This window comes from Myodes glareolus, chromosome 8, assembly GCF_982192425.1.
Source record: "Myodes glareolus chromosome 8, mMyoGla1.1, whole genome shotgun sequence".
Taxonomy (NCBI): domain Eukaryota; kingdom Metazoa; phylum Chordata; class Mammalia; order Rodentia; family Cricetidae; genus Myodes; species Myodes glareolus.
Window position 1 is genome coordinate 23296799 of NC_142033.1, and position 72089 is coordinate 23368887.

Consider the following 72089-nt stretch of genomic DNA (forward strand, 5'->3'; position numbering starts at 1 on the left):
TGTCCTAATGCATGGGTGTAAGGTCATACACTGGAGCATGAATAGACTCTCAGGTGCCATATTCATAAAGAAAACTTACCCCCATCTTCATCAATTTCCAGTATCTTCTAAAGTATTGTGATACCTCATGATCCTCTTCCCTCTCCATAATTGAATTTTTGTTGACTTGATTTTGTCAAAGCCCCATACATACAGCTGTTATGAATTCATATTTATATTGACCATGCTATGCTTGCCCAACTACTATTTTCCCACACACATTCACTTCTTCTGGTTCTTCTATTTTTTATCCCCCTCTTTTGTGGTGATTTATGTATGTTCAGTTACGTTTGTCTTCCTATATAAATCAATGTTACCTGATCTAGGAGTTTGATATTTCTAATATTGTGCTTGATTTAATTTGCTAGCTCTTTAATACCCATTTTTGTCTATATTCACTTAATAATATTGGTTGATACATTTTTCTTTCAATATTTGAGAACATGGGCAATAAGTATCTTTAACATTTTTTATATTGTGACTTTACAAGTGAATTTGTTCAGCCCTTGGGTTCTGCTACAGAGAAATTTCTGATTTGATTCCAGCCACTATTTTATGATGATGTATGATTTTTCTTTTTCCTCATTGTTGGTGTTAAGGGATTGGATTTTTCTAAAAGAGCGTTCTCTTTTTGAGGTTATTTAGTATGTTGACATAGAGTTGTTTCTAGCTATCTCTTATTATAGTTCTTGGATATCAGTTGGAATATTACTTTCTCACTTGGTGCTGACATAGATATTGCAAGCCCTCTATATGTGAATCGGTGCTTTCTTCTGCTCTTTAGTTGTTGAGGTAATATAAAGGAAGATATTCCTCAGGTAGTAAGACTTAAAAATGAAAGTTTTCTATTGATCCATTGTGTTTAGGCCAATATATATACTATTTAAAAAGAAAAAATCATTTATGAATTAAATCCAAAGAAAAGAGACTGTGTAAGAACATTATTAAACATTTTCAAAACTTCGAATGATATATTGTTTTTCTAACAGTGGTTCTTCAATTACTCACATTATAATGCATGACAACATCTAAGGAGAAATGGAGTTCTTCTGGAAACTTGCATTGCCCCTGTAATACACAGGAGGTCTTTAATTGTGAATAAACTTGAAGAAACCAGAGTTCAAGAGGTCAAGCAATACTCAGTTTCTATTTGTTATGGGAAACATAGTGCGCAATTCAAATTGTTATTGTTCAAAATCAGTAAGACATGTAATGACTTGACCTCCTCGTGAGAAAAACTTCACTCATACTCATGAAACTGTTTACGAGAACAAAAATGTTTTAGCCACATTTAAGCTTTTCTCTGACAAGCAGTTTTCAGCAGTTATTAAGTTTTAAAAAATTTACAAAAATTATTCAACCATCTTCACATCAACCCTTGCAGACTCATTATTCACTGCTTCAGCAATGTATAATGAATAATGATTTGAAATTATTCAACTCACCCATACCTCGAACTAAGTGCTGCATCATGACAGTTTGAGCAATTCATTTTAACATTAGAGAGAAACAGTTGGCCTTGATCACAATCACCGTGGTGCTCAGAGGAATGCATTTCTATATTTGGAATTCAGTTCAATCTTTCCAAATTTCTTGGTATCTAAAATAAGCCTTTCTCAATTTTTTTGTTGTTGGTAAGATTTTTAAATATTTTATTTTATTTGATGTGGTCTTCATAAAGAGATAAGTTGTTTTTTTTGTTTTTTTTTTTTAGTAATTTTATTAAATTATAAAAAGTTTCCATTTACGCCCCTCCTCCCAACGCCCTCCCACTCCCCCCCTCCCTCTCCTCCTCCCTCTTTGTCCCCAAGGGAAGTCAGGGTCTCCTGCCCTGTGGGAAGTCCAAGTTCCTCCCCCCTCCCGCCAGGTCCAGGAAGGTGAGCATCCAAACAGACTGGATCACAAAAATCCAGTATATGCAGAGGAAACCAGTCCCAGTGTCATTGTCAATGGCTTCTCGGAAAGACTGCAGGCCAGCCACATTCAGAAAATCCGGCCACATTCAGAGAATCTGGTTGGATCACATGCTCGTTCAGTCACGGTCCATCTGGCCTTGGTAAACTCTCATTAGATCCGACCCCTTGTATCAGTGGGTGATAGTATCCCTCGCAGTCCTTCGTCATTTTCTTCCTCCTTCTGCTCCTGATTTGGATCTTGGGGGGCTCAGTTCGGTGCTCCAGCGCGGGCCTCCATCTGTATCGTCATCCAACGCCAGATGAGGGATCTATGGTGATAAGCAAAATATTCATCAGTATGGTCACGGGCCAAGGCCGGTTCAGGCACCCCCTCCTCTGTCCAGAGAACAATCTGGGGATCTCTCCTTGGACCTGGGATCCCATATATAATCAAGTTTCCTATAGACTCTAATATGACTCCCTTAGTTGAAATATATTCTTCCCTGATCCCACATTCATCCTTCCTCCCTTCCCCCCATCCCGGTCAGCCGAGCTTTTTCCATTCCTCCCCTACTCCCTTCTCTCTAACCCTCTCCCCTTCCAACAACCCTCCCACCCCCCCCCCCATGCACCCAAGGTTACCTGGGACTCTTGACAATTTCCTACCTCCTGGCGGATAGCTAAATAATCTTCATCAGGTTCGTCTTCTTATTTAGCTTCTCTAGGATCACGAATAATAGGCTCAAAGACCTTTAATTATGGTTAGAATCCACTTATGAGTGAATACATACCGTGTTCCTCTTTTTGGGTCTGGCTTACCTCACTCAGTAAAGCGTTTTCTATGTCCATCCATTTGCATGCAAAATTCAAGATGTCATTATTTTTTACCGCTGAGTAAAACTCTAATGTGTATATGTTCCACACCTTTTTTAACCATTCTTCTATTGAGGGGCACCTAGGCTGTTTCCAGGTTCTGGCTATTACAAATAGTGCTGCTATGAACATAGTTGAACAAACGCTTTTGTAGTATGTTTGGGCATCTCTAGGGTATATTCCCAAGAGAGGAATTGCTGGGTCCTGAGGGAGGTTGACTCCCAGTTTCCTGAGAAACCGCCACACTGATTTCCAAAGTGGCTGCACAAGTTTGCATTCCCACCAACAATGGATGAGTGTTCCCCTCATTCCACATCCTCTCCAGCATAGGCTATCATTGGTGTTTTTAACTTTAGCTATTCTGACAGGTGTAAGATGGTATCTCAAAGTGGTTTTGATTTGCATTTCCCTGATCGCTAAGGAGGTTGAGCATGACCTTAAGTGTCTTCTGGCCATTCGAAGTTCATCTGTTGTGAATTCTCTGTTCAGATCAGTACCCCATTTTTTAATTGGGTTAATTAGAGTTTTAGTGTCTAGTTTCTTGAGTTCTTTGTATATTCTGGAGATCAGACCTCTGTCTGATGAGGGGTTGGTGAAGATCTTCTCCCAGTCAGAAGGCAGCCTTTTTGTCTTACTGACAGTGTCCTTTGCTTTACAGAAGCTTCTCAGTTTCAGCAGGTCCCATTTATTCATTGTTTCTCTTATTGTCTGTGCTACTGGGGTTCTGCTTAGGAAGTGGCCTCCTGTGCCTATATCTTGTAGACTACTTCCCACTTTCTCTTCTATCAGGTTCAAAGTGGTCAGATTAATGTTGATGTCTTTAATCCATTTGGACTTGAGTTTTGTGCATGGTGATAGATATGGATCTATTTTCATTCTTCTACAGGTTGACATCCAGTTATGCCAGCATCATTTGTTAAAGATGCTTTCCTTCTTCCATTGTATACCTTTAGCTCCCTTGTCAAAAATTAGGTGTTCGTAGGTTTGAGGGTTAGTATCTGGGTCTTCTATTCGATTCCATAGGTCGACTTCTCTGTTCTTTTGCCAATACCAAGCTGTTTTCAATACTGTAGCTCTGTAATAGAGTTTGAAGTCAGGGATAGTAATGCCTCCAGTAGTTCCTTTATTGTATAAGATTGTTTTGGCTATCCTGGGCTTTTTGTTTTTCCATATAAACTTGATTATTGTTCTCTCAAGGTCTGTGAAGAAGTTTGATGGGATTTTGATGGGGATTGCATTGAATCTGTAGATTGCTTTTGGTAGAATTGCCATTTTTATAATGCTGATTCTCCCAATCCAAGAGCAGGGGAGGTCTTTCCATTTTCTGGTATCCTCCTCAATTTCTCTTTTCAAAGGCTTAAAGTTCTTGTCAAATAGGTCTTTCACATCTTTGGTTAGAGTAACCCCAAGATATTTTATGGTGTTTGTGGCTATCGTGAAAGGTGATGTTTCTCTGATTTCCCTCTCCGTTTCTTTATCCTTTGTGTATAGGAGTGCCACTGATTTTTTGGAGTTGATCTTGTATCCTGCCACATTACTAAAGGTGTTTATCAGCTGTAGGAGTTCTCTGGTAGAGTTTTTGGGGTCGCTTATGTACACTATCATATCGTCTGCAAATAACGAAAGTTTCACTTCATCCTTTCCAATTCGAATCCCCTTGATCCCCTTATGTTGTCTTATTGCTATTGCTAGAACTTCAAGCACTATATTGAAGAGGTATGGAGAGAGTGGACAGCCTTGTCGTGTTCCTGATTTTAGTGGAAAGGCTTTGAGTTTCTCTCCTTTCAATTTGATGTTAGCTGTCGGCTTGCTGTATATTGCTTTTATTATATTTAGGTATGATCCTTGTATCCCCAGTCTCTCCAACACCTTTATCATAAAAGGGTGTTGAATTTTGTCAAACGCTTTTTCAGCATCCAATGAAATGATCATATGATTTTTTTTCTTTCAGTTTATTTATATGATGGATTACATTGATAGATTTGCGTATGTTGAACCATCCCTGCATCTCTGGGATGAAGCCTACTTGATCATAATGGATGATTTTTCTAATGTGTTCTTGGATTCGGTTTGCCAGTATTTTATTGAGAATTTTCGCATCGATGTTCATGAGTGAGATTGGCCTGTAATTCTCTTTCTTGGTTGTGTCTTTGTGTGGTTTTGGTATTATGGTGACTGAAGCTTCATAATAGGAGATTGGCAGTGACTTTTCTTTTTCTATATTGTGGAATACATTAAGGAGTATAGGTATTAGCTCTTCCTGGAAGTTCTGGTAAAATTCTGCATTGAAACCATCTGGTCCTGGGCTTTTTTTGGTAGGGAGATTTTTGATAACAGCTTCTAGTTCTTCACGACTAACAGGTCTATTTAGATTGTTCACCTGTTCTTGGTTAAACTTTGGTATATGGTACTTATCTAAAAAAATGTCCATTTCTTTTACATTTTCCAACTTTGTGGCATATAAACTTTCGTAGTAAGATCTAATGATTCTCTGAATTTCCTCTGTGTCTGTGGTTATGTCCCCCTTTTCATTTCTGATCCTATTAATTTGCAAGTTCTCTCTCTGCCATTTGATTAGTTTGGATAGGGGTTTGTCAATCTTGTTAATTTTCTCCAAGAACCAGCTTTTTGCTTCATTGATTCTTTGAATTGTTTTCTGTGTTTCTATTTTGTTGATTTCAGCCCTCAGTTTGATTATTTCCAGTCTTCTACTCCTCCTGGGTAAATCAGCTTCTTTTTTTTCTAGAGCTTTCAAGTGTGTTGTTAAGTCTCCAATGTGTGCTTTCTCTGTTTTCTTTAGGTGGGCACTTAGTGCTATGAACTTTCCTCTTAGCACTGCTTTCATTGTGTCCCATAGGTTTGAATACGTTGTGTCTTTGTTTTCATTATTTTCAAGGAAGACTTTAATTTCTTTCTTTATTTCTTCCTTGACCCAGGGGTGATTTAGTAGTTGACAGTTCAACTTCCATGAGTTTGTTGGCTTCCTGGGGGTACCATTGTTGTTGAATTCTAACTTTAATCCATGGTGATCTGACAAGACACAGGTGGTCACTAATATTTTTTTGTATCTGTGGAAGTTTGCTTTGTTACCAAGTATGTGGTCAATTTTCGAGAAGGTTCCATGAGCTGCAGAGAAGAAGTTATACTCTTTCCTATTTGGGTGGAGTGTTCTATAGATGTCTGTTAAGTCCATTTGATTCAGTACCTCCAGTAAATCTCTTATTTCTCTGTTAGGTTTCTGTCTGATTGACCTGTCCATTGGTGAGAGAGGAGTGTTGAAGTCTCCTACTATTAGTGTGTGTGGTTTGATGACTGCCTTGAGTTCTAGAAGAGTTTCTTTTACATATGTGGGTGCCTTCATATTAGGGGCATAGATATTCAAGATTGAGACTTCTTCCTGATGAATTGTTCCTGTTATGAGTATGAAATGTCCATCTCCATCTCTTCTGATTGATTTTAGTTTGAAGTCGATTTTGTTAGATATTAGAATGGCCACACCCGCTTGTTTCTTAGGTCCATTTGCTTGGAAAACCTTTTCCCAACCCTTTACTCTGAGTAGGTGTCTGTCTTTGTGGTTGAGGTGTGTTTCTTGTAGACAGCAGAATGTTGGATCCTGTTTTCGTATCCAATCTCTAAGTCTGTGCCTCTTTATAGGTGAGTTGAGACCATTGATATTAAGTGATATTAATGACCAGTGATGGATGACTCCGGTCATTTTTTTGGGTAGTAGCGTGTATGTGTTTTCCTTCTTTGAGTTGTGCTTGTGGAGGGTCGCTAGATGTCTGAGTTAATGTAGGCAGTGTTGGGAATGTTGAATTCCTTGGGTTGTGATTTTCCTTCTAGTATTCTCTGTAAGGCTGGATTAGTAGCTACGTATTGTTTAAATTTGTTTTTATCCTGGAATATTTTGTTTTCTCCATTGATAGTGAACAATAGCTTGGCTGGGTAAAGTAGTCTGGGTTTGCATCCATTGTCTCTTAGTTTCTGCAGTACCTCAATCCAGGACCTTCTGGCTTTCATGGTTTCCATCGAGAAGTCTGGTGTAAGTCTGATAGGTTTACCTTTATAAGTTACTTGACCTTTTTCCTTTGCAGCTCTCAATATCCTTTCTTTAGTCTGAATGCTTTGTGTTTTGATTATTATATGACGAGGGGATGTTTTTTTCTGATCCAGTCTATTCGGTGTTCTGTATGCTTCTTGAACCTTCATAGGAATATCATACTTTAGGATGGGAAAGTTTTCTTCTATAATTTTGTTGAGTATATATTCTGGACCTTTGAAATGCAATTCTTCTCCTTCTTCTACTCCTATTATTCTTAGATTTGGTTTTTTTATTGTGTCCCACAGTTCCTGAATGTTTTGTGATGAGAATTTGTTGGATTTGCTGTTTTCTTTGGACAGAGTGTTTAATTTCTCTATGGTGTCCTCAGAGTCTGAGATTCTTTCTTCTATCTCTTGTATTCTATTGGTTAAGCTTGTTTCTGAAGTCTCTGTTCGTTTACCCAGATTTTCCATAGCCAGCCGACCCTCGGTTTGTGATTTCTTCATTGACTCCATTTCAGTTTTCAAATCTTGAACTGTTTCTATTACCTGTTTGATTGTTTTTTCTTGGTTTCCCAGAATTTCATTTACGGATTTATTCATTTCTTCAAACTTTTTGGTATATTTCTCTTCCATTTCTTTACTCATTTCCTCAATTTTTTTGTTATACTTATCTTCCATTTCTTTACGGCAGATTTTCACCTCCTGTTTAAGTTCCTCTATTATTTTCATAAAGAAGCGCTTAGAGTCGATTTCTTCTATTTCTTCTGGAGTAGGGTGTTCAATTCTTCTAGTTTCGAGCTCCCTGGATTCTGGCGATGTCATGTTGCCTTTCAGGTTGTTGGAGGAATTTTTGCATTGGCGCCTGCCCATCTCCTCCACTCTGGATGAAACTCCTCAGCACTTTCTGGATCGAACTCCTCAGCACTCTCTGGGTAGGACTTCACAGCACTCTCTGGATAGAGCTCCTCAGCCCTCTCTGGGAAGAACTGCTCAGCAGGGCAACAGGGCTAGCTGGTCTTCCCAGGACTCAGGAGACAAAGGGCCCGCAGCAATGGGGGGAGGGGAGGGGTCCCTTGGAACACCGAAGACCCTGCTGCAGAAGCTGGGGGAGGGGGCTGTGCTCTCTTCCTGGGCAGGCAGGCTGCCCTGGTGAGCACCCACTCACCTCTCTGGGAAGAACTGCTCAGCAGGGCAACAGGGCTAGCTGGTCTTCCCAGGACTCAGGAGGCAAAGGGCCCGCAGCAGTGGGGGGAGGGGAGGGGTCCCTTGGAACACCGAAGACCCTGCCGCAGAAGCTGAGGGGGGGAGGGCTGTGCTCCCTTCCCGGACAGGCAGGCAGGCTGCCCAGGCTAGCACCCACTCACCTCTCTGGGAAGAACTTCAATTTTTTATTTCTTTACGTTCATAGAATCAGTCATAGAATAGTACCTATTGCATTTCCTTAAATTTGCAGTGATCATGGAAGTCAGCATGTTTCAGAAAAATAACCAGCAAGGATATTTTAGCTTTCTATTTTTATGTTATTTCAAATTCTTATTTTTAGAGAACTTCGTACATGAGTACTGTATTTACAGTATTTCCATGCCTTCCTTTACTGGTACCCACTTAGCCCCTCAAGTTTAGGACCTTGTCTTCTATAACTATCATTGTTATGCCCTGAATACCCACCCCCACAAACATTACCTTCTAAGTCTATTTAATGTTGTTTAGCTACTTTGGATTGAAGAATTTATGAGAGTTGTTTTCTGAAGAATACTGATTCTTTTTCTTTCGACCGTTATTGATTTCCTGTAACTCTCATCTTGAGGTGGAACCTTCCTTATGAACTTCTCTTATCCATGTTGGTGTACCTACTGATGTCACCATGTAAAACTTTTTTTAAAAAAATCTTTCGGCAGCCATGTTCTTGGAATTTCATGGGTACAGTATCCTTAGTATGACTAGGAGATACTATCTCCAAGCAGCAGTCCCTGTCCTTTTCTATTTTAATGTGTACAACTCATCTTCCTGCAAATATTCCCGTCAAGACTAGGAATCCCACCGTCACTTGTTCTCAGTGGTGGAATTCTGTGGTTTCTCAGGTTCTGGGAAAATAAGCTTCTTCGATAAGCTATAATTCATGTTAGATTAGGAAAATGAGAGTAAACATTTTTTCCTAGGGTCTGTGGATGCCAGAGACCTGTTTTGGAGCATGAGGTTGATTCCAGGTCCCAAAGAAGATGTGTGGAGTTGGTCAGGATGGTGGAGAAAGAGGAAAAGAACACGAACACGATCTAAGCATGAATTGGGATGGGTGTCAGCGGCCTTTAATTGAGGAAAGATTAAAGTACATATCTGCACATAGGATTACACAGGAGACTAGGGCATGTGAACTGGTGTGTGGCTTGAGATAAAGACTTGAATTGAGCATTAGCCTTAACAATGGGCACCACCCATTATCAAGAAGTCACTTTCCTCAAGCTCCCAAGGGAATGGCTACCCTGATGCAAATGCTTGACCTTGAGAAGAGGATTTCTGGATAGCAGACACAATATTACAACTTCTTAGTTTTTTTATACAGGCCAGTTCCCCTCATAACACTCCTAAAAGGGCAAGTCCTGATGTCTTACTCTTTTCTCATTATATTGTACCATCTGATTTCTCTGTACTTATTAACTGAACTCTTGCCTTTAATGGCCTCAAGCTTTGGATTTGAACGGTAGGCATTTCATCCTTGGGATCAGTTGTGTCTCGTAAATCTCTAACATTGCTTTTATTAGTGTAATTAGGAGGGTACAATGGAAATATTGGTTCCGTGGTGGTGAGAATTTTTTTCAAAGATTATTTTGTTTAGAGAGGCTACCATTGCACACATTTTTTCCTATACCAAAGCCCACGCAAAGTTTCCCAAAGGGAAAGGCATTACTATTGAGAATAATTAAAAGTGAGAGTGAAAAGGTGCTGGAGAAGTGTGGTCTAAAGTGTGAACATGGTGGAACTTTGTCAAACAGCAGTGATCACACTGCGGTCCACGCTGTATGTCCTCTCTAACCACAGGTTATTGGCTAGGTTCCCAACAATTGCAGCTTGTATTCCTTCCTATTAAGAGAGAGCCTAAGTACATTAGATAAGACACAGTTATCCTCGAGATAATATTGCCTCTGCTGCACAACTGGGAATATCCTGTAAAAGCCCACTTATTATAGTTTGTTCATGTAGACCGACTCTATCTATAATGAAAGTACTATAACACACAGTAAATGTAGAATGTATGGACAAAAGTGTAGTGGTCATCCCATGTACCGTATATTTGACACTTTTCTAATTTTAACCCTGTATTTAAAATTCAATCTTTCAATATAGTCTTTTACGGGAAAAATTCCTAAGAGAATTTTGTGCTTGTGGGTATTCTAATGACCATATTTAGTCAGCTACAAGAGCTAAAATGCAATCAAGAAAAGTAGTTGACATGCAGTGAAGAAGACTGCTGCTGGTGTAGCATGGCATACTGCTTCATGATCAATTTACAAAAGTTAGACTATATGCACTGTAAAATAATTGAAAAAGTATAAACACTTAAACCTGTTAAATTTTCAATTTTTATCATTTTCTGACTTCCGTAATGTTTATATGTCACTTACATACCATAACTGCAGTACTATTTTTATTATTGATTTGACTAAACATATATATATATATAATGACATTCTAATAAATAGTGAATAGTAGAAGAGAAGTTCTGTCCATAAACTAATATGATTAAAAATATCCATATTTTCTGAGATATTTTTTAAATTTTGTTTTAGTACCATAATTAAATTCAAATCCTTCAGAGGGGTTTGAAATATATATCAGTTGACCACATTGTGACTTGTTTCATTAAACTACATTAACTAAGTACTTGTTTCAGTGACTAAAGGTCCCTAACTGCCAACTAAGAAGATTCAACAGCTAGGGATGAATCACAAGTTTCCAGAAGTCACTGACTGTAGTCAAGTTCTCATAGAAGCAGGAAGAGTTTTCTAACTGCATCAATGTGTGAAGAAACAACAGAACTAAAAGGATCCTGAAATAACAATTATATGGAAACTGTATATCACTTACATAGATATTAATGATTTTTATGTAATTTACTGTATTAAAGGAATTTCTGAGAGTATGTGCATATATAAGTGCAAATTATCTAGTTAATAACTGTGAATTTAATATATACATTAATTATAATTAAATTAATGATATGTATACATATGGTACTATGTATAATAATTGAAATCAGACATATGAAGTTTGCAGTATGAATGTGATCAGTAGGGATAAAGGGCAGCCATATGCTCAACTTCAACCTGGACAATGAAGTTCCAGGCCAGTCTGAGGCACACACTGAGATCTTTCCTCAAAGAATTATAACAAACATATGAATAAAACCACAAGAAATAAAATTAACACAACCTTGACATTCCATATTACTCCACTGAGAAGAGTAGTCATGAATAAAACAAATGCAACACATGCTGGAACATATGTGGACAAAAGAGACCTTTCAGGACTTGGTGCTAACATGGAAAGTAGTTAATATGTGACAAGGGTCCATCACAGTGGAATAAAGCCGGTGTCGCAGGACTGAGAGTTTGCTCCTGTATGTTGATAGTGTATAGACTGACCATCTGGAGAGGTTCCAGAAGACTTCCTAGCAGTGACAGTCTGGAAGTTGGCCAGTCCACACCTCAGCAGATGCTTGAGGAATTGACAATCTGTTTAAACAAGTAGACTGTTTTGTTTTGTTCTTTATGTGTTGCCAACCCATAACTTTTCTTTATGCATTGTATTATTAACTTATATATATATTGTACATATATATGTATTGTCACCACTTAACATTTATATATTTTAACTGTTTTCTTTAATCTTTGCCATAGGTCTGACTGCTTTCTGAAAAATTTTCAGTGATGAAAATCTTGTTTTAGCATTCTTTTATCTTTTCATATAGTACAGATTACTACCATGCATTATTTTTAATTTGTCTTCTCATTCGAATCTGCTCTATGGCCTGTGAACCTACTTCATGTAACCTATGTATTCACCTGACCAAGGCAGACCATAAATACACTTTATTCTATCTTCTTTAAGTGTCAAAGAGAAATTCAGTGGACTTGCATGTGCAATAGTCTATCCATTCTGTTTGTGACTATGCATTCACTACCCACATTCTGCATAATGGATTGAGGTCCACAGAGAGGAGAAAATAAAACTCTATGTTACCATGTATGCAAGACAAAAGGCAAAAATAAAACTTTTTTTTTCTAAGAGAAGTTTGAACAATCTGACCAATCTGTTAACATAATTAAAAGCTGTTTTCCTAAAGAATCCTTGGTTTCTCATTTCTGTGTTCAGAATCCAATAACAATGAAACTCAGGTAATCATTACAGAAGTTTCTCAAATAACTAAAACAACTTCTTGCCAGTTACTTGAAGAACTCTAAATCAATGTTATCACACAGATACTTGCATATCATTAATTATTATGATATTGTGAACAGTAGTTAAATTATGGAAACAAGTAAGAGAAGTGGATGAAAATGTGGTATAAATACACACATATAAGTATATAATGTGTATATATATATATATATATAAAGAAACGAATTTTGTCAGAAATCAAAAAGATAAAATGTATGTCATTTGCAGACAAATGGATGTATCTTTTGTTAAGAATATTATGTGCAGTAAACAAATTTAAGACAAATGTGTTTTCTCTCATTTATGATCATTGGCATTTATAATTATGCATGCATGTATGACATTAAAGTAGATGTGAAGTTAGGAGAAATGAATGACTAATTAATGGAGAGTATTGGAACAGGAAGGATAGGAAGCTGTGGGAATATATATTAAATGCACAATGAATACTTATGTAAAAATGTCCTCATTTGAGGGAAAAATATACAATAAATATTCATAATAAAAAGTGAAGAGAAAAACAGTATGACAAAATAGCTAGTCAGTGAATAGTAAAATAAATCCATTACAACACTTAGAATATAGTCTCATGACAGGAAGTCATTAAAAATAATATTGTATAAAACTGTTAAAATTTCACAGCCAAACTTAAACTAGAATATTGCATCAAAGTACCAACTTTTAAAAGGTACGTTTTTGATTAAGTAATGCTCTTCCTTAATGTATTCCATTCTGATGGGGAGAGTAGGTTCTTTAATACATTACTTTTAGAGGCCATTAAACATATTATTAAAATACTTTTCAGTGATTACATGGACCTGCAGTGTCCCATCTCAAAATATTTATTTAATCTGACTTTAAGTAAAATCATTTGGAATTTTTCACAACTAGCTCATTTTCAAAAATATGGATTTACCATTGAGAATGTGCAAAAGCATGTCACATAAATGCAGACAGGGGAGAAACAATCAAATTATTTTAGGAAGTTAAAACAGTTTTTGAATGAGACAAGATTCTTTTGAATGATTATATAGTCTCCCAAGAAGACTAATTGAAAAATATTATGTGTGTATTTACTTTTGATTATAGATTAAATAATATTTTTTCAAAGTAGAATGATCTAAAATAATTGGTTGGTATTTTGTTTTTATATACAATTGCGTTCACCCACTGATGCAAGGGGACTGATCTAATGAGAGTTCACCAAGGCCAGTTGCACTCGGACTGAAGGAGCACGTGATCCAACCAGATTCTCTGAATGTGGCCGGATTCTCTGAATGTGGCTGGCACGGGGTCTTTCTGAAAAGCCATTGACAATGACACTGGGACTTGTTTCCTCTGCACATACTGGATTTTTGGGATCCAGTCTGTTTGGATGCTCAACTTCCTGGACCTGGCGGGAGGGGGGAGGAACTTGAACTTCCCACAGGGCAGGAAACCCTGACTGCTCTTAGGGATGGAGAGGGAAGAGGAGAGGGAGTGGGGAGAGTGGGAGGGTGTTGGGAGGAGGGGCAGAAATGGAAACTTTTATAAATTAATAAACTTTTATAAATTAAAAAAATTGATGTACTTTATATGATGCCCCTCTGTATGTTATGAATACGTTTTATTACCATTGGTTAATAAAGAAGTTGCTTTAGTCTCTGCCAGGGCAGAATATATCAGGTAGGAAATCCAAGCAAACAGACAGCGAGAAAAGGCAGAGTAGGGGAGACACCATTTTCTGTAGGAGGAATGAAATGCCAGAGAATTACTGGTAAGCCATGGGGCCCATGGCAATACAAATATTATTAGAAATGGATTAATTCATATGTAGAGCTAACCAATAAGAGCCTGAGTCATCCACTGAACAATCATAATTAATATTAAGCCTCTGAATGGTTCTTTTACAAGCAGCTGCAGGGACCAGTGGGTGGGATAGAAACTGGCACACCATGACCAGGCTGGACAAAGAAAGATATCCAGATATGTATGACTGTGTCTTTCAATCACTTTCCCAATTTGAATTGTAGTTTTTGCTTTGATCTTTCTTCTTTTGATTCATTCAATAAGTAAACTTTCTTTATTTGGAAAGAATAAAGTAAAATTACAAGATTTTGAAAGGGGAAGTGTTCTGTGAAGATTTGGGAAGTTGGAAAAATGTAGGGCATGGTTGAGTAGAGTTTTCTTTCATCAGAGTATGTAGAAAGAACCGTTCTCACTCCCCTCCAAAAAAAAGGCCTTGTACAAAACAATAATTTTCACTATTTTAACAAGTAAAAAATTTCTATGACTCTTCCTACATTTGCAAAGTTAAAAATAAGTCTGAACAAACACCCTAGAACATTATATAGTTTTATTCAGCAAGGAATCATCCTGCTAGGCATGTTCAGAGGAAGAGTTGTGGCCATTTGGTAAGAGGAAGAAAATGACAACAAATATCATACCCAGGGAAATGACTGGGTCAGGACCCTTTCCACACCTAGATGTGGTCATGCAAGCTCTAGTACAGACAATGTCAATCACTGATGCATAAAAATCATTCGTTACTAACACCAGCCCTCTATCCATCAGTTCCTTCTCTGGTGTTGCTTAAGCATCATTCCTTCGTGGCTGAATTCATGTTATCCTGTTATTTCCTATCATAAAAGGCACATTTGAAAACTAGAAACTAATTGCATCATAAAATAATGCCTAATGTAATATTGACAGTGATTAATTTATTTCAAGAAAACTATCTGCTTAAAAATTATATAAAATATTTGAATTCAGTGGTTAAATCGACAACTCAATTATTCAATTTTAGACAAGAAAGAGTCAAATTAGAGGGTTACTCTTCTGGATATTTTCAAACATCTCTTGTCTTCTAGCTGGGTGACATAATGTTCTCTATGCTGCCAGTATCACAGAAATGACTACTCCTCTTTCTTCATAAATTTTGTTAGTACATGTAAAGTCTAGAAGTATAAATGGTCTTTTAGTTAACCAGATGACACAATCATGCACACTTCTTCCTTTATGGTGACATCATGTTTTTTTTTTTTTAACTTCAGAAGTAATAGCTTCAAAACTGTAAGTTTTAATGGCTTCATTATACAATCTGCAGCTTTAAATCGTAAGTTGCACATTTTTAAATGTACAGAGGTAAAAATAGGTCAATCTTTTCGTTACCATGACATTAGTTTTGATTACTACAGAATGTTGCTATGGGTAGTAATAACTATATATGATGCATGTCCAAGCCCATTTGGGATAAAATGAACATTAATGCGAGAAAAACATTCCACCAGTGTTCCAAGGATATTTCATAAATTCTAAAACTGTCAGCCAAATGGGTTAAAAGATATTCTCCAGAGTTGCACAAATATAAAAGGAATGGAGCAGAAGTTATCAATACGTAAAATAAATACACAGATCACTTGCAGTCATGATTTTAAGCAGTACATTTCATTTTATTTTACCCTAGCACCAAAAACATGACATAATGAACAGAATTGGCACATATTGGCATCATTGCCACAGGGACCAAAATCAGTACTTTTCATCTGTAGCTATGATAAGTGGCTTTTTTTTCTAATCTCCTGTCTTATTAGAAATAAAATGTTGGCAACCTTATAAGCTATAAAGGAAAATTGTTTCTGATAAAGTTCATTGTTTTCTTTTCTTGATCCAAAAGATCACAACATGACAGTCTTAAATTACTAAAATATAATAAATATACAACCATACTGGAATAATTATATTTTTCTAAGTAAATGTTATGTGATTTTTAATTATATCATGCCACTTACTTGTAATTGTTTAATTGATAGGAGCCTATTTTCCAGACATTTCAGTGAATATGTTAATTACATATTCATTTTGAAATATCTAATAATAGTTGCAGAATTCTTCAGTGACCTTGAGCTAGGTAACAGAAGTTGGATAAATGATTGAAGCCTTATCTGACCATAGTTGAGATTCTTCACATTCCCAAACCATCCTCCTGCTCCCGTTGGTACTGAAAACTTTTTCCTGTGAACTAATTTGTGAAAAGCCACTGACAGGCTTTCTCAGAACATATTCATGCATGCTCCTCGGCACTTTCTGTCACTATCTTCTCTAGAGCTTCTGTGTCCTTCATGCAAATCATAAGAATAATAAGACAATTGACAGTGTTACTAATGTCTTTGGAGAACATAAATTCATATCCATCTTACTAATGTTGAGGACTTTATAAAATGCCTTTCATTAGCAGTTTTCAGACAGCGTGTTGAAAATCTTTCTAACTGCATTTTAACAGTTCAATATGCACACTTATGACTGCACATTATATTTAAAATATGTTTATTATACTTTATTCTGATATTTTTACTCCCCAAATTATTCCTTTGAAAACTCATTACCATGATATGTATTCAATTTTATTTAAATGTTCTTCCATTCAACAAGCTAGTTTGGGATACATAATGAATTGAGTTTCTCTGGCAATGAATTTCAAATAGGTTTTGCTTGTGGTACTGTCAAGAGATAAAAGATATTCCGTATTTCCCGAATATGAACACTTCATTTGTTTAATTGGTGGTTTGTGTGCCTGTATCAGTCCCTCCATTTGAGCTACTTGACAGGATATTCACCAGGATACAGGATGCACTTCTAACCCAAAGTAGAGTTAGTGATTTCTTTCTTCATCCCTAGCACCCATTTCCCCTAACCAGTTGGGAAATATCTTGTAAACAGAATAAATAATTAGCTACTTAACAGCTTCTTACTTGGAACATGAATTTTTAATCACTTAAGTGCAACATGGCAGAATGAGTGAACATATGCCTATATTTTCTTGGGGAATAATGATCAGAATCACTACTCTGAGCATGGCTCTTAAAAAAAAACCAACACAGTGCTAATGGAACTCAGTGGCCTTAGGACACTATCAGTAGTCAAGGATGGAGCAACATTGCTCGGATAATTTCTGGGTTCTGCACGAACACACACACATGTGTGTGATAACAATAATAATAACAGCAACAACAACAACAATAATAAAAGTATTATTGTTGTTATTGTTATAAATGAATAAAATAAGCATTGTGAGGCAGAATTCTCTCCCACAAAAGTCTTTCTTCCTATTTCATCTGTCATATTAGCCATCAGAGAGAGCCATGTTGGGGTTGCATGGGAAACATTTTAATTAAGTAGGCTATCACTTATTTACCTTTCATTCTTTGAAAGTAGAATTGTAAAGACACACACACACACACACAGAGAGAGAGAGAGAGAGAGAGAGAGAGAGAGAGAAACATGGTATAAATTATTTCACTTAAAATCATACCATATCTTGTTTCTATTTCTCTAGAAATGGGGTAGTTTTGTCTTTCATAACTATAAAGTTTCTACTCACCTCTTGTAATAATTAGCAATTTTGTTGCAAAGGTGATGTTGTAAGTCACACTGAGAAGTCAATTAGCATTTTCTGCACCAGATTTATATAAGCAGCCTTTAGCATGTCTTGATATATCTATCCCAAATTAGGTTATATGCCCCAATTTTAAAATGTTACAATTCTCATTTATCATACCAGAGAAAAATATGTTGAATAAGTTTACACGGGCAATGTTTTTATTAATTATCGCGTGATAGACAACTTTTTCAAAATACTGGACCGTATAGTATTTATTCATTTTCCTTTTTATGTGTCATCCTTGGATGACTAGAAACAAAATTTTAAGCTTTATGTAAACTTGAATACAAGGAGAGAATTTTTTTCTTTCCCTTTCTTTTTTTTTCCTTTGTTCCATTCCTTTCCTATTCCTTTTCTGCTTTCTCTCTTTCACTCTCTTGCTCTTCCTTTAGAACTGAAAACTATACATATAAAATGCTATTTCACTTTAAACTGTTAGCAAGACCTGTGGTTGATTACCATGCTGCTGCTAATGGGTCTACAGTGCATTGTGACACCATTTATAATCCCCCCTGGGAGTTGCAGGCACATAACACACACTTTTTTTTTAAGACTAAAAGGGTATACTAATGGTTTCAGCACTTCAGTGTTAAGTAATAAAATTTTTTCTTCATTGGTAGGAAATGTGTTGTAACATAATCCATGTTTTCATGGGATAATAGGGATTTGTCTCACTTTATTGGAAGTGTACTTAAATTTCAAATGAGTCTGGGAAATAAGAGGAAGAATGGCTGTGCTTGTAGTTTTACTGTAGTGAACCCTAGCGAGACTGTCACATACTTATGTCAGATGCCCTTATTCTCACAATAACAAAGTAGACACATGTATCAATGCCCAATGTGAGACTTTAAACACTCTGAGGCGCCACACCTATGGTTTGCTGTATCATTGTTTTATCTCGCTTTTGTAATTCTCTCCCTCTCTCCTTAAATTTCTTCCTTTGATCTTTCCTTCCGTAATTTCTCAGAATTTATTCTCAGTATTGATAGTAATTTCTAAAACAATGGTCGCTTACAAAATAAGAAAGAGAATACTTTGAAAATGATAAGATTTAAATGACAAGTTTTAAATGAGAAAATGAGAGAATGAGACCCTGCACATTTACTCAAATAATTCGTTCTCAATCAGAATATTGTGTGAATTTTTCCTTAACTACTACTTATCTTCTACTTTATAGTTATATTTGAAGTTCTAACTTTTAAGAAATGAAATATATGTGAAATGCTCAGTGGTCATTTTGCTTTAAAAAGTTTGATGAAAACATTTAAATTAGAAAAAGGGATAATGTTTCAAGCCCAGATTCTAAAAAATAAAATAAAATAAAATAAAATAAAATAAAATAAAATAAAAACAGAACTGTCCTTGGGACATCAGGTGGTAAAGACACACTCTCATTCTCTTCCAATCTTATGTCCCAAACCCAGAAGGAAAAGTAGCAAAGGAGGGAACATTCAGTGACCAATGTTATAATGTTGTCATGTTGCTTCCTCCAAGTTTATGACTTTCTATTTTGTCTTTCAACATAATCATTCATAGAGGATAATGGTGTAGTATCAAGAATGAAATAAAGACCCATATTGAATATACACAAAATCTAACATTTGATACTATCTAGAAGTGTGCTTGATGCATGCAGTCCCCCAAATGTCAAGTATGGGACGCTGCATGTTCCATAGTCTGCTGTGATAACAGGAATACTTAACAGCTAACATGCCAAATACCAAGAAATGGTGGGGCACAGTTTTTTTGGAAGGGCCATTTTATGAAAGTCTTATGACAGACTTGTCATTGAATAAATCTTCTTCATAGTCATGTACATTCTTCTTGCATTTGCTCATAATTTGTTTCCAGCCACAGAGCTTATGAGTGCAGTCTACCTAGCTCCATCAAGAATTAAAATGTGGGAATATTAAAAAACAATTTTAATGATATCTTACAAAGAGTAGTGAGTTTCTAAGGATGTTTCATGATTAAAATAACTTCCCAATTTCAGATTTTTTGCATTAAAATAATCTTGGATTTTTAGTATATTATTATTTATAAATGCATGCAAAACTCTTAAATGCCATTAATATTGGCCTAATCGTTAAAAACATTCTCATACTTTTAGGGTTTTGTAAAAATTAGTATAATAAAACAGAATTATAAAATATTAATTCACCTCAAGATAACAGATACCCTCTATAAATTCATTGGTCTTAAAGTTCTTAAAAACTTTAAGGTATGATTTTAAGTGCTACTAAAAATTTTCACAAACACATTTATATGGGAAGCTATATCAAATTTCGAGTCAAACTCTGGAGAAAAATATATATTGTTTATCTACTCTAATAATTAATAATGATAACATTTAATAATAGTAAAATAGTTAAAGCATTTCTCAATTTTGTTATTTCAAATACACAGGAGGCTAGGAGTCGTTCATTTTTTTTTTCAATTTCTTTTCTTCTACTTAATAGTACTGTCGAAGTAGCAAGTGTCCAAGATGACTGTATACTGAGACATACAGAGGTTTTACCTGTGGCTGTTTGGGGGTTAGAAAGCAACATTTCTTTAATGGCAAAAAAGTGGATTCACAAATCTGAACTCTTCCTGTATTATATATTCAGCTCTACTAATTTTGTAAGATAGAGTCTATGTAGAAAAAATTAGTGCAGCTGTTGCCTTTAAGCAAAGATTTATTCTTCTATATTGTGTTTACTTGCGAATCTAATTTCAACTCTTCGCTTAAAATGTTCCAAACAACTAAAAAGTTCTTATCACTTTTAAAGTAAAATGACTGAATAATTCTGCTTTTAGTGGCAAAAGTGGCTAATTTGCATGCACACTGATAAGAAAAGGCAGCAGAATACAGTAATAGGACCTGCAGTGCCAAGTGAAGTAAGACAATTGTGCCAGGGGTTGGAATGCCATATGGAAAAATGAAGCCTGCTTCCATAACTAGGATGAAGGAAAATCTGTCAAGGGTTATTTTTGTTGCATATTCATGACCTGATAAATTGTGTTAATTGCTAAAAGAATGAGAAGTCAACCACAAATGGCTTTATTATGATGGGAGTGGGCTTGTCAAGAACAGCATTAAAATTTTAGTCATCTATCCAGTTGGTAGATTAATGTTTGAATCCACTCATTCAAAAAAAGTGAAGAAAAATAATACTTTATTTTGGCACTAATAAATTATATTCTTTAGCTCTTCCTACATTTATAGTTAATAAAATATCATAAATCTTGAATCATTAATTCTCCAAATTTTAAGAGATACATAAATATTTGGAGGTAGGAAATACACATATATTAATTGAGTATAAAAATACTATATTAGCTTTAATTATATTTGGGGAATCTATGGCTGGAATTAAAATATCTTTACCTTTGTCATTTTTATTGGTAACTTATAAAATATATAAAAGTGTATAAATCTAGTTCAAACAATTTTAGACATATTACATTTAAAGTCATATTTTAAGCAAAAACTTTTCAAACATTGATAGCCTATTTTTAATTGATTATTACTGAAACATTGTGTGCATATGATATGATACGTAATTTCAAGTAACCAGTTTATTCACAAAATTCTTGGAAAGGGAGCCCTTTTTAGTGCTACCTCTAAGGATATTATCAAAGACAACTTTAGGAAAGAAGAAGTACAAACTTCTAATACTGTGGGATTTTTTGTTTGTTTGTTTCATGTGTTCCTTTACGAGAGTACAAGAAAATATATTAAAATAAGACTAACTGTATTAAATTGAAACATAGTTTTGATCCTCTGTCAGTGAAGAAATATTTAAATTTAGTTGATATGCTATTAGTGTTTCTTGTGATATTAATATTCAAAATCATTAAGCTTATTTTTCTTTTGGCTTAGAATATCTCTTTTGATTCATTAGTTTTCCTTGAATATTACTAATATGGGTCAAAAAAAGCTAAGACACTCATAAAATTTTTCAGAAGGTATCCAATTAGATAATTCTCAATTTCTATTTTCAAGAAATAATTGAAAAATAGCATGCTATTACAATCATGAAGCAGAGAGATAAGCAGAAGTGTAAACCCTCAAGATCTGCTCCTGGCTCAGTCCTTCTGAGAGGCTCCATCTCTGAAGAGATTTAAATATTGTGATCAAGATGAACCCAAGAGGTTAAGCATATGAGCCTATGGAGTTATTTTATTTTTAAATCATAATACTGGGTCTTTAAAATTATAACCTTACTACGTTTCTCAGACTATTCTGGGAAATAACCTACTAACTATTTATTAAATTTACTGATATTATCTGATAGATTTTTTTTAATTTTATATTACTTTCTATGACAAAAGTCTTCCGCGTTACAGATGGACATTTGTCTATCTTCAATAATTGATTACATTTCTGGAAATTTCTCATGTAACTATGTCATTTCACTCCCTTCTGTATTCATGTCCCCTGCACTGATGGTGTCAATGGCCAATGGGTGTTCTGTTTCACACCATTCCTGATGTTATCTCCTAACTTGAATAAAGATACTTCTGATGTCAAGCATGAATGATTAACTTCATATTTGTCTAAGAAAATATATGTTATACATATAAATCCTATATAGAGGTATTCCTAAGATGATTGTGAATGAAAAAAAGATCCAATCAGGGACCTATTAATCACAGACAAAAGATCTGGTTCCATCATTATATATTATTTTACTAGTAGTCCTTTTCTGAAGGGTCAAAGTTGCTATTCACATAACTTAGTATTATTGATAAATAATGTATTGTTATCTAACTAGGGGACACTCAAAGAAGATTAGGAGTGGAGGACTCTAATACAAAATGGCTCTCAACAGCTGAAATTTTCAAAAAGTCAAGATTGATTTATTTATAAAATTTTCAGGGAAAATTTATATATATATATATATATATATATATATATATATATATATATATATATTCTCTCTAAGGTTTATGTTTTGGAGGTTTGGCTAGAGAGTGAAGATATGATGTATTATTCAAACTTTAAGAACTGAATTATGTTAATAATTCCTTGAGTAGCTGGAAATATCAGTTCCTAAAATGTTAAATAGTTGCAGCAATACCTAGTCTTTGTTTCACACACTTAAGAAATGATTGAAGATACAAAAACATTTGTGAAAGTGTGGACAGATGAATCCAGTTACACACACAGACCTTTCCATGCTACGGTATAACCAGGTGGCAAAAGTGAGCCCTTCCTCCTATTCTGTCTCACAATCATATTTTTTACTGCTTCTAGTAATATGTTCCTTATATCTGTTACTTTTAATGTATTTATTTGTATAAATTTATTCTTTGGTTGTAATTTATATTGCTTCACAGAATATGTGGTTTTTTCATCTGGCAACCCAAGAGTAATCATCCATCCACATTGCACAAGTGACCTTATATTTGAGTACTAGGTTAGAACAGATGCATATTATTGCTAGGATGAAAAAATTAAACTTTGCCATGCCCTCCCACCCTGTCTTTTGCTTTCCTCTGTAGAAAATATTAAACTTGTCTCTCAAGCTTAAATCAGGGTGATGTTTGGAATTAATAGAGAGAATGAAAAAAAATTAAGTCTTGCAAATAGGCTTATTAGCAAACCACAAATAGATCGTCTATCAGGACCTCTCCACTCAAACATTTATATCTTTATTTATCTTTATTTTATAGCAATTAAATTTTCTTTATACTACTTCCATCTCCAAGACTGGGCAATATAATTCAGTATCTATGAGTTTTTCTGAGAATTCATCACTTATAAATCTTAAATACTTTAATATTTTTATTTACACCTTAACATTTCTAGATTTTATAACTTTAAGGATTGTGACTGGCTGACTTTGTTTTACTTGAGTGGATGAATATTTTACCACAGAGAAACACTGCTAATTGGTAGGAAGTTCAGTTCAATTCCTGAATACCACAGTAGTCAACAGATATTGAATATTGGGAAATTAAGCTTTCCTCTTTGGGGAAATGGTCTAATTTGTATTCAGTTACCTAATTAATGGTCACAAATATCCTACTCTAGAAACGGCTGCACCAAGAAGAAATCACTCTGCATAAAGATATAAACATGGTTAATTTCCATTTCATTGGAGTTCTCAGTGATCCCCTGAGATCTGATTAAGCCATCATATGGTCCTTACAGTGCCTGTAACTAGTCCACTGCATTTGGGAATGATACTCTCTCCATGGTAAAAATTCATTATCGGTATTTTATCTTCACTTATTAAATATCCACAGTATTCTGGGGTTTTGAAAGGTTTTTTCATAAACCATTCACAGAAAATAAATTGAACTGAAGCAGTTCTTGAGTGATAGTGGAAGGACATGCACTGCTTAAAGAGCTGAAAGATTCTATTAGCCATTTGAGCTGAGAGATTAAGAATATCTGGTCATAAAATTATTGTTTTAATAAATCACATAGATTTATAGGAATTTGTCAAATGTAGAAATTTTATATGAAACAAATACCTTTGCATTTACATATAAATATGATAAATATGGGTCATAGGTTTCTATGCACTATATCAACCAGTTATCAACTGTAAAACATATTGTACATTGATAATCAGTTTTTGTCTTGGATGCATTTACTGAATGCTTTTATATTTAAAAATTTCAAATTGTATAATTTTATAGGGAATACCCTCAAAAATTTAACAGTTACTGTTTGTTTGAATGACTTCTTGAGGTCACTGTTTAAACACACTGAAAAATAACTCACGTAACACAATAAATCTATGCCCTAGTTTTGCTGTGGTTTATACCTTTCAATGTTCATGTTGAAATTTGATGGTTAGCGTGACAGATTTGAGAAATGATGGTGGAACTCTACAAAACATAAGGAGCTGTGAAATTTCTGTGGAAGCTAGCACTTGTCAAAATAAATAAACAAACTTAATTTAAGTTTTCTGAGCACAGATTTTTGCAAAGTGAAACTATAGCTCTGTTTTCCTCCTCTACCTAGGCCTGCTCATCCATCCTTCTGTATTTTCAACATAAAGAAGCCACATGGTCATGGACTCATGGCCTTAGAAATTTTGAACATAATACATTTATTTATTTATAAATTAATCACATGATTTTGTTTATAACAGTAGAAATGGATTAAGACATCGTTCCAGAATCTACTCACTTTACAACGAGGAAACAGCTTCCAGCAATGTCTGGCCAAAGATCGTATACCGAGAAACGATACAGATGTGATTTGAACTCATTTAGCTGATTCTAGAATCTAGTGTGGCTGTTTCCTGTATTTCTGTTTATTAACAGCTAAGTAAACTTATAAATAAATCTTTATATTCTTTATAAGATCATTGAAACTTGTTGGAGACACATGCAAGCATAGCTCAATATAAACTGAATTCTGTGGATTTAAATATTTAAATGAGAAATAGGAGTGGGTATGGCTTTGGGGTGAATTTGGAAAAGGTAGAAAAGTGTAGCTTAATCTGATTCAAATATAGTTTACGAAAATTTTAAAAAATGATGTAAAGAGAAGTAAATATTTTTTGTCTTTCTTTTTTATTAATAATAATTTATAAAAATTTCCACTTCCTCCCCTCCTCTCAATACCCTCCCACTCCCCCCCACTCCTTCTCCTCCTCCCTCTCCAGTCCTAAGAGCAGTCAGGGTTTCCTGCCCTGTGGGAAGTTCAAGTTCCTGCCCCTCTCCCTCCAGGTCTAGGAAGGTGAGCATCCAAACAAACTAGGATCCCAAAAAGTCAGTACAAGCAGACAAAACAAGACCCAGTGCCATTATCAATGACTTCTCAGTCAGCCCCCATGTCAGCCACATTCAGAGAATCCGGTTTGATCACATGCTCCTTCAGTCCCAGTCCAGCTGGCCTTGGTGAGCTCTCATTAGATCAGTCCCCTTGTATCAGTCGGTGATTGCCCCCCTCGGGGTCCTGACTTCCTTGTTCATATTCTCCCTCCTTCTGCTCCTCATTTGGACCTTGAGGGCTCAGTCCAGTGGACAGAGACCCACACTGGAACACAGGACTTAACTCCCTAGGTCCAAATGAGAAGCTGAAGGAGGGAGAACGTGAGCAAGGAAGTCAGGATCTGAGGGAACCTGCATCCGACGATAGAGAAGTAAATATTTTATACCTGCTGTATTTCTTTCTAAGATATTCAACTAGAAATTATTTTTCAAATCAGAATTGATAAATTTTTTTCAGAACTGATTTGAGAATATGTTTTTTCTTCTTAAGTTCCTATTTGACACAGAAGTCAAGGAAGCAAAATATCAAGTGTTTCAGGAAGTCTGTGTTTTCTAAATGGATAGCATTTTTTATCTATCAACATAAAAGCACCTTGATTCTTCATGTATTTTCTTATAATAGATTTTGTGATTTTTAATTTGACATATATAAAACAGATTCACTATTTTGCTTGGTGCTTAACATAATTATTCTCATTGTTTTGTTTTATTTTCGTTTTATAGTGCTGCAAAACAAGCTCAGAGCTTTATGCATAGTTGGTGAATTCTGAACAGCAAAGTTCTATAACACATTCAAACACATGGCAAAATATCTATACGCATTTTTTTCTTTGCTACTACCAATTGGTAATTAGAAAGGCTAGTGTAAAATTTTAATCTTAGAGTTTTAAAAGAATAAAGAACTTTTAAGTCACATTGTACGAAACAAGGAGAAAAAGGGTTCCAATCAATACAATTTAGTTGTAACAATAAAGTGAAGTTGTTAGTAAGGGCGAATATGTGAATTTTTATGACTCAACTTTTAAAATGAACAAGTAAAACTAGTCTAACATAACAGCCAATTTATACTAACATTATGAATCTTATAACTTACAGCTGTAAGACAGAATCATTGATCTTTGATCTTAATTATTATTATTCCTTTAAGCCAGTAAAGCCATGGTAATAAACACAATTGCTGCTGTCCTCTAGAGAATTTATTTCCTTGAACTGTTTAAGAGCCATGAATTATGAGAGAACAACAACAAAAAAGTTCAAACATTGCAGCAGTGTATGTCTAGTTTACCTATTAGTGTTGGCTGGGGTTTCTGTCCTACCTGGTCCCGTAGCTGTTTAGCCCCAAGGAAACATATAGAGGTCTACATTAATTATAAATTGATTGGTCTAGTAGCTCAGGCTTTTATTTACTCTTATAAATTGTTTTAGCCCATAATACATGTCTCTGTTAGCCACGTAGTTTGGTACCATTTTTTTTTTTTTTTTTTTTTTTTTTTTTTTTTTTGGTGTGGCAGTCACATCTTGCTATTTCTATGTCTGGCTTCCTCTGTGTCTGAATGACAACTGCAGACTGAATCTTTTCTTTTCCCAGAATTTTCCTGTTCTCCTTTCCCCACCTTTACTTTCTACCTGGTTTCCCCACCTATACTTCCTTTCTGGCTACTGGCCAAACAGCATTTATTTAAAATACAATTGGCAGGATACAGACCATTATCCCACAGCACTCAAATGTTTTTTTTTTTTTTAAGCAAGAACTCTGAATTGAATCTCCTTTGTTTAGCTTTTCTTCTGATTATTATCCATAAAAACTTGTAACCAAGATTTTAAACAAAGATAAATATCCATAATCCATTTTTTGGAAATCTGGACATATTTTTCTAGGCTACTTCCTGCTGATTGAGGGCACTGATAATCTTATGGGGACATAAAGAAAATTTAAGATTATGGTCAAATCCTGACTGGAATATTCTGTGAAGCTTGATCATCTCAGCTAGCAGTCTTGAACCTGTTCTGGATATAGAACTTAGAGGAAACTCCAACAAATGTCATCTGAAATGATGGATCATCTAGACCATCTGCTCCTATTGGAGATTCTTCAGGCGGTCTTCCTTGATCAAACCTGATTTTTCTTAGCCCAGAATAATTCCACAGCCTCTCATTCCCTGTGGAAACAAAAGCAAAACATCTTCTCCAAAATAACATACCTTTTGACTTAAATTTTGAAGTCAAGGTATTTTCAAAATGTATATGTTGGATTAATCCAGCAGCACTTATAATCAAATATCTTTTAGCAGTTTTTGCTTCTTCCTCTGCCATCAAACAATTTAGAGACAACACAATAAAATACAGTATTCAGACTCTCTGTAGATTTTTATCTTTATGTGGCTTTATTTTAAATTCTATTTCCTTTATTTTTATTTTTAATTATTTGGCTTTTTGAGACAGGGTTTCTCTGTGTGCCTTTTGCTGTCCTGGAATTTACTCTGCAGACTGAATCTTTTCTTTTCCCAGAATTCTCCTGTTCTCCTTTTTCAGTCTCTACTTCCTTTCTGTTCACCCTGGCTATACTTTCTTCCTGGCTACTGGCCAAATGAAGTTTACTTAAAATACAATTGAGAGGGTACAGACCATTGTCCCACACAATACTAGGGAGTAAATGATATCAGGACTGAATAAACATAGCAGAGACTAAACGAGGTGTTCATCAGATTTCCCAGATAAGACTTCATCATCTTACTTTTATTTTATACTTTGAAAGATCTTGAAAGTAAACTTTTATCCAAGAATGCACTGGAACCTACTAATAAAAGTGGAACATTGTCATATGTACTAAAAGTAGTTTTCAATGTTCAATAACCACCCACTGTTACATAAAATATATTTTCTTATTCGTATATAAGTGTGTCAGTTTGTGCTGGTGAGATTGTTCAGCTGGTAAACATGCTTTTTGCCAAGCTTAGGAAGTGAGTGTAAACCTTTTTTGATGCAGATAGTGGAAAAGAGGGTATATGTTTCTATTAACTGCTTTGAAGGGCCTGCTCTCAAGGCTACAGCCAGAGTTCAAGGAAGAAGTCCACAAGAACAGAAACTGAGCTTGTCTTTTTCTACATGAGGAATAAAGACTCACATATACAATCTGCAGATCTTGCCCTGTATTGTTCTGCAGCTCTGATTCTACTTCTACAGCTTCTAGTTCTCCTTTGTTTCAATTCTCTATTCCAATTCTCCCCTTTCCCTCGCTTAGATACGTTTTTACAGGAGGCTTAGGCAATAAGAAAAAAAGTAACAAGAGTTATATTCCATTGATGATAGATAGCGTATTCCTTGGGTAAACAGTAAGGAGCCAAGTCGTTTACCATGGCAACACATAGGCAAGGACATGGTGCTGAGCACCTACCCAGACAGTGGTATTAAAAATGTCTCAACCTAAAAAAATATATTTTTTAATTCTGTTTGTTACTCCAGAACATAAAATGTGAGGGGACCTTGTAACTTTGCTGCAAGGCCAAACTATCCTTTGTAGCCCTGGCAGGTTGTGAAGCTTTACTTGCAGTAGCTGGGCATAAGACTAATTTTCTTAGGACTTTGTTAATTGATTAATTGTTATTTTAGACCTAAACAATGAACAGTTAGCTGAACTTTGAGTTTTATATCATAAAGTGAGATTAGAGGTTTGTATAGAGAGTTAATTGCTAAGGAATTTAGTAGGAATTGGCCATTGGCCTGTGCTACCAGCCAAGTTTAATTAGAGAAATTGGCATAATATTTTAGAATGCTTTGTGTTAATAACCCTGGTTGGACACCTGTGAGTTTATACTATGCATATGTTATGATCCATATATATATATATATGTGTGTGTGTGTGTGTGTGTGTGTGTGTGTTCAAATTAGACTAAAGGATTTTATACATAAAATAAAATATATAAGTTATATATTTGAATTTACACTGAGGAAAAAATGAGCTAATTTTATGTAATAGTTATTGATGTTATTTTCTAAAAAATTTAAAAAAACTCATTACTAAATCTCTCATCATTTTACTAAATTGTTTAGTACAACATTAGTGAAGAAAATATCATAAATGGAAAAGTTCATTTTTTTACTTTTTAGTAGAGTACAATATTAAGACACATTATCAATTACCCATTAATTGTCTTTGAGTCTGCTACATAACTGAGGAAAATCTTGAAATTCTGATCTTCTAATCTTCCCAAGTACTGGATTCACAGGATTGTGCCACCAAACCTTGATAATTATAACTCTTCATTGTTATAGCTAATTTCTTCTTTTCTCTTTTTTCCTCTGTCCCTCCTTTCATTCCTTCCTTTCTATCTATATCACTTCCTCTCTCTCTCTTTCTCTCTCTGTCTCTCTCCCATATTATTAAATGCATCTAGGGTTTCTCATATGCCAGGAAAATACTTTACAACTGAAATATAAGCACAGCTAGAATTTTGGTTCAACAAAACTGCAGTCATATTAGTTTAAGATATGCAATAGATTGTAAGGTTTTTATACAATACATAACTAACATTATTTGTATTGATAATCTACATTTTCCATACATCAGTACACTAAAGAGCAGTATTTTTGTGCTTATTACTCTTTAATTCACTCTTCAATTTCAAATAGTGTTATTGCTGATGAACTACATTAGATAGTTGTTGAGAAAACCCCTTCAGCACCTCTGGATAGATATCAAGTATATTTCTTGTATATATTGTATACTTGTATACTTCTAGGATAACTGAATTATGCTTAAGATGTACTGATCATATGATTATGATGTACAATATCATTCAGTAAATTTGCCAGGATTTTATCTCTCTTTAGCTCTCTAAGTTTAACATATCCTTGCATGGGTTTGTTTTTCTTTCCTGTAATTTTAATTTTTTCCACACATATAGCCAACATATTTAATTCTCTAGTCTTCTTTTCTATGGTTTCTTATTTTTTGCTTGAATTGTATAAAATCATTTCATTCTGTCCAATGCAGGCAGGGCTGTTTTCTGGTATTTCCCTTAGTGGTGTTATGGGCAAATAGTTTGTCTAGAAACTTGTTAGGAAAACAAAATCAATTCTCTGTACATCCTTCAAATGATGAGTTTATTACTGTGAAAAGTTCAGCATAGGTTGCCCTAAAACTAACTTTGTTAAAACTAATGAAAGTACCATCTAATATTCTCTTCCCACTTCTCTCCTTATGTATCATCTATCTGTCTGTCTGTCTTCTGTCTGTCTGTCTGTCTGTCTATCTATCTATCTATCTATCTATCTATCTATCATCTTTCTATCTTCTGTCTGGCTGCCTGTCTGTTAGACAGTGAATACACTGGAGCCCAATTGTTTTGGGACCATTTACACTTGCCTCATGCTCCCAAGTATTATAGTTACAGACATGAGCCACCAAACCAAAGCTTAGTAGAGTTTTTAAATCCAAGAATTCATCCCAAGATTTCAACAATTTGTCAAATGTGGCTGAGATATTTTTCTATCAAGAAATTTGTTCATTAAGTTTGAATTCTATTTGGTTGTGTATCTTTTCAATTTTCACGGCAACAATTTGCTCTATGACACCACTTCTCTGACAAATCTAGTAATAATTATTTTAAAATTTACAAACATGTTAACTACCATTGAGATGAAGAGATAGCTTCTACATACTTTGCTGCAAAGAACTGCTGCTTATTTGTTCCTGGCCTATAGGCTAGCTTTGACCTGAAATAATCACACAGAAACTGTATTAATTAAAACACTGCTTGACCCATTAGCTCTAACTTCTTATTGGCTAACTCTTACATCTTAATTTAACCCATTTCAAATAATCTGTGTATTGCCACATGACAGTGACTTACCAGCTAAAGTTTCAGCATGTCTGTCTCTGACAGCTCCATGGTGTCTGTATGACTCCGCCCTTCTTTCACTCATCATTCAGTCCAGTCCTCTCTGCCTACCTAACTTCTGCCCTAACAACAGGCCAAGGAAGTTTCTTTATTCATTAATGGTAATCGCAGTACACAGAGGGTAGGAGATTCCCACATCAATACTTTATGTCTTAAACCGGAAACAAACTGAGACTTATAAGTAAACCATGATGTCCAATTGTGACAGAAAGGTGTGTCTGTGACCTACTTTGATATGGTAATTGGAATTTAGTTACATAAAATGGTACCTGAATACACAATGTTAACAATAGCCACTATGACTCTGACAAACATGAGCAAGACAGAAATTGCTGATTTTCATACATAATCCTTACCCCTTGTCTCTTTGTCACTATTAAGTTTAGGCTTAATGGTAAAAGAATATCTTATTTTCAGCATAGATGTGATATACATGAAGGAAAAATAAAATATTAAAAACAAAGTGACTAAATTATGTATCCTAAAATATAAAATATATTGCAAAAGTAGTCACCAGCGCATGCTGACTCTACTTTCTAAGTACTCTTTCTATGAAAGAAATTAACTAGAAATATTTATAAATAGATACAAATGGTGATGAAGATAAAGAGTACCACAAATAAATAAGACGAATATTTTGAAGGTCATGAAGAAGGTTGCACTGAGGAATGTAAGTGCCCATGCTAAGTTCTTGTCACTGATAGGAAGCTATTAGTGTAAGTGATCATGCCTTGTTAAGAAAATCACTTTCCATCAAACCTTTGCCTAATGGTTAATATGTGCTTGAAGAAGGTAGCACAAGATTGAGAGTCACTTCATTTTTAACCTCCTTTCCTGTTAGTTCTTTTGAAAATTTCTTAGGTGTTTTGGTCATATTCACCACCTTTTCCCCACCTCTTCCTAAGCTTCCTCCTTGCCTTTTTACTAAAATTAGTGTAATGGCTCTTTACTGAGGACAATTTGTACTGACTGAATATTCTTGAATGTGTTGTCTTCCACTGGGCCGTATTTTGGTTGACTTATAAGAAGCTAAGTATAAACTTTCTCTAAATAAAACATCTTTTCCCAGCAGCTGACAGTTTCTAACAGCTTTGTAGCTAGAAGTAGAACTTTGTGCCTATTTCCCATACCCATGCTGGACTTTGGTCTGGCTTGGAATTTACAGGTCTTATGTGTTATATCACACTTGATATGAATTCATATGTATAGCTGCCCTACAATGTCCATCAGTCACTGTTTCATCCACTGCTTGTGATTCTTACAATCCATTTCCTGTAAATTAACATACCACCTTCTTTGCCATTTGTTTATTATTATTATTATTTTATTTATTACTTTAAAAAAATACCAATCCAAATTCTGACTTCCTCCCCTCTTCCCACTCCTTCCATATACCCTTCTCCCCATGCTCCTCCAATCTTAAGAGAGAGCAAGGACACTGCCCTGTGGGAAGTCCAAGTCCCTCCCCACTACATCCAGGTTTAGCAAGGTATATATACAAAGAGAATAGGATCCCAAAAAGCCCGTGAATGCAGTAGAGACAAATCCCAGTGCCATTGTCATTGGCCCCACAGTCTGCCCCAACTGTCAACCACATTCAGAGGTATTAGTTTGATCCCATGCTTGTTCATTCTCAGTCCAGTTGGAGTTGGTGAGCTTCCATAAGTTCAGGCTCATTGTCTATATAGGTGAACCCCTCATAGTCTTGACTTCCTTGGTCATATTTTCCATCTTTCTGCTTTTCAACTGGACCTTCGGAGCTCTGTCCAGTGCTCCAATGTGGGTCTGTGTCTCTGTTTCCATCTGTTATTAGATGAAGGTTATATAGTGATATTTAAGATAATCATCAGTATGAATACAGGGCAAAGCCAGTTCTGGCACCCTTGCTATTGCTTAGGGTCTTATCTGGGGTCATCCTTGTGGATTCCTGGGAATTTTTCTAGAGCCAGTTTTCTTGCTAACCCCAAAATGGCTCCCTCAATCAAGATATCTCTTTCCTTGCTCTCATATCTGTCCTTACTTCATCTCAACTATGCCATTACCTCAAGCTCTCCCCAACCTTCCCCTTCTCCCCAACCCTCCCCTTCTCCCCTCCACTTCCCCTTCTCTCCTTCCTTCTAGCCCCTGCCCCCATGCTCCCAACTTTTGTCAGGCGATCTTGTCTGCTTCCAGTTTTCAAGTGGATCTATATATGTTTTTCTTTGGATTCACCTTATTGCTTAGCTTCTCTTAAATCATGAAATATAGGTCTAATGTCCTTTGCTTATGGCTAAAATCCACTTATGAGTGAGTACATACCATGTTCATCTTTTTGGGTCTGGACTATCTCACTCAGGATAGTGTTTTCTAATTCCACTCATTTGCATGCAAGATTCAAGATGTCATTGTTTTATACCACAGAGTAGTACTCTAATGTATAGATGTACCACACTTTCTTTATCCATTCTTGCCTTGAGGGGCATTCAGGTTGTTTCCAGTTTCTGGCTATTACAAATAATGCTACTATGGACACAGTTGAGCACATGTAAGATTGAGCATCTTTTGGGTATATTCCCAAGAGTGGTATTGATGACTACTGAGGTAAGTTGACTCCCAGTTTTCTGAGAAAACGCCACACTGATTTCCAAAGTGGTTGCACAAGTTGCACAAATTCTTTCTTTATTCTGTATGTTTTGTGTTTTGATCATTATATGGCAAGGGGATTTTTTTTTAATCCAGTCTATTCGGTGTTCTATAATCTTCTTGTACCTTCATAGGGATATCCTTCTTTAGGTTGGAAAAGTTTTCTTTTATAATTTTGTTGAATATATATTCTGTGCCTTTGAACTGGAGTTCTCCTTCTACCTCTAATATTTTTAGGTTTGGTCTTTTCATGGTGTTTCAGATTTCCTTATTGTTTTGTGTTAAGAATTTGTTGGATTTAACGTTTTCTTTGACCAATGAGTCTATTTCCTCGATAGTATCTTCAGCGCCTGAGATTCTTTCTTCTATCTCTTATACTCTGTTGGTTATACTTGTCCCTGTAGTTTCTGTTCATTTGCCTAGATTTTCCATATCCATTCTTCCCTCGGTTTATGTGTTTTTTTTATTACCTCCATTTTGGTCTTCAAGTCTTGATCTGTTTCCTTCACCTGTTTAATTTTCTTGGGTATCTTTGAGGGATTTATTAATTTCTTCTAACTTTTGTTTGTCTTCTCTTCCATTTCTTTAAAGGAGTTTTTCACTTCCTGTTTAAAGGTCTCCATCATTTTCATAAAGTTACATTTAAAGTCATTTTCTTTTACTTCTACTGGGTTAGGATGATCAAGTCTTGCTGTTGAGTGTCCATTGGATTGTGGTGTTACCTTGTTGTTTTTTAGGATATTGGAGGAATCTTGCATTGGTGGTTACTGTTATTCCTTTGGGTCTGGTCCCTTTAAGAGCTAACCACCCCCACTCCCAGCCACTTCTGACCTCTCTTGCTGCCATCTTAACTCTCTCTCTTATGTCCCCCGTCTCTTGGCATGTGTACACGTGTCTCTGTCTCTCCTTATGTTTCTCTCCATGTCTCTCTGTCTCCCTCTTTTTTAAGTAATAAATGTCTCCCTCTTCTTTAAGTAATAAATATTTAGCTTATTCTTAGCCTTATGTCTATTTACTATGTCCTGTAAGCCTTTTATCTGCTGTACCTGCCCGCATGACTCGCCCGCTGCATGGTGGGACCAGCCTGCCACCCTGGAGATCTTGCAGGAACCCACAGCCATCCTTTTCGGACTAGCGGCTGCTCTGCAAGCCTGCCAGGGAACACACCCGCCTTTTTTAAAGAAAAATAGTTACCCATCTCTTCCTTCAAATGAGGCCAGCAGTGTCTTGGTGTCTTGTTCCAATCTTTGATGCAGCTGTCTGATTACTTAGGAGTTTCTCTTGGTCTGCTCTCTCATAGGTCCCCTCAGCGCTGGAGCAGGCTGTGTTGCAGGATTCCAAGAACCTCACAGGTGAAAAGGAAGGCTTGGGAGCAGGGTGAGTTAGGGGGAAGCCCAGCAACAGAAACAATCCCCACTGGTTGGCCAGAAAAGTCAGGGAGTTAGGGAGGGGCTCATGGGTTCTGTCCCACTGGTAAGGTCCCAAAGAGTGGGGTGTCTGGCTGTCAAGGCTTGTTGGAACTGACTCACATCTCAGGTCCCCTTAGCACTGAAGCAGGCTGTGTTGCAGAGTTCCAAGGAACTTGCAGGCAAAAAAGGCAGGCTTGGGGGCAGGGTGGGTTGGAGTAAAGAAAGCCCAGCATCAGGAACACACACTCCTGGATGGCCATAAAATCCTAGGAAGTTGTGGGGGGGGTAGCTAGATTCTGTCTCACTGGGAAGGTCCCAGAGTGTTGTGATCCAGCTGCCCTCACTCCCCCTGACCGGCAGGGGAATTTCCTTGTGGTCTGTAATTGACAAGGATGTTTGTGTTTTCTGGCCGGTGGTCTCCACAGAAGGAGTAGAAGTATAAAAGGTTGCTGGGCAAAATAAAGGTGGCTGTTCTTCCACCTGAAAAGAAGCCTCTGTGTCTCAATCCCGGCACCCCCCACCAGTCTTGGTTATCCAGGCTGTGCTGGCAGCAGCAAGTGGAGGTTCCAACCGAGATCTGAAAAGTGGGGACACATGAATGGGGTCGCTCCACTTGCCGGCTAAATGGAGGAGCGTATTGGGGAAGGTAAAATGTTGTTATTTTTCATGCCCAGAGATAACTCTGAGGGACATCCTCCAAAGATAAGCGAGTATAAAGAGGCAGGAGGGTGACTTGAAAGGCCTCAAAAAGTAACTGAAACTCTTAAAGCAACAAGGCACGGAAGTAACAAGGAAGACAGCCAAACATTTTGTGCAGGAGGGGGTTTAAATGTTCCAGACTGGGAACAAGCCAAGTCACATTAAAAGGGGTATGTGTGTCTTCATCTCCAGAGATGCTCTGAGGGATGCTCTCTGGAAGATTGGCCAGTAGGGAAGCATAAAGAGGAGGCAGAGAGTGAATTGGGGGCCTCAAAAGATAGAATGTGTAGAGATATATGTTACTGTGTTGATTGTGTTGTCTTTTGTGTTCTGGACTGGAGAAAGATCTTTGATTCTGGGAACTGCTAAGAAAGGTATTTTGACTTTAAAATATGTGGGTTAAGGATTTGATGCTTTGGAAAAGAGGTTCTGCTTTTGTCTCCATAGAGGATGAGAACCTGTGAATTCATTGAAAATTTATGTGGTTTGAACAGCGAAACCCTCTGAAATGTCGATGTAAAATACTCCCAAGAATGCAGCACCCCCACTCAGCAGGAAGTAGCCAGAGAGATTGACAGCGCCCATACTCCCTAAAAGATTATTAAAGTGGGGCCCCTTCAATGGTTCCAGAGCAGGAGCAGCGAGCCTGCTTCCCATGCTCCATGCAGCAGTTTGGATCCAGAGTGAGTGTGGCTGGGGTCAGAAGGCAACTGGAGCAGAGCTTTGCCATCATAGTTACTATTGTTCTTTAAAAATATTATGATGATGGGATGCCCCGGGCGGTCTGAGAGCCAGGCAGAGGCTGCCACCAGAGCAGTGCAGGGTCCCCGGGTGAGCGGCAGAGTCAGGCGGCTGGATGCGGTGGATGGCAGAGTAAATCGACATAAGGCTATACATAAAGCTAAACATTTATTACTTAAAGAAAAGGAAACATAGACAAACATAGACAGAGACAGAAAACACATGTGCACACGGCAAGAGACAGACAGAAAAGGGGAAAGCCAAGATGGCGATGAGGTCAGAAGTGGCTGAGGGGATGGGCGTGGCTAGCTCTTAAAGTGATTGCAAAGGAATAACATTCCCGGATCCTTTTTATAATAAAAAGTAGAAGGTTAGACATTACAGTTTGAAGGAATTGGGGTGGCGAATTCTCAAGACTGCTTCCGGCTGATTTGTGGGCATCGTCTTTGGGGGGTGTGAGGGAAATCGGAGAGAAGCTGGGTGCTGGTCACATCCTGGCATAGCTGGTCTCTGCTTCCGACAGGACAGGTGTCTGTGGCATGGAAATGTCTGGTCTCCCTTGTACCTAGTTAGGGTGTTGGCAGAACAGTGGACAAAGTTAAATTGAGAAAAAATTTTTAGGACTAGGGAATTGAGGGGTTTGTATTTGACCTATTTATGATGGGTTTTTTAATTCGGCTCCCTGAAACTCATAAGAAAGACAGAAGTTTTATATATATATATATTGTATTAAGAACTCCTTGGGTTTGTAAAAACAGAAATTATAATGAAAAGTATTTTTATTTGGTGAGACAATCTGGCAAAACCTCTCAGCTATCAGACTGTCAGAGATTTTTGAGAAGGATAAGATTTTACTTGAGCTATTGATTAAAAAATGATAGAGAACTTACTTGGTTGGCATCTAGAGCTACTCTTTTGGGTCCTCCATGGTCGCTGAAGGTTGTATTTGACCTTTGTTGTTTAGTGTAGAGCCTGTCCGGCTTTTGAAGACCCTGTGGACTAAGAAATCTTTAGGAAGACAGGCCTACCTTGACCTGAGCAGCTAGGCTGTCGATTCCAGTGATCCTGTCCACGTTTGGAGGTCTCCAGTTTAGATGAAAGACAGTTTTTTGCCCTTGGTCAGAGCTTGACAGTCGAAGCAAACTGCAGATGGACACTGGTCTGTGACCGTATGTCTTCTGTCGTCTTGGAGGAAACAGGGTGCTTTCTAGGAGCCAACCTGTCTCTTTTTATTATGGAAAGTTTTTTAAATAATTTAACATTTAAATATCGCATTCCCCAGATCTCTGAGCAGTTGAGGGCTGATTATTAGGTATAGCTGCAGTATAGAATCTGTCTGGAAGGTTGGGTCTGAGTTTGACTGTATTGACTCTTAATAGGTAAGATTCACATTTGTAAAAAGACAGAAAGAAAAAAAAAACTGTAACATTAAGATTAGTGGCAGAACTGACAATGGTAGAAAACAGCTTAAAAGTACATACCAGTTTAAAATATGAGAATTATGATTTTGTAGTCTGAAACAAGATGAAATGAACAATCGTTATACATAGAAACATTGAACAGAAATTAGGCAGAGTGCATGTTTCTGATGGGCCCTATCAGAAAGCATGTCAGTATACAAAATACCTGTAATCAGAGTTAACGAGGATTTTAGTGAACACCGAGGAGGGGGAGAGGAAAGGCAGGACATTCATAAGAATGAGAGAGCTTGGTCGCGTGATCTGACTCTCAGTGAATCTAGCGATAAAGTCACCTGACCCCAATGAACATGGCGGCGGCCACGTGTTGTGGCTTGAATGGAAAACTGCGGGAATTTTAAAAGCTGGGGGCCGTCTGGTTATTATCCAGAGTCTGAATCGTGAAAAACCCGCATAAACAGACAATTTAAGGCATATTTAGGCCAGTACAACTTGCTTTTTCAGGTCAAGACTGTGAAAATCCCGCAAAAAACCGTGGCATCTCGAGCCTATGGGGAATGGCTCCCCGTTTGAGGTGCAAGCCAACATCCAGACATGTGCCCAGATGTCCGAGGTACACATGTGGGATGCTAAAGGCCGAACCGGATCAGCCTTTACATCCGTGAGAAAGATGAGAAAGAAGAAAAGAATGAAATAAGAGGGGAAGGAGGCTGGGAACCCCGGGATCCCAGTTGCGGAAATGGTGGGCTTGCCAGGCCAGCTGTCCCAGTCACGGGCTTAACAGAGGATGCAAGCCGTAATGAATGTCAGTGATGGGGCAGAGAAGTACCCCTCCCTGAGCCCAGAAACACCAGGAGGATCGGTCAATCCCGGGTTAAAAAGGCTCAGATAAGCTGGCTGGAGTGAGGAAACTTACAATTAGAAGCCGGTGTTGTTTCTAGGAATGAGTCCAGGCAGTTGGAACATGTGGGTCGGTGTTGAGCAGGCCCTCGGTCCCGATTCAGTCCCGGAAGTTGGAGTTCAGAGTCCCGGACAATATGTGAAGCCGGGACCTGCCCTTGGCGGGTGAATCTCTCAAGTCCGTGGCACCAAATATTGTTCTTTAAAAATATTATGATGATGGGATGCTCTGGGTGGCCTGCGAGCCAGGCAGAGGCTGCCACCAGAGCAGTGCAGGGTTCCTGGGCAAGTGGCAGAGTCAGGCGGCTGGATGCGGTGGACAGCAGAGGAAATGGACATAAGGCTATACATAAAGCTAAACATTTATTACTTAAAGAAAGGGAGACATAGACAAACATAGAGAGACAGAAAACACATGTGCACACGGGAAGAGATGGACAGAAAAGGGGAAAGCCAAGATGGCGACGAGGTCAGAAGTGGCTGGGGGTGGGCGTGGCTAGCTCTTAAAGTGATTGCAAAGGAATAACAGTTACTGCTGCCGGACTTGCTATCACAGACTGCGAATGGCTGAGACTGTCAACCAACTTGCTGAAAAGAGTTAGCAATGCTTTGGACCTATTCAATTGGGCATATTGACCTTGAACCAACAAGTAGCTCTGGTTCAGGAGCAAGTGGACTATCTTTGGACTTTTCAGAAGTTAATCATGTTACATGTGTTACTCATAGCACTGTATTGCATGCGTCTACTACTGTTATGGAACTCAACTGTCATATGAGAGGAGTTTGGAATACTGCTTTTGTTAATTTTACCACCCAGTTAGTGCATGGTAGATGGTTGCAGCACTGGTCTGGCTCCTTAGCACTATCAGTTCTGGGGACTCGGTTTAGGGCTATGTGTCTGGGTAGCCACGGACGGGCAATACTTTGGGGCAGGGAATATTAGAGGGCTATTCCCCATGACAGGCAAGGTATTATAAATTAAAATGGGGGAAGTTGTTGTGATCTAGCTACCCTCACTCCCTCTGACCTGCAGGGGAACTTCCTTGTGGTCTGTAATTGACAAGGATGTTTGTGTTTTCTGGTCGGTGGATCTCCACAGAAGTAGAGGTATAAAAGGTGCTGGGCAAAATAAAGGTGGCTGTTCTTCCACCTGAAAAGAAGCCTCTGTGTCTCAATCCCGGCACCCCCGCCAGTTTTGGTTATTCAGGCTGATCTGGCTGCAGCACCAGAGAGTGGCCCTTCGGGCTGTCCAGCTGTCCGACAATGTGGCCACTGGACTCTCAGGTTCCCTCAGCACTAGAATAGGCTGTGTTGCAGGGTTCCATGGACCTTGCAGATGAAAATCTAACATACCTTATAACCTATCAATGATTAACCCTAGAATTACACAAAGAACAGTCCCAAACACGTGCAGGCCCCATATTCCATATTCCAACATGTCTCAGTCACCAAAGAAATAGGTAGAAAATAAGATAACAGTAACCAAGTTTTCCACCAAAGCTATAAAGTTATGATATAGACAAGGCTAATATCAAGAAAGCAAAGTGAAAGAAAAGAAGCATTCAATATTTAGGAAATAATGATATCCCAGTAAAGTAGCTCATTAGGCATAGTTCTTTCTAAGTGACTTAGAAATTTTGTGAAGATGCTTCTATAACTAAAGAGTAGATTTGGTAGCCCAAGGCAGAACTGACTGCAAACGTAGATGAAATAACTTATCTGAAGAAAACCAAGCAAACAAATACTTAAAAACAAAACGAATTCATCTTAATGAATTCTCACAATATAATAAATAAAATAAAGCTTTGAGCTGAAATTTAAAAACTAAATTATTTCTGAATTATAAATAGATGGATAAAGAAAGGAAGACATATTTGAAAAAGAACTGTACAATTGCAAATTAATTAGGATTCTTAGAAACAAAATGTATAGCTGGAATCATAATTCATTATAATGCTTATGTATTTCATTTTTATTCAATTTTATCCATTTAATATGAAGATTAAGAAAAGAGTCCTACTTTTTTTTATTTCTTGATGTCTATCCAGTTAACGATTTCTACTGGGAATTCTCATCTTCAAAATATGTATGTTCTGAAAGTAGACCATTTACCATCTATTTTTCTCATTATTTCAGGTACATTTAAAAATAAATGCACTTCAGTTTTATATATTTTGAGAAAATAACCCACATGGATATACATATATATATATATATATATATATATTTTCTAGAGGAAAAAATTGTCTTTGATTAACCCATGTCTTCTGAGAAATCTGCTAATTTTATTAGGCAACATGTACTTATACATTCATACATTATAAAATTCATGGATATTTATATCTAAACATTTCTATCTATTGTTGTTTAGTATGTTACTGAAGTTTATTAAATTACTAGTTTATAAATTATGTGTTTATAGTTTGCAAATAATTATAATAACACATACCAAACTTAATAAGACTCCAAAATCTTTGCAATTTAGAGAATGTAGAGCTAAAATTGGCATTTCAAACAGAAGCTGTAAAACGTAAAATTAAATTTTGCAGTTTGAATATCAAATTTATTGAGTTCACCCACCATCAATAGATGCAATAACATCTGACATATGACAGAATCAGAACTATGAAGACTGTTAACTTTATATACACTTTCTCTAAATTTTAATTCTCTGGGTCTTAGATAACATTTGTTACGTAGATGAATTCATACAATGCTGAAAAGTTATTTGAGAGAAGATTAGACTGAATATATAAATAGCATCTGAGTTTCTGAGCCAATTGTGTTGTTGAGTTGACTACAGCCATAGCAATGACCCTATAGCCTCAGACCAATAAGGATGGCAAACATTTCTAACAGGTTTAGAGAAGTGGCAAAGTCATCCCTGGGTCTATGTACAGATGCTGACAGTGTGCAGAAAATGTTGACTGAAACTTCTCTTCCAGTGTGTGTTTAACCTGAAACTGCTCCATACCAAAACCCTCTATCAAGGTTGTTTGACTGTATATTATAATTCTGTCTCCTTGTTTAACTGTGTACAAAAAGCTGACTCCCAGTTAAGATGTATAGGATGTACTGATTTACTGGGTTATACTTTCACATCTCCATTAGAGTGCACAGCTCAATTGGCCACAGCTTTTCTCTATGTAAGTGTGTAATTTCTTCGTTTCCTTATTACTCTGGTCAGGTTTCTAGGATTCTGCTGTTCACTCCAGCAACTGACACCCAAATAGGGACCCTGACTATATGTAACTCTGACATATCAGACAAAAGAAGGCTCATTTGATCGGTACACAAATGAAGGTAAAAAAAAAAAAAGGAGGGGAAAATTGTATGAGTCAAATGAAAAACATGAATAAAATCAAGAGAAGCTAGTTATATGTTAGGATTTGGAAGGGTTTATGAGAAACCAAAGAAATAGAGTGAAAATATTGTAGTTCCATCAATTCTTTAAATAGGTTTAGGAGTTAGTGATTCTCACCAGAACCTGGAAGACTTTGTAGCCAAGCTCTTAGAAGCTACAGGGAAAGACACAGCTAAATCAGAGGCAAAAGGGGTGCTTAGAAAACAACTGGCTTTTAAAAGCACTAACAAGACTTGATGGAGCACTTAGGGGATCTTATAAAGTAGAAAATTTACAAGAGATTGTTAGATTGTGTGTAGATATGGCTTCTAACCACCGTCAGGGTATGTTTCTCATAAGAGTCCTTAAGGAAGTCATATGCCCTGAAGGAGAAAATGATATATATTAAACAATACATAGCGACAAACCCAGCCTTACAGAAAGTACTAGAAGGAAAAACACAAGCCAAGGAAGCCAATAACACAGATATCTGACAACCCTCCACCAGCACAACTCAAAGAAGGGAAACACAAAAACACTACCACCAAAAAAAAAACAAAAAACCAGAGTTAATAACCACAGGTCATTAATATCACTTAATATCAGTGAACTCAATTCACCTATAAAAGGCACAGGTTAATTTGAAAAAAATTATACATAAAGAAGGAAACCATGACTAAAATAATGAAAGAATCTAAGAACAAAATATCCTTTCCAAGTGACATTTTGCTAAAGTGGGACAATATAATTTCTCTGTCACATGCACATAGCCACATCCAATATATGTGCATTAGCAACTGACTGATCTAGAACACTGTACCCACCTTATCTTGACCCACACAATTCATTGTTAACATAATCTGTTTAATTTACTCAACAAATGAATATGCTCTTCACATTGGCTCATTTCTCTCACTACTGTGGAACCATTTTTTTGTTATATGTATATTTATTTCTCTTCTTTTTTTTCTTTTAATTCTTCTTGTAATCATTATATTATCCAGGCCAGGCGGTAAACACTTTTATTCTCATATAGTTGGGAGACTGAGGCAGAAACATCAAATTCAAAGCTAGTCTGAGCTACAGTGTGGTCTGTGAGATGGTAAGGCTTACCAATGTGGAAAGAACAATTCAATGAGAAGGGGATTCTGGACAATTGAAAACGAAGAAAGGGAGGGAAACATTAGTTATTTTCTTCCAAAGATATAATGTTACCAGTTGTTTCAAGCTTCTGCCTCCTTGACATTCCAGAAGTGATGGGCTATATCCTGAACTGTGAGTTAAAAATAAACCATTTCTCACATAAAAAAAAAAACAAATAAACAAACAAAAAAAGGACACAGGTTAAGAGAATGGATACGAAAACAGGATCCAGCATTCTGCTGTTTACAAGAAATACACCTCAACCACAAAGACAGACATTTACTCAGAGTAAAGTGTTGGGAAAAGGTTTTTCAATCAAATGGACCTAAGAAACAAGCAAATGTGACTATACTAATATCTAACAAAATTGACTTCAAACTAAAATCAATCAGAAGAGATGAAGACGGACATTTTATACTCATAACAGGAACAATTCATCAGGATGAAGTCTCAATCCTGAATTATGCCCCTAATATAAAAGCACCCACATATGTAAAAAAAACATTACTAGAACTCAAAGCACACATCAAACCCCAAACACTAATAGTAGGAGATTTTTGCACTCCTCTCTCACCAATGGACAGGTCAATCAGACAGAAACCTAACAGAGAAATAAGAGAACTAATGGAGGTAATGAATCAAATCTATAGAACATTCCACCCAAATAGGAAAGAATATACCTTCTTCTCAGCATCTCATGGAGTCTTTTCGAAAATTAACCACATACTCGGTAACAAAGCAAACTTTCACAGATACAAAAGAAAAAAAAATTAGTAATCCCACCTGTGTCTTATCAGATCACCATGGAATAAAGTTGGAATTTAAAAACAATTCTATCCCCAGAAAGCCTACAAACTCCTGCAAACTGAACAGTCAACTACTGTACCACCCCTGGGTCAAGGAAGAAATAAAGAAAGAAATTAAAGTCTTCTTTGAATTCAATGAAAATAAAGACACAAAATACCCAAACCTTTGGGACACTATGAAAGTAATGCTAAGGGGAAAGTTCATAGCTCTTATTAAAAAAAAAAAAGGAGAAAGTTCACATTAGATACTTAACAACACAGCTGAAATCTCTAGGAAAAAAAAAGAAGAAGCAGAGTCATCCATGAGGAGTAGAAGACTGTAAATAATCAAACTGAGGGCTGAAATCAACAAAATAGAAACAATCCAAAGAATCAATGAATCAAGGAGCTGGTTCTTTGAGAAAGTCAACAAGATTGACAAACCCCTATCTAAGCTAATCAAAAAGCAGAGAGAGAACACCCAAATTAACAAGATCAGAAATGAATAGGGGGACATAACAAAGGACATTGAGGAAATTCAGAGAATCGTTAGGTCTTACTACAAAAGCTTATATGCCACAAAGTTGGGAAAATGTAAAAGAAGTGGACTTGTTTTTAGATAAATACCATATACCAAAATTAAATCAAGACCAGGTGAACAATTTAAATAGACCTATAAGTTGTGAGGAAATAGAAGCTGTCATAAACAACTTCCCAACCAAAAAAAGGCCAGGACCAGATGGGTTTAATGCATAATTTTACCAGAACTTCCAAGAAGAGCTGATACCTATACTCCTTAATGTGTTTCACATAATAGAAACAGAAGAGTCATTGGCTGTAGAAGTTTTTAACAGTACTCATCAAATTTTGTGCTAGGGATTTAATACTTTATGAGTTTTAATTTAAACTCTACAAGATACAACTGCTTCCATAAATACTAAAGTTAACTATTAAAAATGAAGAATGGTATACACAGTGTCTGATTCTTTTTGCTAAAACCCCTGGTTGATGCTGCAACTTCATTCCTCCCCTCCAAGGAATTTTGCACACTGTACCACTTGAGTTTCAGAGACACCATTGCAGAAATCAGAGACAGTTTCTGAGGCAGGGATGAAGGAGGGATGGGGGAGGGACATAGATTACTGTTGCTGCTTTGGAGGAAAAATAATTACCAGCTAGGCATAGAACAAAATTTTAGAACAACCCCATTTTGTCATAAAAAAGGAAACAGCAAAACAATTGATAACAACAACAACAACAAATTTCAGAAGGAGATCAGTGTTGGGTAAGTGGGAAATTTTGGAAGGCAGGAAGGGAAGAGAGAAATGTGGTAATTATACTATAGACTCAAAAAGAAAAATAGAGATGGGTGGTGGTGCCACACGCCTTTAATCCTAGCACTCAGAGGCAGAGGCAGGGTTTCTCTGTAGCTTTGGAGCCTGTCTCAATCCCCAACACCAAAAAAAAAAAAAAAAAAAAAAAAAGAAAAAAAAGAAAAAAAAAAGAAAAAAAAGAAAAGAAAGCAAAATAGAAAGAATTCAGGATTCAGGTAAATGGGGCTGTTACAGAACATGATAAATATAAACAAAGTCATATATGTATCCATCAGAGTACATAAGGAAGAACTGTCATCATTCACAGCCATGCTAGTATATTTTATCAGTATAGGTGACATTGAGGATTCTCCCCCCAACCATTCAACTCTGCCATAGAAATCAGAAAAACTCTTTTTACCCTTCTCTTGCCTAGTCTTAATCTATCTGGAAATGGAATGGCTCAGGTTACCAATGCACAGGGGAGAAAAACCCAAGGTGCTGTGAAAAGATGTCACAAAATCAAGCGTTTGGGACATCACTGGTGCTTATGTGGGGAAGATGGTGTGTTGAAGGTATGCAGCAGCCACTTTGGCTTTCTTCAAGATTGATAAAGATCTAAAGATGCAGTAAAAATCCCAGTTCCAGGTGCTATGAAACTGAAACAAGAGCCTACAGGGAAATAAAAAGGATACCCCCCAAAACCGACCACAAGGAGGTGTCCTGGAAAAAAAAAAAAACTACAAAGAAAACTTATCCCACCCTCACCATGGGCCTTGGAGAGCAGACTTGCTTCCGCACTCACCTGAGAGGAGTGGTCCTGGAGGTCTGGACGGATCAATTCAGCTGTTATTCAGGCAAGCATCCGGGACCTAGAGTTGTTACACACAACATCTACCCCAACTATGACCTACTAGAGTGTGGGGAGGGACTGATCCTGCGGAACCATAGTTTTAGCATCTCCATGACTTGGGACAATATCAGGATAACAAATTGGAATGTGGGAGGGGATTCCATTACTGATCACGTACCAAAGCCAAAGGCCGTGAACCTGACCAACAACTTATTAATCAATGAACATTTGCAAATAAAACTTCCAGTGGCAAAACGATGAATAAAGAAGTCATGGAGAGGCGTGAAAGATGGAGGAGCAAAGTGTTTTACATTTTCTGTCTCTTTCTCTTTTTGTTTATTTTTCATCTCATTTTTATTCTTCATTAGTTTTTTTTGTGGAGAACTTCAAGAGTGAAGGGCAAATACGGGGGAACTGCGACATGAGTGGGATTGGGGTGCATGAGTGAAATTCCCAAAGATTCAATTTAAAAAAAAAATAAGACTTATGTCAGGATAAGACCAAGCAGTAGCTCACAATGTTGAAGATTAAGGACTGTGGAGATGGCACAGGGATCACAAACAGAAAATAGGAGACAGACTCTCCAGAACTCAGGACAAGCCACATATGGGAGATCAGGCCTACAGTCCAGTGTACCTGGGGTGTGATTGGTGCAAAGACAGAAAGATCCCCAAAAGCTCATGAGCCAAATACCACTGCTGTAGTACAGAGAGCAACAAATGACCTTATTCCATGGAAGAAAGCATGGACCCAAGGCTATCCTCTGACTTCCCTGAACACCGACATACTGCCATGTGTGCACCTGCAATAACAAACACATACGTAAATGTACACATATTCCTTACACATAACAGAATAAATGGAGGTGGAATTTATTTTCTAATATAGTCTGTTTCATTTGTTATGACTTGCTAATACTCCATAATGCAAGTCAAAGTGTCATACCTAAAGGTAATAAAATGCATTTTGGGAAATGAGAGAAATAGGTTTCAATCTGAGTAATTTTCCAGGAGTAAATTTTCAGTCTTTTGTTTTATGTTTTACTTTATTTCATCAGTTAAAGCCAACTTCTTTCTCCTTTCATATGTCTAATTTGCTGCCTTTTTCAACAGTGTTTTCAAGTGTTTAGTATGCCTACATCCCATTCCATTATTACTTTTTATAATTATTTTTGAGAAGTCACTAGTCTGTCATCATAAAAATACACATTACTGATGGAGCAAAAGTAATTCCAAACTAACTTTATATTTTAAAAAGGTGAGAAATATCTTCATCTTTCAATCAATACTCTATTTTCATAATACCAAAAATTTCAAGGCTGATTTTTTTTATCTTGAAACATTTGCTCAACTCTATTAGGTAATATCTAATAGCTATAAACTTTTGGTGACTCAAATATTTATTATCTCAACAGAGCCCTAATAATAATGGACACACAAAAGGACAACAATAGTTAGGGCTGGGCATCCCTGAAACGTATATAATGCAGGAGTGGAGTGCAACATCAGTGCGTAGTAGGGTCTCAAGTGGACACTGACCAAATGAATGAGCTTAGTAAGTAACTAATTTGTTTCTAACTTTGAATGAAAAGCAGCTGAGATAAGAAAACTGATGAGGATAATTCAAGAGTATTTCTGTTCCGTGTTGTAAAAGTAATTATAGGATCATTTTACTATTTTTTAATAGGTTTTAAAATGCTTAAAAGTATATCATTTCTTAGAAAAGAGTATGTTAAGAATATTTATTGATTGTATTCACATTGAATATTTATAGATATTTTTACAGTGAAAGATGCAACAAGATAAGTGATTAATGCCTAATAACTAACAATCACCAATTTCCTTGTGGTTCCTAGGATCAGAAAAGCTAAAATCTGCACCTTTAGTGTGATTTTACCTATGATTCAATTTTATGAACTGCATTCATTATCTTTTGCATAGATATCTAGTCTTGTCCATCCTCTGTATCTTTTACTTTATATCCATTGACTAGAATGTTTTATTAAATGTTAAAGGCGTTGCCCTTAACAAGCACTAATTAATTAAAAAATAAGATTTGCTGCCGTAAATAATATGACATATGAATGTCATTTGGAATTAAAACCTGCATTACCTAGAGAGAACAGATTCTTACATCTTGATGCATTCTATAAGTAGAAGCAAAGTAGCCAAAAAAACCAACCCTATTTGTTTCCTGTTCAAAACAACACAAAATAGAAAACAATCAAACCAGAAAAACAACAAAAAACAAGCAAACAAGAAAAAACACACAACGCAGAAAACAAGCAAACAAGAAAAAAAAGCAGTCTGATTTGCTGACTCTGTGAATATGTGTTAGCATATGAGCTGTGTGCTGTGTTTTAGAGAACAAACCCAACCAGGAACAAAAGCAGCATCCTTGTTTATTATTACGTGACAATCAGATTTATTTGACAGATTGTAATCAGGATGGTCATCTCCTCCTGGCACTACTGCTGAGGCTGGAGGATGACATTTCATTAAATCGGTATGCTGGTGAATTGTCAGCACTTATTTTCCTTGTATGTTCTGCAGCTTTCAGCGTTATTGATCATGAAATTTTAATAAAATGCTTGGATCATATGCCTGAATTTCAAGAGATTGATTGAGGACGAAGCTGCCCCAAGACCACAGTCTACACAATTTTATGCATAGTTCTTTCTTTTTTTTCTTCATTTATGTATCTTCTCTGATTTTCATTATCTAATTTTTTTTCCTTTTTCCTCCTAAGGTTAGCAGGGGAAAAGGGGGAGCAACACAGAATGCCAGTGAATAAGAAGAAGAATCAATAATTCATATGGATGAATGGTATTTTCAAAACTCATTTGTAAAGTTTCTGAAATTAAGCAATTTCTAGGAAATCAGCAGCATTTCATATATAACAATATTAGTACACCAAGCTATTCTTTTCTGGGTTATTTATAACTGTGTAACACTGTTTATTATCAAATTTCTTATAATTTAACACACAAATGACTACCATGTTATATTATTTCTTCTGTGACTTTAGAATTAGCACTTACTTAATTCACATCTGACAGAAATGGATTTGATACATTTTAAGTTCTGATAATTCAAGGGTTTGTTTAGAGAGTGGCCTTCAAGTGGCACCTTGTTCTTTGGCAGCCTGCAGACTTTGTTTTTCTTTTTCTCCCTCTTCCCTTCACACAGATGTAACAGAGAACCATTCCTTGTCTTCACTTGCGTTGGTCTTATAATGAGATTGAGTTCAGCAGAATACATTGATTTTTTTCTCTGAACAACATGATTACCTGAGTTTCCTGTTAGCTGACTGGTTTTCAGTTGCTATGTCAAATGTAATATGTACATAGCTTAAGAGCAAGGCTGGTGGTCTGTAACCACACACTGGGGAAAGAAAACCACCTTAAATCCTTTTCTGCAGTGTTACAAAAGGAGTTTATTATGGCCCATAAACTCTTCATTATTTTCTTTTTCATAACCTCTTTCACTTGAAGAAAAGTTCTTATATCATTATAGGAAACCATTTTAAAGACTATTCAAAATAGTTCTAAAGTATGCTACAAAAATAATTTTCACATACATCCCAAGCCACAGAGAGAGGAAAGGGAAGGAAAAGCTGTCATTTTATGACTTAGTTATGTTCTAGAGATTGATTTTACCTATAAATAATCTGTACTTCAATAGAAGTATATAAGATGATTCAAGGTTGTGCAGTGTATATCTATTAAGATGAACTGCTCCAAAGTAGCAGAATGTGTCAGAAGCCTTGGTGTATCCAAAACTTACCTTTCATTTAACATTCATAAATAAGTGAATGTAAAGAAAAATTTAAATAATTTACATGCCTTAGATGAATATATATGTACTATTTATTTAAAATAATACATTTAAAGATGGATTTTGAAAGTTAAAATAAATGACAATTAAAGGATAAATATTTTAAAATATTTTAATTTTATATAAAGAACAATTAATACCCCAAATTTTATATAGAATGTTCTTGAAAAATGTGAATTCATTATTGGATAACAAAGGAAAACAGTGCATCCATGTTGACAGATAACTCATAAAAGCTTGCTTATAATTGACAATAATCTGAAGTCCAAAATTATAAGATACATTTAAAACCAGAAAATAAGCACTCTTCAAATACAAAAAATAATAATAACTAAGTCTCAGAAATTTATTTACTTATTTTTTGTTTGTTAAGTTTCGATGTTTATTAAGACAGCTCTTGTTGTCCGGGAAAGCACTTTGTAGACAAGGTTGGTCTCAAACTCATAGAGCTCTGCCTGCTTCTGCCTTGTGAGTACTAGAATTAAATGTGTGTGTCACCACTGCCCAACTTGGTCACAATTTTTTATAAAAAAAAGTATTATCTATAATTTATACAATTTTGGAGAGTAGAAAAGTACAGAAATCTGATTTTTGGTTCTATTATTTATTTAAGTATCAATTTTATGACTAATTTGAAGTCAAATTACTCTAAAGTAATTCAGTATCAAAATGTCTCTTTTTAAGGAAAATGGTGGTTAAGAGACATTCATTTTTGCTCATTTGGTTTGTTTAAACTTAGTACAAATACTCAAGTTATACAACAGAAATAATAATCAAATGACATTATCATTGTCTATGACATTGCTGGATGACAATGATATTTACATTATTTATGCAATAGTATGATTCTGACCATATTGCCAGCCCAAACCCAAACAACAAACATTGCTATGTTGTGGATATATTGTATCGATGGTTAACATGAAGAAATATAAATTCAATAATAGTTCATTAATTGTTGTGGAATTGTTCATAGACACTTATAGTTCTTTCTCATTCATTCACTCATTTATTCACCAAATAAATACATACTCTCTTTTCAGAATTAGCTAAGATACTCTATAAAGAAGTACCTCTTAAACTAAAGCATGATTAAAAAGAACTCAGAGAGAAATTGGGGTTCAATTTGCAGATCTGAAAAGCAAAATAGCCAGCCAGTGACTGGTTCTTACCTCGACCTTAGTCTGAAATGGTGATTTTTGCCTCCCGGAATCTCAGAATGAGACTGTCTGTTGTGAGTTGCTTCCTCCCATTCTAGGCCTGGGGTTAAAGGTGTGCACCACTGTGATTAAAGGCTTGCACCACCCAATTTCTATGGCAACTAGTGTGACTATTGGGATTAAAGGTGCGTGTCATTGTGGCTACTGTAATTAAAAGTGTGTGTTACCATAACCTGGTCTGTAAGGCTGACCAGTGGGACCATTTTACTCTCAGAGATCTTCAGGCAGTCTTTATTTATCAAAATACAATAGAAATGCCACTATATCAAACAGCTCATAATTCAAAGAAAAATAGACAGAAAAATGATGAATTTACTTTTTATTTCGTGTAGTATTTTATGAAATGCCCAATTTAAAAGTATTTACCTATAAAATAACATATTCAATAAAATTAGTGCCATGTGACAGTAGTAATAAATGTTCTAGCACTGGTTAGTTTTTAGGTTAATGACATAGACTAGAGTCATTTTGAAAAAGCAAACCTTAACTGAGAAAATGTCTCATCTGACTGACCTGTAGACAAACTGAGGTGCATTATTTTGATTGGTGATTGATATTCCTATGGTCCAGCCATAGGAATACAAGATGATGTAATTTCGGGCTGAGCAAACCTGGGGAGCAAGCCAGTAAGCAGCACTGTTCTTGCTTTCTGATTCAGTTCTTGCCTGTAGGTTCTTGCCCAACTTGAATTCCTGCCCTGACTTGCATAATGGTGAATGGTTACTTGGAAGTGTGGGACAAAACAAACTCTCTCTGTCACAAAATGCTTTAGGTAGTGGTGTTTTATCACAGCAACAGAAACCCTAAGTCAGACAAACCCTTAAACTGGCTATAAGGCAGTGTCAACAGCACTGATTTTAATAGGACAGGATGTGAAGCTGAGTGACAGTGAGTGAGCCATGAAAATATACATATGAGTAACGTTACATAGGCTGAGAAGGTTGTATTTATGAATATACACTAAAGAAAAAAAGATTTAAAAAAAAAGGTCATGAATGAAAGGAGAACAAAAAGGGGCTCATTGTGAGAGTTTTGACGGATGGATGGGAAAGAGAACAATGTAATTATTTTATCATATTAAAAAAGTATTCATAAAGTCCAGATATAATCTATGTTAAATGTCTACTCCAGTAAAAGAACCAAGTTTCAGAACCAAGTTCATGAAAGTCATTATTTCAGTGCTGAGAAATATGGAAGGGTGTAAATTTATCTTTTGTGGATAGTTTAATGTTTTGACACATTACATATTACAGAAAATATCTAACAGAAACAATATAGCGACAAGTCCAAAACACATTGTCAGTTCATATTGTCTAATTCCTACTAATACTTGAAATGCATTGTATGAAAAGAATCACCAAGTATAAATTTTAACGTAGAAGAAAGTGATTTTCTTTCATTTGTTGACAAGGCTTAATATGAAAAACTCAGTTACTGAAAGGGAGATATTTAGAAAAATTTAACTTTATTTATGTGTATTATATATTTCATGTATATTACATATTTAATGAACATTATATATTTTATACATATAAAAACTATGTTTTGATCATTCCAATTCCACGGCAGCTCTAGACTGAATCCTCCACATCTCCCTCCAAACTTTATGTCTGATTATTTCCCTTTATATTCCATTGCGTTTAATTGAGTTTCCTGTAAGCATACAGGTAAAGTGGCATCCAGTGTAACATTCACAGTCTATGAGAAGCAACACCTCTGAAGTTCCCTTCACAGGCATTAGCTTTCAATGGCCCTAACTATGGGTAGAGTCACAAAGTAGTTTTAATATTCCATATTGATTACAAAAACAAGCAAAACATCTCATGTAACATTTGCACAAAACCATCACTTTGATCTACTATTTTATTCAATTTCTGTCCTATGTAATTTAGTCTGTGTTGGTTCTCTCTCTTTATGTGTATTAAATATTATGTACAGACAAAAATTTTCTAACTTTTTGAATCTACTAGTATAAGCTAAATCTGGATTTCATAAATTCTCTTCTAATGACAAGATCAAATTACATAGCAAGTTATTTTTTTTCTTTTCATGTGGGTATATGTGTTTATCTTTTTATTGATTGTTATTGAGCTCTACATTTTTCTCTGCTCCCCTTCCTGCCTCTCCCCTCCCCTTCAAACCTCCCTCAAGGTCCCCATGCTCCCAATTTACTCAGGAGATCTTGTCTTTTTCTACTTTCTACTTTCCATGTAGATTAGATCTGTGTAAGTCTTTCTTAGTGTCCTCATTGTTGTCTAAGTTCTCTGGGATTGTGGTTTGTAGCCTTTTTTTTTTGCTTTATGTTTAAAAACCACCTATGAGTGAATACATGTGATACTTGTCTTTCTGTGTCTAGGTTACCTCACTCAAAATGATGTTTTCTAGCTCCATCCATTTTCCTTCAAAACTCAAGATGTTGTTATTTTTTTCTGATGTATAGTACTCCACTGTGTAAATATACCACATTTTCCTTATCCATTCTTCCATCGAAGGGCATTTAGGGTGCTTCTAGGTTCTGGCTACAGCCAGCTCAAATTACATAGCAAGTTATTTTGAATGCTTTCTTTCTGACACTCAGCACCTTGTGGACTGCATGATTTTGTTCTTACTTCATTATCAATATACATGTCCTGGTCACTTTGGTTCATTGCTTTTATGTTGGAAATTCATAGGTAAGAGGAAACACAATCCTGAATGAAAAGAGTACAAATATAAATTTTAAATGGAAAATTTAAAAACTCCTAGAATTGCAGAAAATTAAAGCACTGCATATCAAAATAAAAGAAACTTATGAAGTCTTTTCTAGGAATAAAATTGATGGAACCAAGTACTATCAAATGTCTGAGAAATTTTGATTGACTACCTTAATACCGCGTCTGAAAGCATAGAAAAATGAGAACAAAAAGCATCAAAAGAGCACAAATTTTAAAATACAGCAAAATAGGAGTGAAATTAATGAGAGAAAAATGAAAAATAAGAAAAATTATAATGAAGAAATTAAAAATATAATTGTATCTTTAAAAAAATTAACAAGATATATTAACCTATAATCAAATTAACCAAGAGAGAAAAGACCAAAATTAATAAAATTCTACTAAAATTAGTGTAATGGCTATTTACTGAGGACAATTTGTACCGAATAAATATTCTTGAATGTGTTGCCTTCCTCTGCATCATATTTTGGTTGACTTATAAGAATACAAATCAAAACAACTTTGAGATACCATCTTACACCTGTCAGAATAGCTAAACTCAAAAACACCAATGATAGCCTATACTGGAGAGGATGTGGAGTGAGGGGAACACTCATCCATTGTTGGTGGGAATGCAAACTTGTGCAGCCACAGTGGAAATCAGTGTGGCGGTTTCTCAGGAAACTGGGAGTCAACCTACCTCAGGACCCAGAAATTCCACTCTTGGGAATATACCCAAGAGATGCCCTATCATACTACAAAAGCATTTGTTCAACTATGTTCATAGCAGCACTATTTGTAATAGCCAGAACATGGAAACAACCTTGGTGCTCCTTAATAGAAGAATGGTTAAAGAAGATGTGGAACATATACACATTAGAGTTTTACTCAGCGGTAAAAAACAATGACATCTTGAATTTTGCATGCAAATGGATGGAAATAGAAAACGCTTTACTGAGTGAGGTAAGCCAGACCCAAAAAGAGGAATATGGTATGTACTCACTCATAAGTGGATTCTAGCCATAATTAAAGGTCTTTGAGCCTATAATTCGTGATCCTAGAAAAGCTAAATAAGAAGGTGAATCTGAAGAAAATCATATGGTTATCCTCCTGGATATTGGAAGTAGACAAGATTGCCAGGCAAACTTGGGTGCACGGGGGGGGGGGGGGGGGGGGGCTGGGGGGTTGAAGTGAGGGGAGATGGTTAGAGAGAAGGGAGAGGGGGAGGATTGGGGATGGCTTGGGGGAATGGGATGGCGTGAGGGAGAAAGGATGGTTATGAGAGCAGGGAAGTATATATCTCAACTAAGGAAGCCATTTTAGGGTTTGCAAGAGACTTGATTCTGGAGGGGTTCCCAGGCCCAAGGAGAGGTCCCCAGATGGTTCCCTGGGCAGCAGAGAAGAGGGTGCCTGAACTAGCCTTGGCCCATAACCATACTGATGAATATCTTGCATATCACCATAGAACCTTTATCTGGCGATGGATGGAGATAGAGACAGAGACACATATTGGAACACTTTACTTAACTCCCTAGGTCCAAATGAGAAGCAGAAGGAGGGAGAACGTGAGCAAGAAAGGCAGCACCAGAGGGAACCTTCATCTGACGATAGATGGAGATAGAGACGGAGACCCACATTGGAGCACTGGACTGAGCCCCCAAGGTCCAAATGAGGAGCAGAAGGAGGGAGACCATGAAAAAGGAAATCAGGACCGCGAGGGGTGCGTTCACCCTCTGATACAAGGGGACTGATCGAATGAGAGCTCACCAAGGACAGCTGGACTGGGACTGAACGAGCATGTGATCAAACCGGAGTCTCGGAATGTGGTTGACATGGGAGCTGACTGAGAAGCCATTGACAATGGCACTGGGTCTTGTTTTGTCTGCATGTACTGGCTTTTTGAGATCCTAGTCTGGTTGGATGCTCACCTTCCTAGATCTGGAGTGAGAGGTGAGGAACTTGAACTTCCCACAGGGCAGGAAACCCTGACTGCTCTTAGAACTGGAGAGGGAGGAGGAGAGGGAGTGGGGGGGAGCAGGAGAGGGAGTGGGGGGAATGGGAGGGTATGAGGAGGAGGGGAGGAAGTAGAAATTTTTATAAATAAATAATTTTTTTAAAAAAAGAATAAAAGTTACAAGTGAAGGTGGGGACACTGTTTATTAGCTACGGAGGGACCTTTGAGAACCCTCCAATGTCTACACCAGGGGTTCCCAACCTGTGATAGAAGGTGAGGGGCATCCATGAACTTGAATGGGAAGGGGACATCCTTCACACTCATATTTACCTAAAATTAAACATTTTCTTCCAATATGAATGCAGGGAATAAGCCATAGTAGCACAGGCTTTTCCTGTGACATCGGTACTTTTCATTCAAATTGTATGCAAGTGTAGATATTTTTATATTATACTACTGTTTGTGGGAATGCTTCAAACTATCATTTAAACTTGTCACCACTATAAAATTACTCTGATTAAAAGACTAACTGCTACTGGTCAAAAAAAAATTTACATTGTAACAGGCACTGAAGAATTTCAGATAATCACATAGTTACACGTTTTGTTTTCTACTAAACTAAAAGAAAAACAAAACATGGATAGATTTCTGATTGTATAATTCCTGCTGAAATTCAATAAAAATAAAATAAATAATTCAAACAGATCAACTAGCCGTTAACAAGCTAGAAGAAGTATTAACAAGCTAGAAGAAATAATTAAAAATCTCATGAATAAAAATATCCAAGGCCAGATAGATTCAGTAGAAAATTCTACCTTCAAGGAATTACCACCAATACACCTCAAATTATTTCATAGAGAGGAAAGGAACACTTCCAAATTCTTTTTGTGGATCTTTTATAGATGAATATCCAACAAAGATGATGCTCTAATAGTGAAAATGTCACTTATAGGTTATCCCTATAACATGGAAGATCCTAATTAGACAAAAGAAAAAATTATGAAACATTTACTAATTTAATTATAGTAGAAAACCATGAAATCATTTATCATAATGGAGCAGAATTCATTTCATTGATACAGGGAGTTATATTTTTTCATACATAAATCAATATATTCATTGATCACATAAATAGAAACAAGGGCAGAAACCATATGGCCATCTTATATGCAGAAAATGCCTTCGTGTGTGTGTGTGTGTGTGTCCTTTCATAATAAAGATTCTGGAAAATATAGAACACAATCAATATAAAACATTAATACAATATTAGTGCAGTATTATATCAATATAATAAAAGCAATACAACAAGCCAAAAGTCAGTGTAATTTAAAATAGATTGAAAATTAAAATCATGTGCACTAAATTCAGGGGCAAGATAAGTGTCCATTCTCTATACTCATGTTCAATATTGTATTGATGCCTTGGGTAGAGGAAATGGCATGCAAACAAGAAAGAAATAAGACAAAATACCCTGATTTGCAGATTATATGATTTTCTTTCTCTAAAAAACCTAAGAGAAAAATCTTGCAGCTTATGATCACATTCATCAAAGTATTAGTATACAACAACAGAGAAAATACGTACCCTTTATAATTGCCAAAGAAAAAAAACTAGAAACATTGAAACAAAGGGAAATTATCCATTTACAATTCTCTGAAAAGGATATTATGAAATAAATCTGAACAAGGAAGTGAGAAAGACTTGTTTAATGAAAACTTTAAGATGTTGAAGAAAGAACTTGAAGAAGATATCAGAAGATATACAGACCTCCTATGTTCATAATTAGTTATAATTAATAATGTGAAAATGGTCATCCTTCCAAAAGCAACTTACAGGTTCAATATAAGTATGATCAATATTCCTAAGTTATTCTTTAGAGATATTTATAAAAGGAGAACCATCAATCTGTAAAAACACATAGAAATACAAAAGACCCACGATATGACAAAAAGTACTGAACACTTAAACCATACTGCTAGATGTATTCCCATCCCTTATTTTAAGTTATACTGCAGAGCTATAGGAATAAATTGTGCCTGGTACTGAACATAAATAGAGACACTAAGTAGTGGGATTGAATTGAAGGTCAGGATAACAGTAGCCTAATTTCCGACAAAGAGGTAGACTACACACTCTGGAGAAAAGGCAGTGTCTTCTACAAATGGTGATGTCTTATGTAGAGATCAACACACAGAAAAATGAAACTAAACCCTTGACTTGTTTGTTGTGAAGAAACAGCCAAATTCAAATTGTTCAGGGAATTCAACATAAGCTCTGATAGCTGAATGCAAAAGAGGAGAAACTTGCACAAACCAAGAATGGGAAAGAACTTTCTGAACATGACCTCTATGTAACATAGGTATCTCAAGATCAACAACTGACAAATGGTACTCTGTGAACCTGAAAAACTTGTTTGTACCAAAGGACACCATCATTCAATCAAAAAAACTTATGTAAAGTGAAAATATTTTTGCCCACTATACAAAAATAAAAAAAAAAACCTAAACACCAAAAATAAATAAATAAATAAACAAACAACCCACTTGGTTCATTGAATATAACAAAGTTCTCAACTTGAAGAATATGTTCCAAAATCCAACTCAAGTGTCAGGGACAGTTCTTGATCCCACTGCTAAGAGCCCCACAGACAGACAAAGTTGCATAACTGTCACATATGGAGAATGGGCTTTGGAGGATTCCATCGAGGCTCCATAGATGTTAATCCAGGGCCCATGAGCTTCCAGGATCTCAGACCATTTGTCTCTGTGATTACTCCTCTCATGCCCCTGATCCCCATGGCTCGCACCATCCCTCCTCCCTCTCTTCAATAGGTGTCTGGGAAATCAGCCCAGTGCTTGGCTGTGGATCTCTGCATCTGCTTCCTTCAGATGGATCTCTGATAAGGAGTGGATGTGAAGGATGTAGAATGGAGGGAGGGGAGGAGGGCAGGGAAACTGCAATTAGGATATAAAATAAATGAAAATTTGTAATGAAAACAATGAAATGACACATGGTTTTATAATAAAAAACAGCATTCTCAAAAATTGCTTTAATAGAAATAATTAAATTTTAAAATGTTCAATATTCATATCCATCAGGGAAAAGCAAACCATGACTGCATTGGGATTTCAACTTTCTTAAATCAAAATATCTAAAATGAATAAGAAATAAAATGGTGGTGTGGATTTTGAGGAAAGAGAACACTTACTCAACAGTAGTTGTGTATGCAATCTGGTGTGTTCATTATACACATTAGTGGTGAGGATCCTTTAAAGCCATATGATTCATGTATAATATTCTTTAGCATGTAGCAGGACTGTATATTCTAATACAAAAGGACCATTTCTTTGTACTCATTGCTCTTTATTCACAGTAGCTATAAAAGAAGTAGCTTAGATACCGATCAACTATAAATTAAGATAATAAATGTGATAAAATTATACAATATAATATTTTTCAGCTGTAAAAAATGAAATTATGAAGCTTTCCAGTAAATATATCTATCTGGACATAATCATCTATGCAGGTAACCAGTACCTACAAAAAACAAACAACATATTCTGATTCATATGTAGATATTAACATTAATTCTTGATATATGTGTGTTTAAACCAGAGTACGCATGGAATTCAGGAAACCAGTAAGTTGAAAGGTTTGGATTTCGAGAGAGTGGGGACAAAATGCAGGTAGTGTAAAGATAGGCCTGGTAATGATAGAACAGGGAAAAATGAGGATAGCGAGGCATGAAATGAAAATAAGGGAGTATGGGAAGAGATAACTAACAATATGGAACTCTGAAAATGCCATATGGAAACCCTAACACTGTAGAATCCTTCTAAAGTATGCACATATACATATATAAAAGGGGTTTAAAAGCAGTTAACTCTAAAATTAAGGAAAATGCCTCTCTCAGGCAGCATATGCCATATAATCTGGAAATAAAAGCTAAAAGCACAAGTTACCCTGTTGTCTGGTCTGGGTTAATGTTATTTTCACAAGTTCCATGAAACGTCTTTAAAATTTTAAACATGGGCTGGTCATGCCTTTAATCCTAGCACTTGGGAGGCAGAGGCAAAAGGATTTCATTGAGTATAAAGGCCAGCCTGGTCTACAAGAGCTAATTCCAGAACAGCCAGAACTGTTACACAGAGAAACAGTGTCTTGAAAAACAAGAAAACAAAAATTCAAAATAAAGCAAAACCAAGAGCAATAACAACAAACCTTGAGTAGGATAGGTGAGTGACACATAGAATGTCACGGGCGTCACTCTGGCCATGAATACAGACAGGCAGACAGGCTAAGCTCTGGGTTCTCTTCAGAATAGTAAGAAATAATACAGCGTAATCTAACATGATACCCACAAGTTTTAAGAACTAAAAATATTTTATTCAATATACCATCAATTGATAAGAAAAGTAAGTAAAAACAACACATAAAAAACTTAGGCACCTTTTAAGATGATTATTTTGCTGATTCTTCAAGTTTTATTGAGAAATAATTCACTTTTCGTAATGTGAAAGTGACAGGAAGATATCTATAAGAACAGGTGTAGAAGGCCGCAGCCACATTCTCCATTATCAAGATGGCGCTGACATCCGGCTTCACCACCAGGTGAACGCACATGTGCTCGGTAATTTCCCACTGAGTCCCCGCCTACTCCCGAGGCATTCACCTGGGATTATGGACAATTGACCAATCCAAGAGTGACACGTCCGAAGCAGGGTCTGTTTCCTTTATAAGGGATGGGTTCCATCTTATCTGGGTCCCCGGCCATGTTGTCTTATGCTCTAGCTCCCAAGAGGATTAAAGCCATTCCTGCAGAAGGATCCTAATGTTCCGCGTGGTTCTTGCTGGCGAGACGGTAGCGTGGGACATCTGGTGCCGAAACCCGGGAGGAAGAAGAAGAAGAAGAACTTTGCACCGCCGGAGACCCCTTGGACACAAGGAGGATTCAGAACTGCAGGCATGCATGCTTAGAGAGGTACGTTCTAAAGTCCAGAGAGCATATCAGAAACTGAGCAGCAGTGGGAGGTTGTGCGCACACCCAGATAAGTTAAAAAATGACCCTCCGGTAAAGAATGGGGGAGACAGAAAAGAAAATAAGTTAAAAAGGACCCCCCAATGATTTTAGAAAGTAAAAATGGGGGAGAAGGCTGATTTACAAGGTCAAAAACTTTATGTTATGTTATATGTGTTGTCTTTTGTGTACTGGATAGGAGAAAGATATTTAAACTTAGAAACTGCTAAGGATATGATGTTTTGGGAAAGAGGTTCTGTTTTCGTCTCCACAGAAAAGGAGAGCCTAAGGGTGTACTTGGGATTTATGTGGTTTGAATCACCGAGACCTCCTGAAATGTTGTAGTGTATACCCCTAAGAATGCAGTGGCCCAATAACAGCAGGAAGCAGCCAAAGAGACTAAACGACGCCCAAATTCCCTAAAAGATTAAATGAGGTCCTTGCAGAGCAGCAAACCTGCTTCTCTGAGTTCCGCTTTGCTCCGTACACCGGTTTGGGCGTGGAATGGGTGCAGCTGGGGCTGGAGGGTGGCTGGAGCGGAGCTTTGCTCTATGGCTATGGTGGGGAGCACGTTGCGCCGGCTCAATTGGTGCGGCTCGGTTGGTGCCTGGCCTAGAGGGTATCACAGCTGTACCGAGAATGAGAACGGTGCCACAAGCTGCCAGGCCAAAAGGCTTGCAATGTACCTAAAACTGTGAGGGTCTCTGAGGCAAAAATGACTCTGGTTCCATTTGGCTACGCTAAACGTTGCTAACTTCAGGCAGGGCTGGTCGTATTTATCATAATAAAAGCGCAATTAAGGTTTAAATGCAGTAAACAGGCAGTACCGTATTACATCTACATAGTGCGACTTAAGTTTTTAAGAACTGCTTAGCATTTTAAGAACTCAAGTCCTCCTAAAAGATTGCTGTGTATACGCTTGGCTTGTCTGGTGTTTCAGGTTCCGCAGGGAGATGGATGCGAAGGGCCCTTGGATTTTGGGGTGATTGGGTCGTTGGCTGGATCTGTGAGAGTTTACAGCCGCTTTTGCTGTGGCACAGGTGTTGAGAGTTTGCTAGTAGGAAAGCGGCCCTAGTCGCCGCCTCTCCCATGGGCCCCTTGAGCCGCAGGGGCTCTGGCGCGGACCTTGAGATGTTGCCGGCCTGTGCCGCCTCGGTCTGAGTGTCGGCTCCCGCCACACTCCGCCACCAACACAGCCTCAGAGAACTAGGCTAGCCCCGCGGGGAAGGCAGGGGCGCCTGGGGGTGGAGCCGCCACTTCCTGGCCTGGGACACGGGGATCCGCGCAGCGAGCAGGCCCAGGGCCGCACACAGCCCTTGGATGACGGGCGGGCTCTGGAGCCCGAGGCCACCTTACCGGCAAGAAATACGGGAGCCAATAAATCTTAAATCTAATATCAACAAACAGAGACCTGTAGATCTCTAAGTTCAAGACCAGCCTACTTCCAGTACTGACTGTGCTAAATTTTTACACTGAGTTTTTTAATACTCTTAAATGTTATTTTGGGAGAAGAGTTTGTTTATGTTTTTTTTTCTAGGAATGCTACTATTCATGCTGTGGATTCATCTGTCCAGAGGCCTGAGGACAAAGCCTCTGCTATGGAGCTGTCTGACCTGATTGCTGCGGAGCTGGCGGGTTCCTGAGGGATGGTCCAGCTCCTGCCCTTGGTCTGTCAGTTATTGCTGTGCTGTTGTTGCTGTACATTGCAGTATTGTTGTTGCTGTGCCATTGCTGTGCTGCTGGATTTCCCCTTGTTTTGTCAGTTATTGCTTGCTATCAGTTTCCCTTATCCTGTCAGTTATTTCTGCTAAACACTATGGGTATCTTCAAGACAGGTTACAAAATGCCATGGTTATTTAAATTAAAAATTAAATAAATATCTATTTAAACAAAAAGGGGGGAATAATAAAGGAAATGCCCCCGATGCCAAGAATGGCTATTCGCCATGGCTCTGTTCACTATAAATTTTTTAAATGGTAGCACGGCCTATATCATAAAAAACAAAGACCCTCAATCAGTTATCTACCACAGTGGCTACAGCCCTGGATCAACAGGCTACCATAGATACATCTATTAGAGGTAAAATAAAAAACAGGTGGATATCTTATGGCAGCTTGCCCAATTGGGCTATAAATGGAAAACTCCAGCCTTATGTGTGACCAGTGTACCATATGAAAACTTTATAAAAGTGGCTAACTTGTCCCGAGAATTGTCTTTGTATCTTGCAGGAGAATTTTGATGATTTACTGTCCTCCTTGAGATGGTCCATCATGACAATCAGCTCCACACGAGTGGACATAAGCCTGGCCAAAGGATTCCAGTCCTGGATTGTGTCCTTCATCCCCTACTTCAAAGAATGGGTGGGGGTGGAAATGTTTTGGAACGGTCCTATGCTATGGAATAGTGTTTCTCCTCTGGATGGTCTGCTGACTCAAATCCCAAAGTCTTAGGGACAAAGTGGTTTTTGCACAGCGCTGGCTACCCTGGAATAGGGAGCCTCTGCTTATGTGTGGTTATCTATGTTAAAGCAGTAAGGTTTAAGCCAACCAGATCCTGCACCCCTAGGACTGTGGTCCATTGCACAGGGTGGAGTGCTTGGCTTAGCTAGCCCTGAAGGTTGTGGAGCTGAAAAGCATCACACAGAGAATGGCCCTCTCTGAGAGATAAGTCGCTCTGCTTAAGGGTTTCCTGCCGTATATTCCCTTTCCCAGAAAATTGGCAGAGGGCAGGCCGGATAGGTTCCAGGTGTCATGAGCCTAGGGACAGATTCCGTGTAAGCCCATTTTAATGTTTTCATTTTGGGAAGTGCGACCTCTATCTTTACCTTCCTAGGGAGTTGCCTTTCTGCAAAGAAGTAAAATTAGGGGGAGATGTAGAAGACCGCAGCCACATTCTCCATTATCAAGATGGCGCTGACATCCGGCTTCACCACCAGGTGAACGCACATGTGCTCAGTAATTTCCCACTGAGTCCCCGCCTACTCCCGAGGCATTCACCTGGGATTATGGACAATTGACCAATCCAAGAGTGACACGTCCGAAGCAGGGTCTGTTTCCTTTATAAGGGATGGGTTCCATCTTATCTGGGTCCCCGGCCATGTTGTCTTATGCTCTAGCTCCCAAGAGGATTAAAGCCATTCCTGCAGAAGGATCCTAGTGTTCTGCGTGGTTCTTGCTGGCGAGACGGTAGCGTGGGACAAACAGGGATTTACCACCAGTTCAGGATTGGCAGGAATGCCATGGGTGCAATCAATTACTTATTGGATTTAAGACCTGTTCCACAAGATGAAACTTATACCTGGTACCATTATCTGAATCAGTAACCTATGGTGAGGTGGGTCATTGTTTTAAGGGAGATATTTCTACTATAATTCTGCTAAAAAGACAGAGTCAAAGACAAAAGTCAGCTTTCTTGACTGAATATTTTATGCAGAGTTAGAACATCTCTCAAGTGTCATCAAATAGACTTCTCTCTACAGTAGATGACAGTTAACACAGAGTGCCACAACTAGTTAAGATAGAGAGAATAAGAGTGAGACTGATGAGTGTTTATCCTTAAATCACATCCTCCCCATGAAAGCTAAGGGACCATAGTGGAGTTGGAAAGATTGTAAGACCTAAGCTGATTAGTGACTTCAAAGAAACATGTCTTCCAGACACCACAGGGCAGTTATATATGAACACTCACAATGACTATGTGTAGGAAGATTAGGCCTACAAGGTCAAGAGATGAGCCAACCTGGAGTCTGTCTGAGGGCCTAGCAACAGGAGCTGTCAGAAGTCCTAATCTTGCCTGGTCAACAAGAGATGACCACATAATGTCAAAGGATCTGAAGGCAGCCTAGGTGCTGGGAAAAAGGTTTATAAAACTCTCTCCATTGCTGAATAAACAAGTCTGCTTTACCACTCACCTGATTCCTGAGTCTATGCCTTTGACTCTGCACCCTTCTCATCCCCTCCCCTGAGTGAGTTGTTAGAATTCAGCTATAGCTATGACAGCACAAAACCTTCTCAAGTTTAAACTGAATAAAATTTACAGTGTGGAAAGGGTGAAAACAAATAAATTCCAATTTCTAACTGAAAAGCAATTGGAAATGGATAGGTGTCCAGATAGTGAGTTTATTTTCTTTAAGGAGATAAACCGTGAAAAGTGTCCCATGTTCCAGTATTTGCCCCTACAGACAAGAGGACATGAGAAGCATTAATTGAACTGGTAAGGTTTAAAATATGAAGAATCAGATTAGGGGTGGGGGTGGAAAAGGGATGGAGAGAGAGAATGTAGGGAGAGAGAGCTGCAATTGAGAAATATTAAGGGGGCGTTATGGAAACCTAACACTATGGAAACTCCCTGGAATCTGATGGTGAAGTTAATGAGTACTCCTAGTAATGGGAGATACAGAATTTGAATGGCCCATCCTTTGTAGCAAGGCAAGGCTTCCAGTGATTATACCAAGTTTCATTTGGTAGAAATGTCGACCAAGGAGGTCTGCTGGAGTTTCCTAAACAGGTTGATGCTAGAACAGAAGTTTGCTCTCCAAAACTGTTCTCCAATTGAGAAGAAAATCAACATAATTCATTGCATGTAGAGAGGTCAAGCTGGTGCCTGCATGGAGCCTTCACCCTATATTCTAGTCTGCTTGTCTCAAGAAGGTACTCTACAGTTATGAAAAGGGAAATCTGAACACCAACCGAGACATAAAACCCTCTATCTACAATCTGTCTTGTCTGTAATATGTGTGTGTGGGTTGATTTTAACTTGAAGCCAATGCCATTAGGGGAACCCCATGCCCTAAGCTGCCTAGATAGCCAGGAACCCAAGACCAGATAGCCCTGAGACCTAGGGTAGAACCAAACAAGACAGGTGAATAAACAAACAAACAAAATAAAATGAAATGATCCTTAATGATATTCTGCTACAATCATCAATCTGTGCCTTGTCCAGTTGTCATATCCCATTCTGTTTCTCTTTAAATAATTATGCATACCTTGAATTCCAGCACTAGGGAGGTTACTAGCAGAAAAGCAGAAGAGGAATGATAAGGCAACTATGTGAATGTTCATGGAAAATATTACCTTCAATTATTTTTGTCTAATGAAAGCCAATTTCAAGAGAAAAATTGAACCTATCGTAACTTTTGTATTGAATAGGTTTCCAGTTGCTTTAAGTAAAAAATACATTTTAGGGTAATGTGTACACAAATTATAATTAAGATGATTTTATCATGTCATCAGAGGCCAACCCGCGCAAGGAGAGTGAAGAAGGACGATAAAACAGAAATCCCATAATAACTCAGAAATGAAAATAATGAAAGGTTATTTATTTAGGGGTAGACTCACAGATCACAATCCTCTACTAGAACGAGGAACATCAACCGAATCCCAAAGCTGGAAAAGAGAGGCCGGACATGCACTTTACATCAGCACATATAGTAAAAGAGACCACGCCCATGTGTATGGGTAACTTAAAGACTACTGGAGGTAGGGAATCCCATAGCACCTACCCCTTTTGTTTAAATAAGGGAAGTTCTAAACCTAATACAATGTTATATATAATAAGAACAAATAACAGGTATAAAAATTAGAATTACAAAAGCATAAACAATATTAAGCAAGAAACATGTGATAAATGTTTCAATAATTATCCTATCCTAATGAGTTTAAGTCTTGTATATAAATAACTTGACCATTCATGAGAGGAAAGTAACAACTATCTAGTCTCCAACCCCAATGAAGACCTGAGAAGGGAAATAATTTTATTTGAGTAAGCAGAAAGTGTAATCAAGCAACTTCCAAAATGTTCAACAAGTGAAGAGAGACAACTGGCTACCTCAGCAATCACCCAAAGTCTCATTTGCAAAATTAGAGCAAGCAACTTTGGCTATGGCCTAGAGTAACTGACAGACCGTTTTCAGAAGCAAGAAATTTTTTAACACCATCATACTCTGTCTTGGCAAGATTTGACAGTCTTTTTACTTGTATTCTGTTTGTCTTGTCCAGACGTTGTGAATTTTGTCAGTGGTCGATGCATGGGCAGTTCCTTGCCCAAAGGTCAGTTTTGCCAAGAAGAAAACAAGTTCCAAGTAAAGTGTCTTCGGTGCTCAACATCCTCTAGGGAATAGACCCTTGCTGCTAGGAGCAATCCTTTCTCATGTCAACAGAACCCTAAGTTATTTAAATGAACCATTTAGGCCTTTAAGCCTATCCACCCATAGGTGTGGAGTTTATATTCACGTGAACATCAGATGAAGAAACCTCTAAAAACATAAAAGTAAAAAAAAAAATCCCAGAGTAGCTCAAAATTGAGTATAATAAAAGGTTATTTATTTAGGGATAGACTCACAGATCACGGGAGAATGTCCCTGAAGCATTTTTCTCAATGGATATTTGAATAATAATTATTCATCAGGTGATTAATCATTCCATTTCAATTGTTTTCTTCAAAGAAATTAAGTGTTTTCTGACCTAACTCCTCCATAAACAGATCTTGTGATGAATATGTTCTTCAGAGGATTAAAACTTTCTGGGCACAGTCAGAAGATGCTCAGACATTTTCTTAATTTTGACTAATACTTCATGGAAAAGGGATTTAATGTTCATCAGAGTGCATTTTCCTGTGACTGATAAATCTGTCAATCCACATACTTCAAGAGAGCCTCTTGTACTGCTTTTATCCATTGCCATCTAACAACCATGAGTTAATGCATGTTATTATCTGCTCAGTAAGAGATTTCTGTGAAATAAATACATATTGGACAAATAGAACATTTTTAAATTAATTTTAGTAAAAGAATATATATGACAATTCAAAAAAATTAAATCCTTTTCTATCACTGAATGATCTTTACCTTCTTCTAAAGCACACACTCTGAATTTGGATTTCTTCAATAATATGTCTTTCTTTTAATTAAAATTATGTTTTAGAGAAAATTGTCTTAGAGAGGAATAAAAGTAATCATAAGCAGATTCTGATTTGTATTCAGTGTTGCTTCAGGAGAGTACATGGCTGAAATATTTTAGCAGTCTACACTTTCCATATTTCCATTCCTATAGAGGGCCTCCATCCTGAATAGATCATGTCACCTATGAGTGATCAGCAAAGACAAGTGCTTAGCAATATTTACTTATAATGGTATTATATCATATGATGTAGATTAGTTCTAAGCTCTAGAGAAGAAGGAAAAATGCCTAAGGAAAAAAAGTGAATCATTGAGTGTATTCTCCCTTTCAGTTTTCTATGTTATTTAGTAGGTGAAAGAAAATATTCTAAACAACCAGTCACCATAAATTAATAAGATGTAGTGGGGGAGGCTTTCCACAATGGAGAATATGTATGAAGATTTCATTGATGACCTGGGCTAAAGATGGTTCTGTCTACCCAAAGTAAATTCAGAGCAGTAATTATATGTACAACTTCAACAGAATTAGACTGTCTGATTGTTCTTGAATGAAGGTTTATTTCCCAACACCAGGTAAACTTATAGGAACAACACTTGAGGTTGAAGGAAATCTGTACTGTTAAATTGAGTTTCTACTCAATGCCTTGAAACTAACTTCAGTGATAAGTAGTTGTGAATTAGTCTTGATTTTCACCATAGCTTTTACATTAACCATGAACAAGAGTCTATGAGCATGTGTATGAGATTTCTAGATTGAATTAATTCAGGTGGGTAGATACCCCCTGGTGTTGAAGTAACAATCCCATGGGCTGTGGTTCCAGACTGAATAAAATAAGCAATCAAGATGAACAATTAAATTAGCATTAAACTTCTCTCAGTCCTGACATGCCTTGGAATTTCCAACGGTTTGGTGATTCTGCCATCATGCCTGTCCCATGATGAGTGGATGTCACTGACGAGACAAAATATTTGACAAAAGCACAGTAAAGAAGGAAAGGTGTGTTTGAGTTTATAATTTGAGTGTATGATCCACCATAGTGGTGCACTTTATGACTCGGCAAGAAGATGGTATTGTGACATAGACATCACAGCTATTCTCAACATAGGGGTACTGTATTGCCACGCTTTCTTCTTAGGCTGATGGTACCCTCTGCCAGCTTTCCTCACAGTCATGAGTTTACTTTTCTTTAAACATTTTCCCTGAAAACTTTGTCTCATCAGCAACTCTTCACTAGCTCCTAACATCAAATAACTGATACTCAGTCTGATTATTTCTTGTGCAGATTAAGAACATTATCATATATAATTTTATTTATTCCTTCTTCATACCAAGATCTACATATGTAGATATTTATTTATAACACAAGGCAGGAGGCATAATATGTTCTGTCATGTATTGGAGACGCTTGTTGTTTCCATAAGGATTATTCTTTCTTTATCCTTTAAGTAGTAATAGAGTAGTACAAGTGATGATGAATAGTCACAAATCCATTTGTGAATGCTGCTAAGGATTCAATAATGACATATTCTGGACATTTAGATTGGCAAGCCCTTGTCCAGTGTAGGAGTATAGTACCTGATATGGGTTATAATGAAAGAAAGAATTTGACGAAATTTATCTCAAGTTATTATGGGCAGAGGAAAGAAAATTATGGGTTCAATTTTTGATTACTTTAAAAGAGAAAACTAAGTAAATGTGTTTATTTATCCTCAACTTGTAAACAAAATATGTATAAAGTGTATACTTCTGTTGGTTTTAACATTTTTTGTTCAGAATAAAAATAATAAATTAAGATGTAGATGAACCAATACAAATATTTGAAAGTGTAATAATTATTTTTAAAAACCAGGCCTGCTAACTTGGCAACATCTGTTTATTTGTTCTCATTGTCTGTAGTATCTGATTCTTCCAGATTTTCTGCCTTAAGGCTGTGAGAACTCATTCCTGCAACCTTTTAAACACTGCAACATATCACCCGAGATCCCCTCTGCCACCTTGTGCAAGCACTCTGTGTTCTTGGCCTAATTATCTCTCAGCTATTCAATCATACTATGCTTTTTAGAACAGTAAACTTTTCCGCTCTCTGCAAAAATTATTAAACTTGGAGAATTTGTAGGTTCATATTGGAATAAATTTTAGTGTTCGGTACTTCATTTGGCTAAGTCTTTTTATTACTCTAAGTTAAAATTAGAGCCTTCTTCTTCAAAAGAGAAAACTCTCCTCTGAATAGGAGCTAAAGTTTTGTCTGTGAATTTATGTAGGCATTAAGGAACACATAAATATCAGGATTATCCATCTGGGAAACTTATGTTTTATTTTATATGCTTCCTATTTTCAAAATAGCAAACAATTTTGTTTTCTTCTATGCACATTTGATGATGTCTAAAGATTAAAACCTCTTGATAATTTAAAGGGGAAATGAGGAATGAAGATTTGAAAACCAGTGGTTTCTAGTGTTCCCGGAATGGGTCAGAAAGGTGTTGTACAACGGGGCCATTTTTGACATTTCATAATGAATATAGAGAAATGAGTTGAAGAAAAAAAGAATGCAGTCTAAAATTGGTTTCCTGAACACAATTAGCACTCGAAGAGTAGAAGAGATACTATGAGTGATTTACAGGTTTGTTTCCTGGAGTTTCAAAAATATTTCCCATCACTGGAGAAATTATTCCATGTTTTAAAGGGAAAAAAAAAACCAGATAGACAGACAGACAGGCTTGACAGCTGTTAGTTCAGTGCTCAGGAGTCTGACATGGAGAATATAAGCTGGATACAAGCCTGGGGTACACATTGAGTTCTAGATCAGACTAGGACATAGACAATTTGAGAGTCATTTATTTTAGTTTGGGAAGAGGACATGTAAGTGTTGAAAGGAAGCACATTTGAATTCAGATCTCACAAGTGTAAGTCAAAGACCACCTAACTAGTCCTCCAATACTCCTTAAAGTAAGGGGATTGGTATACGACAAGAATTCAACTAGTCACCACCTCCACTCCACGTTTTGCACTAACAGAATTGCAAAATAAGCTGTGAATCTGCTTAAGAATGGATGGAAAACAGCAGCTACCATAGCTGACACTTTCCCAGAAGCAGGGTGGAAGCCAGAGCTTCCCAGCAGGGCATGGTAAGCAGCACAGTAGCAACCAGTGATCTTCTGAGGTATAAATGACCCTTAGCAGTTGTGGGAGGAAAGTGTACCCTTTTCTTCAATAGTGTAGCACCTGAATGCTATCCTTGCTATGGGGAACTGCGTGGTACTCACGTACAAGCCAGAGGTTCTAATTAACGCAGGGAGCTTCATATAAATAGAAGACATCAAAGAAGTATGGAGAAACTTTGAGAAGACAGGTTCCAGTGGAAGATGAAGGGTGATAAGAGGGGGCATTGAAAGATAAATATGACTAAAAAATCATTTTAAATGAATTTGTAAACATTAATGTAAAAGTATGAAGCTGTCAGACAATAACATTTAAAAAAAAATCTCCATTTCTCATGATGAGTTCTTAACATATGAATACTTCCTATAACAGATGGGTTACAATGTGTGACTTTTTTTAACTTGGAAATAAACTCAATATGCCTTATGAAAATATATTGGGGTCAGAATGTTCTAATCAGCATGTCAAACAGAAGATTAGAGCTATAGGAAAGAGATAAGAGAGATCACTGGTGAGTTAAAATACGGACTGAAGATAGTAGACCCAATCTTTCAATAGCAACAATAAAAAACATGGAAAAACATTCTATGTCCATCAAAATTATGTGAGATAAGAAGCAGAAGGATGCAGATCATAGGTTTAGTATAACATGGAAACAAATGATAAATGAAGTCTAACAACTGACACTATTATGACAAAACATTGTCAATGTAATCCATGAAAATGTTTCAATGAATTGAAACATTGAATTCAATGGATC